Genomic DNA, 60,948 nt, shown 5'->3' with positions numbered 1-60,948 from the left:
TTCAAGGAAGTCAATCAATCATTCGAGAACATCAAGAAATCCTTTACATAACAATGGCATCCATTTTTCGTTTGCCGGTTTAAAAGACAGAAAAACGGTATTGAACTTTTTTGTACACAGTGAGTCAAGTCTTTTCCAATCCATTTTAATGCTTCATTAGCATTTATCTCCTTATAATTACCATTTTATCTCCTTAGGATGTCAACGAGGGTTTTCTCGCATGTAAAACATATTATTTGTTGATTCTATTCATCCTTGATATCATTGGAGGAAACAGATAACATTTAGAAAAACGCAATTTTCGTAGAACGCAAGATACATGGTTTGAGACAGACGGCAGTAATACAACTTCCTTTTTTACCATGTGACAAGGTCCTATCTTCAAGGCCGTACCCAGAGACGGGGTTAGGGGGTTTGAACCCCCCCCCCCAAATATTTTTTTGACTCGTAAAAACGCAACAAAAATGCATATAATCAAATTTTGTACGCGTTTTTTTAGTTTTTTTTTTGTGTACCCCCCCCCCCGGAAAAAATCTTTGAGTAAAACCCCCTCCGAAAAAAAATCCTGGGTACAGCCTTGCTTATACAGTTGACAGCCAATCTATTGAAGCGGCAAAGGAAAAACAAAGGCTAGTGTAATATGTAAGACGGAAAATACTTCTGCTGTTCGTTTGTTTCTTCTAAACAATGGAAAAATACAATTTTTAGCATCCATCCAATAAGAAATCTTGCACATACAATACACATTTACAGAAGCGGCGGTGGGAGACGGGGGGATGCAAAATTTTGAAACTGTCTGACTGTAATAAAACATAAACGAGATATTAACCATGAGAACGGCAACAGAACAGTACCATCAAAGCACATTTAGTCAAACGAAGTCTGAGGGGAGGGTCTATTTTAGACCAATCTCGCCAGGAAATACTCCCTCCCTCCTGTCCACATCTATGCTCGGACAGACAGTGCAATCTGTTCGATACAAAAGAACTGCAGTCGATACTCCTCTATATCTATTTAGAGGTTGGGAATCTGACCGTAGCCCAGCGACTCCATGGGAACGCAAGAAATTTGTGGTAAGATTTTCACATGCAGTTACAAGGGTATAAGGAGGCAAAGGGCGACACAATTCTTAGGAGCAAGGAGGGGGGAATAGTCAGACTTACAAAATAATATTATAACCACAGAGACTATTATATAAGCCACAACAGCGTGAAGTACTGACACACGGTAATTGAAATTGATTATTGGATTAAAACTACTTCCATGATTCTATTTTACTTCTTTCTTTTTACGAAGATAGATCAAATAAATACTTGATCATTTTTGATCAAATGATCAAATAAAACCAAACTACGAATGAAGGCCAGGTGAGTTTTTAGATGCCTCATTCTACCTTTCTGAAGGAAATTTAAATAGCTTTCGCTGTGTATGGAGGAAGGGGTGTTTACCAGCATCTAGCTCCAAAGCTCTTTCGACCCCTATTTATTCTTGAATCCATGAAACATATTAAAATGTTGAAAGGATAACAGAGAGAGAAAGAGAGATTCTAAATAAAACATTGTGATCCAAGCTTACTCAACAACAGTATTTTAGCATTGCTGAAATATCATAGCTGGTACAATAAAATAAGTAAACATGCAAATTTCATGGCCAGTCTAAATCCTAAAAAATAGCTTACAAACATTTATACAATCTTAAAGTAAAACATTCGATTTTTACAACTGCATAAACAATTTTTTATTTCTAACTATGATAACATGAACTCCTATCCAAGCTTGTCTTTTTTGCCTATTTCTAATATTTTTTTAAGAAGCTTTTCAATTCTACATGGGTATTCGTAGTTGTATAGCTTGGCAGATTTTAAAACATTTAAAGGCGTTTAGAGTGTTTAGGAACAATAAGAAGCTGTGCTGTTTGGACGTTTTAGGTTAAGTCTCATCTGCCTCACAGCTTGCATTCGTTAGGGATGCCTATTTGAGGGGGGGGGGAGGGGGGTACTGGATTTTTTTTTTTAATAAAGAAAAACGATAATCCCACCCACCTGAATTTGAAGATGCAATTTTTTAATCTTCATAAAAAAAAAGGCGACAAGTCTTTCCAGCCCCCCCCCCCTAGATGTTTATGAATTGGCACCCCTGCACCATCGACTAAGCTCAAAGAAAGTATGTTATACAAAACTAATTCTACATGAAACTAAAAGCAAAAATGAAAAATATATTTTAGGCTTCTCGGCTATTGTTTTTCTGGGATCCAAGATGCAACACAAGCAATTCTGGAACAAAAAGCCCAAATCTCCAACTAATTCTTTAGGCAAGAAAAGAAGAAAAACTGACTTGGAAGAAAAAGGAGAAAGTTCCAAATATTTAGAGAATCGAATAAAATAACAGAAAACAGATTGAACTAATCGATAAAGCGTAGTTTACTTGAGGGTGAGATATAAATTATCAAAAATGTCACTTTTTCAAAAATGTTACGTACCACCATTTGAAATACCGTAGCAAAAGTAAATTTCCCACCAACGATTAAATCAATCCGAGCACAATAGTGATAAGACTGCTGGACTATAAATTTGACCAGAAACAATTGTTAAAAATTAATAAGTTATAACGCCTGAAGATGCAGAAGAGGAATTGATTTCTATATTATACCATAAGAACAGACTATGTATATATACATATATAAGTCCTCATACATATATAAGTCATTTATATACTATATATATATATATATATATATATATATATATATATATATATATATATATATATATATATATATATATATATGTATATATATATATATATATATATATATATATATATATATATATATATATATATATATATATGTCCTCTTACCCAGGACAATTTCTCAGATAGTCATTAAAAATAGAAATTCTAAATATATGTGCCGTGAAACAGATTTTATATATATGTAACATTAAATCAGTAAATTTTTTCTATTCTTCTAAAGGCTTGAACTATTTGTTATTTGACTCAATCCTGCGACTCAGTATTCTTGCTGTTGTGCAGTCACAATCTGTTAGGCACAAATCTGATGTGAACCTTAGAACGATGAAAAAGATATATGTCACAACATAAGAGCCTCCTTAGACTGGGTAAAATATAAATAAGCATAAAATATCTTCTATTCTCAAAACATACAAATTTTACGGCCAAAAAATATTAGCAGGTTCACATTTGTCTTGTTCTTCAAAGGGAAGGAGGACAGCAGAGCCGTATTCAAGATTTTTTTTTTTTTGGGGGGGGGGGGGGTTACAAGAATGTTTTTTTTAAGGGGGGGGGGGCTCTACCAAAAAATGTTTTAACAAACGCATCAAATATTTGTTTATATTCATTTTTGTTACGTTTTTACCAGTCGGAAAAACATTTCCCCCTACCCCCTAACCCCCCTTGGAAGGAAGGTATAATTTTTTCCAGAGAAGGGCGAGTCAAGATTGAAAATGGATTTTTTGATCGACTATTTTTCAATTTTTCCCGGGAAAGCATTTTAATAAGGTGAAATGTCAACGCGAAGAGTAATAGGAACCTTTACGTTTAACCCGTCCACACTCAAGGGTAAAATATGGGCATTCAAGATTTGCTTTGTCCGCTTTTTAAACGTCATAAAAGGCAAGTCAAAATACCGAAAAATTACACATCCCAAATTGTATGACGACATTAAACAATTTTAATATACATCAGAATCGAACAACTCTGTAAATTAATGATTAAATAGGGTAACTAATATCAGTTTTCTCATAGAATATATTGTCTGTCATTCCTTTTACCCATTGGTGCATTCTGTTTTCCTGATCAAAATATTTCTAGATTCAACGCGACGCAAAATTATGCGTCTTACCCAAGAAATTTGCGTCTGTATAAAAATAGCGATAAGTGAAAAAACAATTTTGAAGGAAAATTTTTGAGACTAAACGACAAACACACAATACATATCTTGCAGATTGTCGCTTTGCAATTCTATTAGTTGACACTACAACGAAAAGTACAAAACAGCTAAAGCCAAAATTTTCATGTCAAATAAAATAAAAGCATTCATTAAGCTTCTTTTATGGTAGGTTCACACATAGAGAAACCATTGTCTCCCAGCCTGGAAAAACAGTTACTTGGCTAGAAAAATATTATTCTTTGCTTTGGTTTACGCAGAAACGAGTCTAACTGACAATTTTCACTATTATTTTTATAAAAAAAAAACAAAAAAACAGACATATGTGGTAGTAACCTATCTAATGGTATTAAACTTTTAAAATCCGAAAGTCGTTAATTAAATACTATGATTGTTGCAATAATGGCTTACAGAGCATTTTTGCTGGCTACTATGTCAAGAAAATGTCGAGACTTTAAACTCCATGTTACGTATCTAAGAGTTGCAGTGTTTACATCTTTGTCATTACGAAGCATTTCCAGGATAAAATTTTGTCATGCAGGGAAATTCACTTTCCCCCGAGGCGGGGAATTCATCCGAGTAAGAATTAAAACTTAAAATCAAATTAATTAAAATGGATATGGAGTAATTTCTTTTATTGTATTTTTTTAGGAGCATTGACGCATTAAACTTTTCTGTTAAATTCAGTTCTTAACTGAAGTTGGCGGTATGAAGCAGAAAATCTCCCAAAAAAGAATGAACCACTTAGATTTTGCTAATATTCACCCTAACGCTATTGATTTCACTCTTTGACGTTACTCGCTTCTCCTCATTAATGCTGGCTAAAATGAGAATTCGTGGACTAGGCTATTTTCCATTTGGAAATGAAAAAAAAAATATATGGGAAGTTATTTCCACTAGAAAGATTTATTTTATATGATCAAAATCAGGCATGTATATTCTCTGCCAATATCTTCACTTTTTCTCTTTTTTTTAACGGAATTAAATCGATTTGGGAGTTGAACTGACATTGGAGCCCTAGGTTTTTAATTAGGATGGCATGATTAAGATTTTTATGTATTTGTTTTCAATTAACGTGGAACACCTTTGAAAAAAATCACTTTTTATGATTGGGTATTTCGTAATCTGACTAAAGGTAGATTTTAAAGCCAACAGTTTTATAGGTCAACAGATCATTTTGTCGCAGACCGAAAGAACGTTTTTTGTAGGCTAAGGACCGGCCGTTTTTACACATACCACTTTACAGACAAATAACCCCTTTTTAAGGTCGATATGCCGGTTTCTTCAGGCCGACAGACCGTTTTTAACAGGCCAGTTAATCATTACTAAGCACTAAATAGGCCTTTTTTACAGGCCGACAAACAGTTTTTTTAAATACAATTTTTCACAGACCAAAAGACCTTTTTTTCCTGCCAGGAGACGGTTTTACCAGCCTGCTTTAAATTATCGTTAAAAATAGAATAAACATGCATGGTTTAATCATAACTTCAAATCTAAAATACTCCTAACCGAATCACTTCTACTTTAATGCTTTACCTTTTTTTCGGATCTTTTTTTTTCCGGCCAGGAGACGCTTTTACCAGCCTGCTTTAAATTACCGTTTAAAAGAGAACACGCATGGTTAATCACAACTTCAAATCTAAAATACTCCTAACCGAATCACTACTACTCTAATGCTTTACCTTTTTTTCGGATCTTTTTTTTCCGGCCAGGAGACACTTTTACCAGCCTGCTTTAAATTACCGTTTAAAAGAGAACACGCATGGTTAATCACAACTTCAATCTAAAATACTGCTAACCGAATCACTACTACTCTAATGATTTACATTTATAAATAACTCGTATGAAAATAAAATCCTATAGCAAAGAGACCTATGCCCTACTAATACAACGCTATTCTTGGCTAAACTGAGCAGAAATAACTGTAGCGCAAACAGAACGTGGATACATATTTAATAATGCCATTCCTATTTTAGAACTGATTCGTTTTCCTCAAATACACGGAGAGGAAACCTTTTTTATGTTTTCTGAATTTGAATCTTCTGCCAAGAACATTTCCACCATTAATAGCGTTGAAAGAAATAGTATATACTGCAACTTGACAGATTTTTAACAGCAGCCAGCAGATTGCCCACCTGACGCACTAGCCGACTGAGCACTGCCTCCTTGTGGAAGATGTTGGGGTCCGATTTTGATTCCGTTAGCCTAAAATAAGAGAAAAATAAATATTTTATAACCCATTTCACACATTAAATCCATAATTTATATAGATACTTTGCACTAATGCACATAGAGGAAGGAGGAGGAATAGTTCCTCAAGACTAATACAAGAGAGACATAGGATATTATAGAAAAAAAAAAACATTAAAACGTTTAAATCTCTATTTTAAGAATAATAACATATTTTTTATAAACTCTCCCAAGATGGTCACATCACTAAACAATACTCACCATTACATCGGCAAAAAAGTATTATCCGAGAATAAAATACCCTCTCCAAGATAATTTTCAAGAAATAATGACCTTACTTCGTCCCTAGGTCCGACCAACCGTGAAGACGGTATCGTTTGAAGAATCTATGCATGCACACAACTTTTATTTTCGATTCTTTGACGGAGTGGAAGACCCTCCCCCCCCCCCCCGACATAAGTTTTGCCCTCATTTCATCTCTGGGAAAGGATAACACCGGATACTGCATTACCTAATCTTTTTTTGTATATTCTAAAGATTTAATATTTTCTTTGTAGGCAGGGGAGGGGTGGACGGATGGTTGAAATTTCTCCTCCAAGAATGGGTATTCTTACTTCGTCCTTGGGCTAGACTGAACTTAGAGATGGTATCTCTCGATTAAAGATTGAATAAATCATGAAAACTTTTGAGACCGAAAGTTGTTCAATTCAAATAGATTCTGACCATCATATTTGTCGTGAATTTTCACTAAATATTCTATGTTACCTGTGTGATCGTATACATTAATACATAAATGTATTAATGTTTCCCTTACAGTCGAAGGCAACAATTCTAGCAGACCTTTAATCCAGGTTTGCCAATAGCGTTAGGGTTTGCCAAGTTAGGCTTCTTCCCTGCCGTGTAAATCTCTAGAGTGGATGGGGGGAGGGGCATTAGCCCTCCAAACCTTGATGTGGCCCCACCTGAATGCTATGAGAAACCGTGCCAATATACAAAAACTAGTATAAAATACAAAACGATAAAATTTGGCACTCGGTTAAAAAAAAATCGGCTTTCTCAAGCCGTGTTGTTACTTTTGTTGGATAATTAATATATAAGCGGTGATGGCGTAACTCAACTTTCATTTAAATTCAACTCAATACCGTGGAAAATCAATTTGACCCCAATTTAGTCCACCCCCACTCAATTAATATCCATCTAAAATTGACTTCTCATGGGTTAGTGATTTTGTGAGGAGTCCAAAGATATGCCAAAAAACTTTTTTCGCCTGATCGGCTCGAAACTTATATCCCTTAGATCCTAGGTCAAGTGGACCCTAATGCACAGAATAAACTTAGTTCCCCCAGCAACTAATAAATAAGGACAATTTGATTTAAGTCAAGCTATTATCACTTGCAACAAAAGAAATGTGGTTCAATTATACTATTGAGTTAATGAGTCCAAACGGAAATTGAGTTGCATCAGAGTTTGTTCAATTCCATGAGGCTGATTTGAATGTGGAAAGAGATGCTCCAGGGTTCATATGAATGAGGTTGAGTTACAATGGAGCTAAATAGGATTTAAGTTACCTTTCAAACAAAATATGATTTTTAGCAGTAAATTTCACAGCTTTCTAGTCTGAAGACAAGAATGCTATGGAGACCCTCTCCCTCCTTATGATTTTTTAAATTACAACCCGTTTTAATCTCTTTAGCAGGATGGGATGGCTCACCCCACGCTGGGCCTTATAGGCACAAATTAAACGTACGACAGCCTAGCTCTTGATCATATCCAATCATTGCATTTACAATTCAGGACTAAAATTAACTAAATACCTCACTAAATCAGTAAACCAACTTTTCTTATAGCTTTTCTCTTTCCATTGTTCCAATTTTTCCTCGATGATTAGTCCTTTATTAAAAAAAAAAATCAAATCAAATTTTTTTAACAAAAAAAAATTGAACTTGATTTTTTTCAGAATTGTTCTGCGTAGAATTTGTCCCTAGATAATATTGTCAATTCAGTATTCCGAGAAAAGACTGCTAAAAATAATAGAAATGTGCTGCAGGTGGTAATACTGCCACTCCCCCAACTAATTAATAGATATTGTAAGACAAGACAAACGAAAAAGATCGAAGTCCTGTAGTGGCGCAGTGGGACTGATCTTAGTAACACGGGATCCAGAGTTCAAAACTCAGTTGCAGTAACATGCAGCAGAGCTCAGAATTCGATTCTAATGATGAGATTATGCGAAAACGGATTTTTACTAATCCGGACAAGAAAAAGAGAAAGATGTAGACAAGGTATTTTGACTCTGGGCACCTAACACATCAAAAATTGCATAGTCAAAATACAACATTTTAGGCGGAATTATTGATTAATTTAGCTAAATTAATAAAACTAAGAACAACAATATTGGTTTATAAGAAACTTGGAACTTTATAAAATTTTGTTTTTGATTTCCATATTTCCATGCTTCTTCTTATTATAATAAACCAAATTCTATATCAAGGAGTCCACACTTGACAGTTCTTGTCTCATTGTATTATTTGAATTTATACTGCATTTACGCTAACGACAAATTTCAGGGGAGAAAATACTAGGGCTTGTATGGTTACAACAGATGGTTAGATTCCTCTGATGATTTTAAGCAGTTTCTTGGTTTTGTAACTTTGAATATGCGTTTTTGCCCCCTAGAAGGCGTTTTTGTCCCCTGCTCTCATGAAATAAACATTGATCCTCAGCAAATGTTGAATAGGGAAAAAAAAGAAAAGAAAATCCCATGTTCTATGCTTTACGGCTTTTCCGTTGATAGTCTATACTCTCGGCTTGCACTATTGGATTGTCAATGAAAATACAATTTCTGTAGTCTACAAAATTGTTGGCTAGGCATGATTAATTCTGTAAAATAATTAATTCATTTTTATTATTTTTCGTTTTGATTGTATATCACTTGTAAAACTGTATTTTCTTAAACTTAAATTTGCCATTTCAACAAAATTTGAAACCATGCAGACATTTTTCATAAAATTTAGAACTTGATTTTAGGTTCAAAATATTCTTGATCTTTTGCAATTTGTCTCCTTTACTTTTATTAGACTCTCCCCTCTCCCCCCATACCAAATTCCGGACCAAGTGAATGATAACCAATTTGCCCTTTCGGAATTATAGTATGGCCTAAATACATCGACATTTGATGAAAATAACAATCAAAGTTAACGGCACGAAAATTCAAAGGTAGATTTGTGTTTCTTTTAGCACCATCATAAATTAATGCATCTGTGGCTAAATGCAGAAGCGCCAGTTCTACAGGTCAATCTTGGGAGGGGGGGAATTATAATTCTCCCTCCACGTGGACATCGCTGGAGTATACTTCCACTATAAAAATGGTAAAACTTTCGTTCATATATTTATCAAATGACGCACTTTTTAGGTATACAGATGTTACCGTGAATCTCCAAATTGGTGAATGTCCAAAATACCTTCTTTTTTTTCTTGGATTTAGTCAGCGCTGCCAGTCAACTTTTTCAGTTTAATGCAAGGTTGATGATGGCAGGTTAGGGTAGATTAGGTTTAGTTAGGTTGGATTAGCTTACGATAGGCTTTCAACCAATTTCTGATATTTATAACCAAATTTAACCTAACATAACCTGGCCAAACCTTAACTTTTACCATTATAACTTGCATTAAACTGAAAAAGCAGACTCGCAAAGCTAATTGAATCCAAACAGAGAAAATGGAATTTCGGACATTCACTGGTGAATTCCGACATCAACCAGATTTCGGACATTCACGGTAACATATACAAATAACAAAGTTCTGACACTATACCTGAAACTATAAAAAGATAGGCCGGAAACGAAACTTGGCGTTCACCATAGTCTGTAAATAAATAAATTTTGATAACCAATAAATAATTAAAGACTTATTAAAAACTAATAATTAATAAATAATTAAAAATACGATTAAGTGGGTGACCTTACCTCATTATTTATGTCAAATACACCCTCTTGTATTTTGTTGTAGATTTTGGTAGCCGTATTTATAAAAGCTTCTTCTACATTGGCAGCCGTCTTAGCCGAAGTTTCCATAAATATTAAGCCATGCTCTTCGGCAAAAGCCTCTCCTTCCTCCCTTTTTACTTCGCGTCTTGATTCTAAGTCACTGAAAAAGATAAAAATATATTTGGCAAAAAGAACAAGAACAAAAAGCACGCTCCGCCACATTTTGTGAAACGGTTTTTTTTCTTTTCAACACTCCGAAATTCGACCAGAAAAATTCAGAAAAGTATTCCATAAAACTGTGAATACATAAAAAAATGAGGATACAAGATTACATTTTGAACTTAGCATAGCAAATTTTAGGCCGGGAGCTTTTTCTTTAACATTCAAAATTCTCATTTTAAAAAAGCAAAAAAAAACAAACAAAAAACAAATAAATAAAACAAACTATACGTAAAAGCTAGGTTGCAGAAAGCTTGTTCTTCTATGATTCAATGTACAAACTTAAAAGTTTCATTATTCATTTTTATTGAAGTACCAAGAACAAGGAAAATGAGACCTGGTTCTTTTAATTGGTCAACTGGAAAGTTCAAGAAAGTGGGAAGTTCCATATATAGCCGGAATTCAGCGGGAAAGACCTCCATATGCAGTTTTTGATGGTTTAAAAATAGAAAATTTGGTGAGAAATTAGCAAAAAGTAAGCTAAAAACATAAAGCAGCAAACAACTCAAGACGTTTTAGGCTTTATTCGAAGGTGGAGCTGTCTTTAGAAAAAAAAAAAAAATTGTCAATGTTTCAAGTATTATGAACGAAATGCATTGTCAAATTCAATTATTAGGTTTCTAATAATTGAAAATCGGATGATTAAAACATTGAAAGTTTTAAAAATTGAAAAAAAAAACACGCAATAATGGAAAATCGGATTAATCACTTCTATTCCGAAAAAAGAGCAATGAAAGATTTCTCTGGCGTGAGGGCAATCACACCAATCGACGGTGTCATCTTTTAACCAAAAGATGGTTTAAAAAAATATGTATTGGAAGTAATTGATAAGAAGCATTTTGGTAACATCCCGAAGTATTCAGCTATTCACTATCTCCCTAGTTTGCTTAATTTCATTTTTAAACAACTATATGAGGCCGGGTCATTGATAAATTTAATTATAATTGCAATACATTTTTAAAAAGCTTTCGATGTTGCCGCTCATAAATTTTTCTAGAAAAGATGCCAAAGAACTATATTCCAGAACATCTTATTAATATTGTAAAAAGTTTCCTAACAGACAGAGAACAATTATAAAACATACAAATAATTTTTGTTCTCCTTTGCAAGTTTTCTGCAGGGTCCCGCAAGGGATAGTAATCGGCCCTTTGTGCTTCCTCCTCATGGTCAGTGAAATAGCAACCAGGCTAGACGAAAGATTGAAGTATGTCGATAATCTTTGCCTAGCTGAGGCGGTATCTGGATCGGGTAAAAGTGAAGCTTTCAATTGCATTGAACAAGTGATATCTGAAGCAGCTAAACTGAATATGGTGGTAGATGAAAATAAATAGTTAGTAATGGCATTCTCATTTCTTACGAAAAGGCAACCTGAATTCGAACCACCTATAGACCAAAGCCTCCTCAGCAACAGCATTATCTTGCTAAGGATAGTGATCTCTTCTGGTCTAACTTGGCATGCAAGTACAAGATTGAGTGTAAAGAGAGGCAAACAGTGCTATCCAAATACTGAAAATTCTACAGAAACTCCGGGTTCCAAAGGATAAACTAAAATTAACCTTCTGCATGTTCATCCACCTACTAGCAATACATGCATATACCGCTTAGAATTTCACCCTCACAAGAGAAGAAAGTGAAGAAATTGAACGGGTTCAGAGAAGATAACTATCAATCATCTATGGTGGTTCCCTCTCGCCTTACTCTTTTTATCTAAAAGATCTTGAACTTAACCCCCTTTTAGTCCCTTGTGAGAAACTGTACCTGAAACTTGGCCCAACTCTCCTGCTCTATCCCATCTACAAGGTTGTCAAAGTTCCAAAACTGACACCATTTTACTCCATCTCACACCGTTATTCTCCAAGTTTTGTGCCAAGCTTTCGTTCACTTAATAATTCGTAGCTTTTGTGTTTTGATAACTGTTGTACTCGTAAACGAATATACTATATTTTTACTATAACAGCATTTGATTTAAGTTATTATATAGTATTTGATTAGTATATTTGAGTAAAGTTTTTTGTATAGCATTGACTGAAAAATATTTTGTTTTCCAAAACTGACACCGGTTGAAAAAAGTTCAAAAACTGACACCAGTTTACTCGTTCTCTTAGTAATTCGTAGCTTTTGTGTTTTGATAACTGTTGTACTCGTTAACAAATTAACCATATTTTTACTATAATAGTATTTGACTTAAGTCATTATATAGTATTTGATTAATATATTTGACTAAAGTTTTTTTATAGCATTGACTGAAAACTAACATGTTTGGGTCATTCCTATGAAAGCCTATCATTTACGTTAAATGATTAGATTTGAAATTAATGAATAAAATTAAATAAGTATCCCGTCCTTATGATGCAAATACAGCTGGAGACTACCACAAAATCAGTTCTTTCAGAGGGAGCATACACCCTAAGACATATTGAAAACTCTCTCTCATCAATGAATCTCTTAATTTTAGAGAGAAAAGGGACCCCAAAGACTCCAAACGGCACATATTTTGCGCCTGGTGCAGAAACAAAAAGAGCCAGGAGAATTCTTCAAATGTTGGCCCGACACATAAACACAACTGCGGTAAATAATTCAACACACAAAAAAAAACCGGAGCAAAAATTTTTAAAAATCGGAGTAACAATACAAATTAGAGGACATTACTATCTAAAATATAAGCATTTTACAACTATTTAATAGAAAGAAACAAGAAGAAGAAACATTCTTTAATGACGGATTTTCTTGGTCTAGGAGGTTTTTAGGCCCAGTGCAATCTCTCTCTTAATAGAATACTAATTAGAATGACTTGATACGTTTTTCCACTTGTTGTTTATGACCTTTTTTCTTTTATAATTCATTGGTTGTATTATCATATGTTTTTTTTGCCATTTAATTTTTATTTTGCTTTTGGATGACAATGATAAGGATCTTCCAGCGCCACTGATAGGACTTCGAATAAACGTTTCAGTTGCTGGGACAAACATAAAGCCTGTGATCTAGTCTAACATAAGCCTGTTCTAGCCTATGATCTAGCTGAAATCGGATTCTGGGCCCTATATTGCCAAGCACAGCATCAATCCACTGTGCTACTATAAGGTTTTTGAGTTTTTGAATGCCAACCTTCATTTTAATTTAATTTTGACTTGGATGTGAGTAACTCACATCCTCAAACATATGATCTCCCAAGCAGCCTCAAGATTCAATGCTGGAATGGATGGTCTGGCGAGACATGTCCTGTCTCCTTCATTCTCTCCGATGGCAATACTTAAGCATTACCATCGGTAATACATGGTAATTGGGGGTTAGCATGGTAATGCCAACCCTTTTCTTTTATAAACCCCATTCCTCCCGAAATCTCTGTCACATGCATTAAACTACTTAGGGTGACAATTACTGTTGACTTGAAGTGGGATGCCCATGTTCGAAACATCCTCAAACAAGCTTCCCCTTCGATTTCCCTGTCAAAACTTCAGATGAAATTTTCTTGTCCCATTAAGGATCTTCTTCAACTTTATTATTCTTTCATCCGGCAAATACTGGAGTATGCTTGTCCATATTGGCATTTCGGTCTTTCTTCACAGCATATTTATGAGATTAAAAATGTTGAAAAATGAGCAATAAGAATCACAAATAGATAAGGGAACGTTCCATATCATTATCTGCTAGGTAGGTTCGAACTCACCACATTGGCCGCGAAAAGGAATCTCCTATGCCTCCGTTTCGGTACCAAGACCCTGTCTATTCCCCGATTATGTTTCATCATTCCCGAACCCTACCTTTCCGCCGGCAACAGACCGTCCCGTATCAAGTTCCAAAATGTCTCCAAATTGATTCCCGTCCCTGCTAAACATGAAAGATATCGCAGGAGTTTTGTTCCGCGTTTTCTTGAATTGTATAATAGCCAGGAAAACTAGCCATTAATTTTATGGGTTTTTTTTTCTTTTTTTTTAAACTAAGTTTTGACTCATTTTATTTATGTATTTTGTACAATGGATTATGTTAGACGTGAAGATCCAGTTCACCTGACGTGAACATCAGTGATGACAAAACTTTTCGTTACGATATATATGCATTAGTGCTATTTATGACGCGAAATTCAAATTCGGCAACCATGCTATGAAAGAAATTTTTATATTAAATTTTATTCTATTATGTGAAAAAGATGAAGTAGGCTCCATCCCCATTTTCTGGCAAAATTTGACTCATACAGGTGATTTTCAGAGGTCATATTAGTATCTCCAGGCATATATGGAAAGCACAATAAGCAATAAGAAGAGCTCACCTTTTATTTCCTATCAGCATAATGACCATATTTGAATTTGAGTGCTGACGAGCGTCCTCAAGCCATGCTGTCAAGTGATTGAATGTGTCCCGTCTTGTAATATCATACACAAGAAGCGCCCCGGCAGCACCTCGATAGTAAGACCTGGTAATGGATCTGAAGGCTTCTTGTCCAGCCTGTACAAAAATAAAATGATGAAAGAGTGTAATCACTGTTATACACTCCAAGTAGCTCTGCAGGGCTTGAAAACAAGGCTTAACTATACATTTCCCAATCCAAAAGATACCCATAACTTTCTAGAGGGACATTATTACAGGAATTTGAACAGAAGCATTCTTTAAGAGAGTGTGTTTCAATCCCGCTTTCTAGGGCTATAATGAGCGAAAGGTCGAAATGGGCATGATCTGCGGATGAAGGATGACAGAATGCCAAAGATTGTCCTTTTTGGCCAACCGTCTAGGGCTAAACGGAAAGAATGTCGTCCGCGGTTGGGGTTGGAGGAAGACATAAAGAAAGATTTAAAGAAAATGGGAACTTCCTGGGAGGGTGTAAAGAAGAAGGATTTGAATAGATTGGGATGGAGGAGGAGCGTTCGTGGCTGTATTAGCCTCAGGCGGCTTGGTGCTGCGCTGAGTTGTTAGTTAGTATTATTTGAACAGAAAACAATTGAAAGATCCTCTAACACAAACATCGAATTTATAAATAAGAAACAAAGGTCATGATGTCCAACAATAATTTGACTTTACATATAGACTTACAAAAACAAAAGAGAGATATCTTACTTTCTTCGCGAAGAAGTGTAAGAGCAAAAAGTTCAGTTTGTGGCACAAACTCCATCACCGCCCCAAAAGTTGGCATCATCACTTTCTGATATCTACACATGCAAAAAAATGGTTTCTAATATACATTTCTAAATAGTTGTAAGATTTTACATTTTGTATCACAAAACACAAATTTGTTTGGATTATGATGCTCATTTTTAAACAAAGGATTCAACTTAATTCAACAATACCCACAAAACAACCAGAAATGTTGCCCACATTTCAGCCCAGTTATAACATGCAGGCCTACATTAATACTTACAAACTGAGTTTCAAATTAAACTTCCTAATATATGGCAACTGAGCACTTAAATAAATAATTTTATTTCTTTGAATTTTTTGTTTCTTTTCTGATGGTACTTGTAAATTTACGATATTTTATGAACCTACTCTTATTCTAAGTCGAATTGCTTTTTACCTTTTTAAAGTTATAGAATTTTCATTTCTCTATTAAGTACCTCTTTTGCCTTCTGAAATAATTACCTCTTAATAAAGCACTCAACCTAAATCAAAGAAGGAAGCCCTCACAATAAATAAATGGTTGTCAATATTCTAACTTGTTAATAATAGTAACAAAATATTTGGATAGACAAATTAAGGGAAATAATGTCTTTTTATGGATTTATTAACAAAATAATTAAATCTCTTTTTTCTTAAATTATTATGAGGGTTGGCCAAAACCAAGTGAGGCATTGGCAACTTCCTGGAGTGATGCGATGATATAACTTACGCAATTTTAATGTATTTTTTCGGTGAAAAAGGGGAGGGGGGCAAGTAGGTAACAGGGGGAGGGGCATTTTAAGCAATATCTCTAGTATAGGGGCCCCTACTATATATATATATATATATATATATATATATATATATATATATATATATATATATATATATATATATATATATATATATATATATATATATATATATATATATATATATATATATATAGCCATTTCTGATATCTTGAACAAAATTTAACCCAACCTATCCTAATCTTTTCTAACCTAACCTACACTGACATAATCTAACGTAACCTAACTTCAAAATTTACCATCATAGCTTGCAAAAGACTTAAAAAGCTGACTCATAAAGCTAATTGAATCCAAGCAGAGGAAAAGGAATGTCGACCATTCACCAGTGAATGTCGACATTAACCAGATTTCGAACATTACAAAAACTTCTTTTTTTTTCCTACGATTTATCTAGTCCAGGTTTTTGATTTTCAAAGGTATGGAAGGCATTGACAACCACCTTTGTTTCTTTTTATTGTTTAGGTGGTGGGACAAAAGCTTCTTATTTTGCCTTGGCTTGTATTTTGTCATTATGAAAGACCTATCGCCGAACCATTGTTTCTTTTCTTTTAATTGTTCAGGTGATGGGACAAAACTTTTTTTCTTCCAAGGATTTACCCAGTCCATGATTTTCAAAGGTATGATAGGTATTGATGACCTTATCCATGTCAAAATCCAAAACCCAATCATTATCACCATCATTTTCAATTTTTTTGCTTTGTTACACCTCGGATTATCTTTCGTCATTATGAAATACATATCGCAGAACTTTTTTTTTTTTAACAAAGTTATGGTAGGCATTGATGAACTTATATCCATGTCAAAATCCCAAACCCAATCATCATCGCTATCATTTTCAATTTTGACATGTTTTGTTTCTTGCTTTCCGGGTTGATTTTCTGCTCTTCATTTTCATTTTTGACTCCCTCACTTGTTCAGTGTCGTATGTCTTCTAACCGCGTGTGTCTTTGTCCTTCATTTTCATTTTTAACACGCTCTAATTGTCGTTTTAGCACATCATCTAACTGTCCATATCTTTTCTCTCAATTTTAATTTTTGACTGGTTTTTGGATTTTGATTATTTCAGACAATTTAGCAATGGCCTTTGCTTCAGCTGTTCGTATTGGTGTTGTCGCAATTGATGGTCCAGGTTGTCAAATTTCACATTTTATCCCGCTTGATAGTTCAGGTGTTGGTTCCCAAGAATCATCATTTATAGTAACTGCAACTGCAAATTTTCGTTTTTTGGTCCTTTCAACTGACATTAAATTATATAAATGACTGTTGCGTTGGAAACTCAACAATCATATTTATGCTATGCATGAGATCATCTAAGAAAATACTTATATGATGTCATAAGAAATGCTTATAGCCTATGATATAATAACATAGTACATGACGTTATTTGCATAAACCAAAATTAAGGGTCTTAACGTTTTTTCTCAGACTTCTGAAGTATCTAGATCGTTTTTTTTTTTATGCGAGAATATCCCAAGATACTAATTTTCCCGAAAAAACATGGAGCCTTTTTTGAGAACATACATATATACATACACAATTATTACTCACATATAAAGATCCTCAAAGACCTAATTTCCAAAGCTTTCAACTGCATTGAACAAAATGGATATCTCAAAATTTTGATTGCATGTGTTTGGGAAAATGGTGGGCATGAGAGGGGGGTTAGTTGATCGATGTTTACACAGCTTGCATTTATGCACACAATCGGAATTTACAGTGGAGTAAGAAAATTTCATAACCTTTTCTAAAATTGTAAGACCTTAGCAAATCTAAAATTGGAACATAGAAAGAACCTACCATTTTTTCTTTTTATTAAAATATATCGGTGTCTATTACCAACTGACAATTTCTCCATAGCAACTAAATACCATGGGAAGCTTGGGACATTTACAACAAAAAAGGTTCTGTCTAAAAGACTCAATAAGTGCATTATTATAACCTAAAATTTTCTTCTTAATCAAGATAAATTCTGCCCCGTCACTTTTTCCGGCTCATCATGTTACCACAAAATTTATGAACTCCAAAATGTGCTGGGCTTGCGGTAAAGTAAACTAACAATTATTTTCTGAGCATTTAAAGAAACACAGCAGGTGTATTAAAGCACCAAGAAAAATAAAAATAAAATAAGATTTTTTGAATTGACGTTTTAAATTCGAGATCTCTAAAACGTGCTTAAACACCAAGTTATTTTTTTCTCATAAATTTGACAGTTTAATTTTTGGACGCAAAATTAATATTTTTTCAAGGCGGGGCACATATGGCCCGAAAGTAGCCCCCCCCCCCCGTTCTAAATGCTGTGGAGGAATTGCCTAAGGATAGTTTTAGGTGTTCAATTTGAATGAATTTATATCAGATAATCAGCTGTACAATATGTGGTCTGACTCCACTTTTCGCCACTATAATGAAAGAAATGTTAATATAAATAGGTCGCGTTCTGCAAATGAAGGTCGTCCTCTGTAAAAACTTAGTATCTACGTTTTTCAAGTTTTCGAGAAAATTGCAAAATAATGATTCTTTTTTTGAACGGGAGAAATCGATGAAGATAAAAAGAATCCTGTTCATAGGCGTATAGAGGGGGGCAGGGGGGGGGGGGGGGTCTGCTGCCCCCCCTAGAACTTCAAATTTAAACTAGACATGGCTGAAAAAGCAGATGGTTGAAAAAGCAGTTGATAAAAGGTAGATGGTTGAAAAAGTTGGAAATAAACAGCCGAAATGACAGAATAAAAGTAAAACAAGAAGCAATTATCCATAATGTCTTGGAAAGATTTAGCTCTAATCTAAGAAGATTAATGCTGAAGCTTATTGATGATTACTTATTAATGAGGATTTCATAGGTATGATAGAACTTGCTAACAATGCAAGGTTTTGTGAACTGACAACATAACTTCAGCTCCCCCCCCTCACCCTTCATTACAGAATCGGCTCCCCCCTCCCCAAGACAAGAAGCTACGTACGCCCATGATCCTGTTGTAGGATTTTAAAAGTTCGTTTCCTTTCCCGTCTCCCACTCCGTTTTCTGCTGGACGTTGATGCTAGGTTTTTAATTCAATCAATTGCGTACGGTACTAGGTTTTGGCTGTAGAAAACTGGTAAAATCTGTTTTAATCCCTGTAGATACCAGGTCGTATATAAGAAAGTATTAGTAGATAGAAAAATTCTGTACGCACCATTGGACTCACTGTGTTAAGAGGAAAAGGTCAGTCCTTAACTCCAAATATATCCATAAATTTGTTTTCGCAATAAACTTTTAACATTAAAATTAACAGAAATAACAGTTACCGTTTTGAAATTGGCTTCGAATGGCAATACTTCCCCACTCAATATTTTTTTTTTCAAAACGCGTATTATTATATAAATTTTTGGCTACTACAGGCTATATTTCGTTGTTGACTTAGTTGTATCCGACACTGGGATCATGATAAAATTTTGTATAGGTACTGGATTTTGGGAGAGTAGAGCCCAAAGATGTTGCCCAACATTGTGCTCTTAGGCAATCCAATAGGGATTAAAGAAAGAAGGACATACTTGATTGGAATAGGAATAGCACAAAAAATAAATTTGTGAATTGTAGACCACCTTTATACAGTCGATGACAAGAACGACGACATAGGATGCTTTTAGTAAAAAAGACTTTAAAGTAAGAAAAAAATAATAAGGTTCGTAAACGAAAAGCGTTTTATGGAAATAAAAAAAAATCTTGACCTTTAAATTTCAAAATTAAAAATATATTTATATGGACCAATTTAGTTTAAACAGAAAGGATCATAACTAAGCTCAAATTTGGAGATGCCGACCTGGGAGAATAGTTATCTAGGATCTATTCTCGTCCTAGCCGAGTGGTTAGCCCACTAGACTTGAGACCCTTTGTCCGTGAGGACAGGGGTTTGAGTCCTGGTGTCGCAGGTTATTTGGTTTATTTGGGGATCAGTGGTCTAACCCTGTAAGCTCGGTCAGGGTCGACCCAGCTTTAAATGGGTACCTCGAGAAATCTGAGGAAGTTGAGCAGGAAGGGTGTGCCAAAGCACAGCATGGCTGACCCCCAACCCCCCCATTGCACTTCTTGGCTGAAGAGCAATGAAACGGAGATCAGCTCCACCGGTAGGGAGGTGCTGATCTTCAACTTCCTCCGGTAGGGTGGTGCCGCATTCTTCAATTCTGGACTTACTAATTGTTCAAATCGCAGTACTTTAGAAACGGTTGAGCACCATTTCATAAATTTCCTATCAAAGGAAAGTTCCAGACAGAAACTGAATTTGTTTTTCCAAAAGAATGATATCTATATTACAGTAGATAGGAATATTTGGTGATACAAAAGGAGTGTTAATTATACTTTATTATTCAAGGTTTTTAAAGCCTTAATTAGATCCAATGACTTTGGTCTGCTCTTCTTCTATCTTAAGTGAATTGTTAAGAATTAAGAACTGATCCTTCAAAATCATTTTCAGCAGTTTACAATCAGTGTTTTAAGAATTGAAAACCCTGTCAGAAAATTGGAATTACTCAGTAATTTGAGTCTTAAGACAAAATATTATATTTTAATTAAAAGCTGGGTTTATAGGCCAAACAAGAATTAGCACCATTCTTTGAATAAAAGGTTTTCATTAATATTGCTGGTACTTATTGGTATAGCTAAGGGGGCAAGGGGTATACTTGTTCACAGATACAGAATCTATCGGGCCACCATTCAGCTAAACGCGTTTTTTTCCCTCAGGGCGTGTGAATGCAGAAAAGAGGTTACAGTATCTCAACGCCTTTGCTGGTACTGGGATACTTGAAAATACCCATTACACCTTAATCTTAGAAAGCAACTTCATCAGTAGGTTTTTTCCTCTGCTTGCTCTTAAAGTGAATTCTCTAAATAGTTATCAAAGTCAATACTAACTGTGTCCCAAATCTGTAATTTCACCTGCTTCCCGTCAATGGTTATCATACGAGCACCAAATTCAACACCTGCAAGTAAAACAAAATTATCACTAAAAATGTGCATGGGGAAATAATGCGAACACTAAATAAAAGCCGATCAATAACCATAAAACTAGATAAGAGATAAAAGTAGACATAAACATTTCGTTCCGGAGAGGAATCTAACTCATTTAGGGGGCGGAGGGAGAAAGCTAAGGAAATGTATATTATTCTAGCAGAGGTAACCTTTATTAAAAGTAAAAATCGACATTTCTGTGTTGCTTCTAGAGTTCAGGATAAGACAGTGTGGACCAAATGTGGATACAGAACCAGGATTCGGGAGCGGCCCCAACAAAACTTGGCTCCCCCAATTATATTTTTCTATACCTTGAATCTCAAAAGATTAGTAACCTCTTTCTGTATGGGTATCCACTGAAATAGTTTCAATGGGGAGAAAGACCTTAAAAAGCTGTGGGTATGGTTTTTATAAGGACATCTCAAACTTTCTCAATGCTAAAATATTTCGTATATATACGTAATTCCTTATATTTTATATGTAATTCACTTATTTCTGGTGTTTTTTCCCAAGTTTTGACAGCTGCTTGAAATTAGTTTCCGCTTACTTGGCTTGATGGGGCCTGTGAGATTTTTGCCTAATGTATAAGTTTTATAAATCGAAAACAAGTTAGGAAATATGACATTGAATACAAGTTCGGAACCATAAAGTTTGATAAACACTGGATCTTATTTCCATCTCTTTTCCCTCTTTTATAATAGTCCTTTTTAACATAGTAGGTATTTTATTTCACTCAATTACATTTTAAGTTAATCTTGGTTATATCATAGAGAGATATTTCGCTATACTGACATCGCAGTGTTTAACACACAATCTGTAAATAAACCAGCATAACTGATAACCTTAATTCTGGAAGTATTTTAGTAAGAATTTATCTTTGTTCTCATACTTTAGTTAAAATTATTGCTCAATTATCTATAAATAGAATCCATAGTTCAAAATGTTTATGAGGACAAGAGAGGTTTTGTGTGTGTGTGTGTGGAGGGGGGGGGGGGGTAAACTTACTCTTATCAACTCCCTTTTGTCCTATTTTTAGTATCCTAATGTGTTTTTTTAAGATTTTCCTAAAGGGTTCTTGTACATTCCTTTGGGAGAAATCCCTCCCTTATATCCCTACTGGGTAGGTATGCCTCAAATTAAAGTTCCGGAAATAAGTTATAAGACCACACTGACTATACATGACGTATAAAAGACAAAATCAAACAATAAATAAAAAATAAGAGCAATAGCTTTTATCATTAGTGCTCTTTTTTTTTTTTTTTTTTTTTTTTTTTTTTTTTTTTTTTTTTTTTTTTTGTTCTTCAGTGCTTCCAAAAGTTAGTTTTTTTCTTTAAAATATACTTTTTTTGGCAATGAAAATGTATTAGCATGTCTTTGCTGACATCTGTTTTATATTAAAATTTATTGGCTGAAAATTCTCCATGCTACTTTTTTGCCTTTCTGGCTCTTCTTTTATTCATTTCTCGTTTTCCATACAATAAAAATTCTGATAAGAATATTCATTTTGGCATTTTTCGTGTAAATTTATCATTTTTCGTGTAAATAAATCAATGTCATATTTGCTAACTTGTTTTCGATTTATAATACTTATACATTAGGCAAAAATCTCACAGGTCCCATCAAGCCAAGTAAGCAGAAACTAATTTCAAGCAGCTGTCAAAACTTGGGAAAAAACACCAGAAATAAGTGAATTACATATAAAATATAAGGAATTACGTATATAATTGCAGAGAACTCGAGCAATGCAATAGCCTGAAGGCTCCAGACCCCTGTGAATATGTCAGATCTCCAGTCAAGAAATTTGGAGAAAACACAAAGCAACTTCAATGGACAAGAAGACGCAAGCACTTTGCTTGTGACAAAATACTCCAGTCATTTCTGTTAACACCTGAACTGTTTTAGTACCTTCTATTATTACTTCTCTATAGTTTAGCTTAAAGTGCCTTTTATTTGGGGGGGGGGGGACTTCCCCCAAAGGATTATCCAAGGATACCCTACAAAAATTTTCAAGGAAATGTGTCATGGAAGTGATATTTGAAAGACTGGGGACATAAATTGCTTTTGATATATATTTTTCAAGCATCAATTTTTTTACACAAATTTTTAATGATTGAGCCTTCTGGTCGGGCAACATTCCACTCAAACTTTTTGATGAAATAAAGATTATACATGATTACACCACTGATTATCATGCTTTGTGATAATTATGATGTGGCTAACGAGAACCTAATGATTTTCCCCATAACACCTGTCATTTTGGTATGCATGCATTTGCCACTTTTTTGTACCTTATGACTAACTTCATGCTTTTATGACTTAGTTTTTATGGAACATGTCTGAAAAAAAATGAGATACACCAGACAAAATAGTTAAAACATAAAAGCAGGGGCGTCCCAAGGGGGCGGGGAGGGGCGCGCCGCCCCTCCAAGATTTTTGGTATTCGATAAAATTTTTGCCTAAGGCGAAAATTTTGGCAGAAATTTTACAAAATTGCCCGAAATTTAGCAAAATTCTTGATTTCTGCAGAAAATTCTGCATAAATCAGGTAGCGATTCGGTAAAATTTACGAAGATCCCCCCTTCCCCCCCAATGAAATGAGTCTCGTGACGCCCCTGCATACAAGACAGGAAAACAGTTAAAGATTAAAACCTAGACAATCAAAACGATCCATATATACTTCATTTCATTTTGTTAGAATTTCATCAAAGAAGATGTTAATGTTATGCCCAACCCCCATTATAAGCACATTTGTCGACAAATAAAAATTGTGCAGGACTACAGTGCCAATTACGTTCTTGAATCGGACATTGTTCAACTTTAAAGCCAATAAATTAAAGATATGAAGATGTTGTAATAGCAAAGAATAGCCAGGAACAAGTTAGTGCTGGTACCGTCTTTCCAAACCAATTTCTTGACGTTCTAATTTTTTGCTTCTGAAATACAAGCAGGACGTTAAACTCAAGAAAAACTCCATTTCATTTATGCGACTTGGCTTTTTTCATTGACAGAGGTGACAAGTGACGTGGCCTGGGCATAAACAGCTTTTGAACAAAGGAAGTAGGCCTACTCTAAAATATTTAAAACAATGTTTCTTCTTACTGCTAGAGAAACTTTGAATCCCTGTAAGTACATAAGATGAAGGGGGAGGGGAGAATAGGTAAAATAAGAGCTGACAAAAATAAACCTTCAAAAAAGAGAAAAAAAGATCCCAAATTTAAAGTCAAAGTAAATTCGTTCATTGTGACCCTTGAAAAACTAAGTTGAACTACTATTTTTATTAACTTGGACATACTAATCACTTGGTTAACAATAGATATTGATTGGAAACTATTTGCTTAAACTACACTTTTAATCTTTAAGGTCTGAGATAATATCATTCCCTAAAATATTTGTGTCATTCATTTCAATTTTCTGAAAACTTGCTTCAAATATTAGAAAGAAATTTGAGCCAAGAAAAGACAAAGATTAGAACTGAAATGACCCTAATGGCTTACTTTAATAGACCTTTATTTCTATGATATCTAACTTTTTTATTAGAAAACTAACCCTCTGTTAGTTTGCAACCCCTTGAAGTAGCAACTATGGTTGTATTCACACAAGGCCGTATCCAGGATTTTTTTTATGGGGGGGGGGGGGGGGGTTACAACAAAAACTTTAAAAACACATAAAACACATTTATATTAATTTTTGTTATGTTTTTTTATGAGTTGGACAAACATTTGGGGGGCGGGGGGGTCAAACCACCTAACAACCTTGTATTCACAAGTGTAAATATACCAAAGCTTTAGGGGTAGATACATGGTCAGAGCATTTTTTGATATGATTAATCATCAAGGTGAAGTGATAAAGTGAGTAAAAAGATCAAAAGCAGCAGTCCCATAACATGGATTAACATGAAGTAGTTCCTGCTTAACTTTTTTTTTCTATTAATAAAATTAATAAAAAAAAATTGAGCTGCCCTAGCTAGGTGCTTAGCACTTTAGCACTTTAGACCTTTGTAAATGAAGACAGGGGCTTGAGTCCTGGTATTTCTAGTTATTTGGTTTAGGAATGGGGGTCAGTGGTGTGACTCTGTAAGCTATGCCAACATGCAAAAAGTATTTTTTTAAGTTTATTAATAAAAATAGAACTGACAATAAAAAGTGCAAGAAAGGGAGTTGTCATATTATCATACTTAAACTCAAATTCACCTGCTAACAGGATTCCGCCAAATTTTTTAAAGATATGATATTTAAACAAGAAAAATGGCAATAAACTGCTTACTTTACCTTCACTCAGAGAAGAAGAAAATACATACCAATTGTTAAGTCATGGACAGGCTGAAATCTTTTGTCTGTAAATTGTAGCAGCAAGCACGATTTTCCAACACCTTAAAAAGAAGTAAAATCATTAAAAAATACATATGAGAAAATATTGTAGTCTTCATAATCAGAAAAAAAATTTTATAAGCCCGCTTTTTTTCTATGCTTTTTTTTTCATTTTTCAGTGTCATGAGTGGAAGATATGCTGCTAGTCTTTGACACAAATAAAGAACTAGATTTTTAGTGCATACATACAAAAGAGCTTCAACTTAGAGGAATCAAATGGCTTTAGTGGAGAAGCTATATCAGGGATACAGATCCAGATGGTTGTGTAGCACTGAACAAATGGGCAACACACTATGTCCAGAGCACAGTTTATAGACAGTAAGCTTATCGCAGATAATTTCTGGTCTTCGGTCTCGGTGCGAACAAAAAAGCTCCTCCCACTTGTTTCTGCCTTAGCGGATTAGTCTGTTATCGTCAATCACTGAGAAATGGTTATCAAGTGCATTATTCGTAATTGCGAAAGCAGAAAAAAACTTGGTGAGCCAGCCAAGTGGTTTGCAAGCGTCCCATCTCACAGGTATGAATTAATTTATATACAAATTATGACTTAATCTCTTATTTACGTGGACTCACCTGCTCGGCCTATGTAGGATTTTATCAAAACGGGGGCGGGGGGGTGATGAAATTTGTGAAAATAAGGAATTTTTTCTTCTTCTAATAACTGGTGGAGTAGGTGTGATGGTTTCAGGGGCGAATCCAGAACTTGTTTAGGGGGGGGGGGGTGCGCAAAAATTTGTTAAACGACCAAATTGCTGTTTGACCCATTTTAATTAATTCAAAAGTTCATTAATTTTTTAAATTAAGCAGCTTTAGACAACTTTAAGGGGGTAACCCTCGCTCCCCCCCTCGGGATCCGCAACTGGATAGTTTATCATTTTTTTTCACGTCGTGATATTTATTTTCTCAGATTGTAGTTCCTATGATATTTGAAAAATCTAGTTACCTGTTTTGGCGGAGAGCCTAGATGAAACTAGTTTTGTTTTCAATCAATGTTTTCATATGAAATGGGCAGACCTTTCCTGAACTTTAAACAATAAACACCTCTGTTTGAAAATCTTTGCACTTTCTGAATTTAGATAGCAATAAGGGTTCCTGATTGAGAACAATTTAAGGACTTGAGTTCTAATTATTGGTTGTTGTGGTAAAAGTAGCCACAAAAACCCTATCCAAGAAAATGCCAAACGTCTGTTAAGAAATGTTTCTCGTCAAATTCTTAGGGAAGTGTCAGAAAATTTAAGGACATCATACATTTTAGTGACAGATCCAAACTTTTACGGGTCTTTACGCTAAAATAGTTCCTATTATAGAATATTCTTCCAGTTTGTTTACCAGAAAATAAATAAAATGCATTTCTTACTGCTGAGTCTGTATAATCTTAGACCTTTTATGGCACAATTTCCAAAATATTTCTATAGCCAAGTTTCGCGTCCAAGACAAATCTGACTTGTCTACCCGCGAAAAGATCTGATAACGCCTATGTTTCTATCGGCAAAAACATTCTCCGGAGCACTCGCACCCCTGTCCGGGTTTTTATAATGGGAGAGATAGAGAATGATCATACTGCTAATTATATAAACTGTGGTCCAGAGTAACCAAGTAAGATTTTAAATAAAAACACAAATTGCAATATTCTGTGCTAAGGATTATACCATATATACCATAACATATATAAACCATAACATAATATACTATAATATATATAAAACAAAAAACAAGTTTTTCAACTGAAAGTAAGGAGCGACATTAAAACTTCAAAATGTAGGGATGGAGACTCCTCTGAGAATATGACCGGTGACAATAAGGATGCATGTTGCCATATGCTTCTTTCTGCCAATTATGTGCCAGAATATTCAAAGTTTCAAAGTGAAAAAAAAAACGTTAATGGCAACATTTAGGGACTTTGATATAGTTTGTGTTGTTGAGTCTTGGCATAATTTTAAGGATGACCTGCAGCACCCCTCTTTAGATAATTATTCCTTTTGTGCAAAAATTGAAAATACTTTAAGAATAACTGGTATTATAGTGGTGTGATTACATTTTTTAGCCAGATATTTTCTTCTGCAGTAAGACTTGCCAGCCAACCAGAGAATATAGTGTGGGAATATTTAAGAGTGAAAATACTTTTTTTTTATTGCTGGTTCTGTATATCATGCTCTGCAATATAGTTCTTACTTGTTTGATGATACATGGATTATGCTACATGAAGAAACATGGTTTTTACAACAGAATATTCCAGGGGACTGTCTTGTTGTAGAAGATAATTGTAATGCATATATCCTGCAGGGGGTCTTAAGAATGCCACAGCAGCAACAATCAGTCTAGAAGAATAAATATTGGGGGGGGGGGTTTATAAGCATATGGCGAAAGAAATGTCCTAGTAATTTGTAATGGAAAATCTGGCAAGGACAAAGTTAGAGGTGAGTTCACTTGCTTCTCAAGGCTATTTTCTTAGAGCTAATTGATCAAAGCATGATCAATGACCCCAATGTCATTGATCATGCTTTGGCAGATGCAGTGTTTGCTGCTTGTGTTCTCCATACGCTGGATTCAGACATTTTCTATAAAACTTTCTCTCCAAATTAGTAGAGCATCTAATATTACTTCTCTCCCGCATATTAGCTGCACAACTCAAGCCTTAGGAGAAAGAAGATCACATCATGAGTGGACTGAAAAAGACACAACAATGCTGAAAGACTGATTTTGGATAAGTTAAAGGGTTCATACAAATTTTTTTGGGACTGCAAAAAATTACTGTCTCCTTAACACAATTCCTCCATGAAGAACTTGACTAGGTTCTGAAACTGATACTGTCAAAAATAGGTCCATTTGATGATGAATGTAAACTCAGCTAGGTGGACCAGCTGGGCCTATGTAGTTAATTGAAGAAGGTAAAAATTGTTTATGGACTGGAGCAACAACATGAAGTCCTAGTAACATTTAGAATCGCTAGAAAGCAACAAAAAGCTTTAGTAAGGAGGAAAAAACTATTTTATGAAATTGAAAAACAAGATGTTTGTTTTCAAGCTGACAAATTGGTCAATATGAAAGAATTCTGGAACTCTCTGCATGTGCCATGTGACCAGTCAAGGGCAATCCTGGATGTTAACTGTTTGCTGACTTTTTTTGAAAACCTAGAGGGTTATAGGGAGCAATCTGCCCCTCCTTTCTACCTGTAAATGTATAGCAAACCAACTTATTAAGTTGTTAGAGAATTCCCCTCCCAGAGCATTTTTACCAACTCCTACAGGAGATATCAGAGAAAGAATTAAAGCAAAGTATCAAGAGACAATCCAGAGGATCTTCTCATGGAATCCCTTTGACTATGCATACAGAATTAATTGGGTCTCTATGACCAGTTGCACTAAGTTTGTTTAATACAGCCTTGGTTTTGTGCAGATGGCAACCAACAGGGAATGCATTGGTATTAAAGCTGCTATTAAAAAGGATGATTGGACAGTAATTACTGCCTATACTAATTGACCTAGTGGCAACTATTAGTAACTTCTTTGGAAAGGTTTTAGGTGTTAGATTAGGAAGCTGGCTAGATATGGATATGGGTAATATTATTAGTGAGATGCAAGATGGATGTGTAATATTCTTTCCTTTCTGTTCTAGGTGACCTGGGTTTCTATGTCTGAAAAATAAACGTTGAGACTTTCTACATGGTATCAGATCCTCTAAAACATCATGGAAGCCAACGTCCCATACCCTGCAATGGATTGGACAAGTGATAACCTTAAAGAGGCATGGACAGAATTTAAGAATCATGCAAAGCTGATGTTCCAAGGACCCCTTAGTGGAAAGACAGAAAAAGTGCAATGCGCCTTCCTGCTGATCTGGCTTGGAGATAAAGGGCGAGAAATCTGTAGTACCTTTACAATTACAGCTGAAGAACAGGACAAAATTCAACCCTACATGGACAAGTTCAGTGAATATTTCCTCCCTCAGTGCAATAGTGTTTCAAAGATATCTCTTAACTAAATGTGAACAACGAGAGGGTGAACCAGTGGATCAGTACATAACTGATCTGAATCTCTTGGCTTGTGAATGTGCATATTCCACAACAGCCATGAGAGATGAAATGTAAGAGACCAACTTGTATGTGGCATCTCTTCAGCAAAAGTCAGAGAGAAACTCCTCCAAGCAGGTTCCAATCTAACTCTGTCACAAGCAATTACTATAGTGCAAACACATACAGAAATCCAGGTGAAGCTCAGGACTATGTCACAGCCTGATACATGTAGCAGCCAAGCTTATCAAGAAACATGCATAAAGCTTGAAGTGGATTTTGTCAGGAGGGCAAAGAAATCAAACCATGCCCCACCAGTAAGACAATACTATTTCTGTGGAGGGGATTATTCACCTTCCCACAAATGCCCTGCAAAAGGAAAAATATGTAGTAACTGTGACAAACCAAACCATTTTACAAAGGTATGCAAAAGCAGCAAAAAGGTGGTGAATGTAGTAAATCAACAACATCAAGCATACAAGCATCAGCCTGACAGCAATGATGAGCTCTTCATTGACACTATAAATATGGACAAAGGTGATGATTAACCATATGTGAAGCTCACAATCAATGAAAACATCAGTATCACTTTCAAAATTGACATGGGTGCACAGGCCAACATCATACCTGAAACACTTTTTAATACTCTCAAACCAAGGCCAAAAGTCAATAAGACACTAAAAATCCTTATTAATTTTGGGGGACAGAAGATCCCAACGCTTGGCGTTAGCAGCCTTAACTGTGCATACACCAATGGATGCACTGAGACACAGCCCTTCTTCAGAGTGAAAGACGCCCCCTTCCCAATCCTAGGCTTTGAAACCAGCAAGAAACTAAAATTAATTAAGCTGATACTTACTGTGACAAAACCAGCCCCATTCACAGAAGAATTCGAAGACGTATTCCAAGGTATAGGGCAGCTCAAAGGTAGTGTCACAAAACACTCAAAGAAGGAACCAAACCTAAGGCTGTACCAGCCAGACGTATCCCAATATCCCTCCAAAATAGGTTCAAGAAGGAACTAGATAGGATGAAAGCACTTGGAGTCATCAAAAAGGTTACTTACCCCACAGGTTGGGTAAATGCTGCAGTTGTGGTCAAAAGGCCTGACAAAAGCCTCTGGGTCTGCATTGACCCACAAGACCTAAACAAAGCCATCAAAAGACCCCACCACCCAATGCCCACATTTGACAAAGCAATACTAAAACACTCCAGTGCTAAATTTTTCACTAAGCTGGACACCCGCCATGGATATTGGTCTCTCGTCCTTGACAACAAATCATATCAACTAACAGTATTTAACACTCCATACAGCCAATACATGTTCAAACGCATGCCGTTTGGGTTGATTTCAGCACAGGATAAATTTCAACGCTGAATGGAAGAGGCATTTGAAGGCATCAAAGGTTTTTCTGTCATAGTCAATGACATCATTATATCTGGGGAAACCACAGAGGAGCACAACACAAATGTTTGCAGTGCACTAATCAGAGCACGCAAAAGGACTGTGAAATTCAACCTGGAAGAATGTGTGGTTGGGTGTGACAGCATACTGTAGTTTGGAAACATAATATCAAAAGGTGGCATCCACCCAGACCTACAAAAGGTACGTGCACTGAAAGAAATGAGAGTCCTACCTAGCAAGGTACATCCCCAATCTAGCATCACTAAATCAGCCCCTACGTAATCTGGCAAAACAGCGACAGCTTAAGCAGGAGCCACAACACAATATAGCATTCAACAACATCAAAGAATCCATTTGCATCTCATTGGCATTGCAAAATTGGCATCATTGGCATCCAAAAGCAGGGAATATTGAGCTACAAGTTGATGATTCGAAGTTTGGCATAGGAGCCAACCTTATTCAAAATGGGAAGTCAATCTCCTTTGCGTCACGCTTATTGAACACCACTGAGCAGAACTACTTGGAGATAGAAAAGGAACTATACACTATCCTCTTTGGCTGCATACACTACAACCAGTATCTCTACAGCAAGAAGTTCATAATTGTATTGGATCACAAGCATCTCCAAGTGATCCTGAATCACCCAATATCAAAGTTGTCACCAAGACTCCAGCAGATGCTGCTGAGAATCCAACCATATAACTTTACCATAACATTCCACCCAGGCAAAGAAATCCCAGTTGCTGATGCCCTGTTGTGCATGTATCTCCCTGAAGAGGATAGAGAGATGCAAAAAGAGATAGAATCATATATGCATTCTGTTATTTCAATCCAACCAATCAGCAATGACAGACTTAAAAGGCTCAAACAAGAGACAGCAGCTGACACTCAATTGGTTGAGGCTGGCTAAGACAATCAGAAGTGGTTGGCCAGCATCCAGAAGAAATCTCCCAGCAACCCTCACCCTATTCTGGAATGTCCAGCATGACCTAATGGTCATAGACCAAATCATACTAAAAGGAGATTGCCTGGTCATACCCAAAAACTCCTGCAAAGACATCCTCAACTGCATACACACATCACATCTGGGTATTAAAAAAAAACTTAACAGCATGCTCACTCAGTAATTTTTTGGCCAGGGATGACAAAAAATATCAAAGAACCTATCAAACACTGCTGTGCATGCACCAGACTACAGAACTCCTACCAGAAAGAGCCCTTGATGTCACATAACATCCCTGACTTACCATGGGAGAAAATCGGTTGCAACCTCTTCTACAAAAACAGGGAATACTTCCTCATTACTGATGACTATTACAGTCGATTTTGCAAAGTTGATAGAGTGGGAAGCAGTGCATATGCTCACAAAATCATACCATATCTGAAAAAGCCCTTTGCACATTACAGAATTCCCCATATGCTCATCACTGACAACAGCCCACAATTCACATCATGTGTCTTCCAAAAATTCATATTTGGAAGACAATTTTCAAAACTCAATTTGAAAATTGAAAAGACGTGGGTATCAGATCAGATCAGAATTTGAGGTTTTCTGGCATAACCAGCAACACTTTAAGCCTCCTGAAGTACTGGTTCTACCTGCCTACCAGTGGGTAAAGGCAGGCACACATAGCAGCCCCCACCCCTGGGGTGTAAGAGGGGACTCATCAGGTGAGACCTATACCAATTTTAACTTGTAATTTGACTACAGTAACCAATCCTTGGGTTTATACCACTGCTACTGTTGATGCTTGATGTTTTTTGCTGAGTGCTTTCTATTCTTCAAATTTCACAATCCCCTGCTTTGGTATTTGAAATTTGTTACTTCATTGTGGACTACATCCTGCCTTATACCCAAACTGTCTTATAACACTGCTTATTTCTGGTCCTGTTTTGTTGTTTACTTCAGATAAGAAATGAAAAGTCAACTCAAGCCACCTCGTGAATTAAGGTCTGACAGCTCAATTCAATTCTCTGGATCAGAATCTGTTTCAGAGCAACTACTCATGCTCACTAACCATATAAATAGCATAAAAATCAAACATAAAATGCTAGCAGATTCACTACAACCTGACAATCTTAAATCTTCAGTGAAAGGGTTACTTGATGACCTTATATTGGCTAAGATCTCTTCCCAGGTAGATGAGGCAGTGGTTAAAATGAAAGAGGAACAGACATCCATGCAACATAATGTCACTATCTCTTCAGATAAGCTGGATGCAATCAAGCAGGAGGTGTATGCTGGCCTCAACCTAGATCTTCGTAATCTAGTGGATAAAACTCTTGAAAGCTATAACAGACGCATATTTTCTGTTAAATCTACATTGGCTACTTTAGAGTCATCCATGATAGACCTTAAAACTCTTTCCAGCCTATCCAGTCCAACCTGGCAAGATTAAATGACCGTTTTGAACAGCAGGCTTTGAGCAACCAAATTATTGTCTTTGGGGTGAAAGAGGAGACCTCCATTGAAAACACTGAAAGTCAATTCTTGTCACTATGTGCTGGGATACCTAATTTCCTGGCATACCAATTATTCAGTCTGATGTTGTATCAGCCAAAAGAATTGGCAAACCATCTGCAAAACCCAGACCCATAGTTGTTGAATTTTGCAACTTACGAGTTCGTCAACTGCTTCTCAGACAAAAGAAGGATTTGAAAGGATCAGGGATTCTATTTTCTGAGACACTTACAAAACCACGCTTACAACTTCTTTCATATGCCAAGTCAAAACTTGGCTTACGTAATGTTTGGTCCAGTAAAGGTGATATCCTGTATAAAACCCAATCTGGAAGAGTGGTTAAGTTTAATAATCAGAGTGAAATAGATTTATGTGCTGCAAATGCAGATAAATTAAAGTGATGGATTTAGATTTATTTTCTTATAATATATTGCATTGTTTCTGTAGGGATTTACTTGCTGTTCTTAAAATATTCCTCTATTATTCTTTACTGTCCTCACATAATTTTGACTGGTACCATATTACACTTTGTGCCAATAGTTTGGATGATATGTCCCTTCCCGCTAATATTTCTTTATGTTTGTTTGTGATTCTGTCACCTTCATGTTGTCTGATTTACATTATATTCTTTTCGTGTCATTATACTTGTAACCCCCATAATATCAACTGGTCACACATTATAGTTTGTGCTAATACTTATAATAATATGTGCCTTCCCACTGATTTTTCTTTATGTTTGTTTATGATCCTTTCACCATCATGTAGCTTGGCTTCTATAATGTTTTTGTCATGTCAGCACACTTGCAGCTCATATAATTTTCACTGGTCCTATTTTGCATTTTGGGCAAATTTTTTTAATCATATTTTTTATCCCACTGTTATTTAATTTTTTTTTTTTTTTTTTTTTTTTTATTTTTTTTTTTTATACAATCACCTTTATTCAGGCTTATTTATTTAATATTTTTTTAATTTAATCATAATTTAAAATCATATAATTTTGACTGGTTCCACATTATACTTGGGGCCAATATTTTGATGAATATGTGCCATGCCACTATTATTTCCTTATCTGGGTTGGTGATCCTATCACCTTCCTGTAACCTGAATTCTATCATATTTTTTTCATGTCAGCACACATGCAATTTGCAAAATTTTGACTGGTCCCATATTACATTTTTGGTCAATATTTTGAATAATATATGCCATCTCATTGATATTTCTTTATCTTATTTTTTGATGCTATCACCCTTGTGTACCCTGAATTCTATCAAATTTTTGTCATGTCAGTATATATGCAGCTCTCATAATTTTTTACTACCCATAGTATACTCTGGGCTAATATTTGGATTAATATGTGTCATTCCATTGATATTCATTTATATTTGTCTGTGATCCTATCACCTTCAGATAGGCTGACTACTATTATATTTTTTTTTTTTTTCTTTCTCATGTCAGTTACAGCTTACATAATTTTCTGGTTCCACATTATAAATTGGGCCAATACTTAGATTCTACTTTCATTTTACTGATATCTCATTATGATTTTTGTGATCTTCTCACCTTCATGTAGCCTAACTTCTATTATTTTTTTGTCAGTCCAGCACACTTGCAGGTCATGTAATAGCAACTGGTGTCACATTATACTTTGGTCCAATACTTTGGATAATTTGTGCCATCCCACTTATATTTCTATGTGTATATTTATAATTTGTGATAATTATGGGTGATTTCTCTTTTCTTTTGAATTCTTCTATTCTTAATTCGGTTATATTTGATCAACCAATTAGGGCTGGTAAACAAGAGACTCACACGCTTGACCCTCTCCTTGAAACTATGGTTAATTCTAGCTGTAATTATCACACTACCATTGATTATTGTGATAAAATTATACCCTCACTGTCTTTAAATAGTAGCTTTAATGTATTTTGTTTGAATGTGCGTGGGATGAGAGATAAGTGGGATAGTCTGAAATCGTATTTGTGGTCTGATAATTCTTGCCCTTTTGATGTAATTGGTTTAACAGAAACATGGTTATCTGATGGTGAAAATTTTACAGCCTATGATATGCATGGTTATGTTGCTGTCCATATCCCCAGAATGGTAACAAAGTGCTCAGGGGGTATTTTTTTATTTATTAAGTCTGATATTGAGTTTAGAAGAAGGTCTGACCTTGAATCCTTGTTTACATCAGTAGTGTCAAATAGTAGGACAGTTTGTTCTCTTGTTATTGATCTGAAAAGCCAGTTTGCATGTGACACTGTTTGTCTGTTTTATAAGCCCCCTTCTTTTTCCAACACATTTGTTCTGTGATTTGCTTGATCAACTTTCTTGTGTGGGGTCTTTCTCTAAAAAACGTATTTGTGTTTTGGGAGATTTTAATTGTAATATGTTAAATATTGGATCAAGTAATGAGAGTGACCATCTCTTTGATGTGCTTTCTTCTGCTGGTCTACTTCCTTCATTTTTTTTTCCTTCTCGTGTTGACCCTACTAGAAATTCTGCCACTTTAATAGACAATATTTTCATTTCTCATTCTTCGAATTTCATGTTTACTTCTGGTCTTGTTTTCACTGATCTTTCTGATCACTTCCCTATTTATGTTTCACTTTTTGTGCCTCAAACTGAGATTGTTGTGGATGAGCAGGGTGAGTCTTCTTTTAGAACTTCCACAGATAAAGAAATTTCTAATTTAATACATAGTCTTCAGAGTAATGATTGGTCTAGTGTTCTTGAAGCTAATGATGTTGATTGTGCAACGAATTTATTTTTGTGTCGTATGGGAGCTCTGTTGGATAAGCATTTTCCCCTTAGAAAGAGGCCAAGGAATTCCATACCTAAATGTCCATGGATGTCTAGAGGTCTGATCAATGCTACACATATGAAGGTGTCTCTGTTCAAGGCTGCATGTAAAACTAAGACACAGGGTGATCTTTTGAAGTATAAACATTATAAAAATGTGTTTACTTCTTCAGTATGTGCAGCCAAAAAGCTATATTTTTTGCGTCGAATTGATGAGTGTAAGGGGAATTTGCAAAAGGTTTGGACTGTAGTTAATGAAGCTCTTTCCCGCAAGAAACTCAAAAAGTCCCCCCCCCCTTGTCACTACAGGAAAGCAGGTGGATCTTTCGTGGACAAAAATTCTTTAGCAAGCGCCTTCAATTCGTATTTTACCTCACTTCCTTCAGCTCCTATTCCACCCTAGAGCAGAGTAAGTAGTTTTCCCTTAGCAGAAAAGTCATTTTTCCTTTCCCCATGCAGTGATACCGAAATTTCTAACATTATTTCTCAGCTTTCAAGTAGCTGTTCAGTTGATGGTTTTGGTTTGAGCTATAATGCTCTTACAAAAATCGGTCGGTTTTTTTCTAACCCCATCTCACACATAACTAACCTCTCTCTTTCTTCTGGTGTTTTCCCTCATTTTTTTAAAGTTGCTAATGTCGTGCCTTTGTATAAAAAAGTGATTCATCGCTAATTTCAAATTATAGACCTATTTCTCTCCTTCCTGTAATTTCTAAGGTTGTTGAAAAAGTAGTGTATTGTAGACTCTCTTCATTTGTATTTAGTACTAATACGACTGCAGGTAATTCTCTCATAACTAACCGTCAGTATGGCTTTCGTCCCAGTTTCTCTACCTTGCATGCACTTTCAGATGCAACAGAGTTTGTGCGTGTTAATCTTGACAAGGGCTTGTGTGTTTTGAGTCTATTTCTTGACTTTTCAAAGGCATTTGATATGGTCGTTCACTCTGTTCTTTTGTCTAAATTATCTTCATTTGGATTGAATGGAGTCCTTCTTGAATGATTTAGGTCTTACCTCCAAGGGAGATCTCAGTATGTTTTGGTTAATGGTGCTTCTTCCTCTACCTTACCGATTTTGAAAGGTGTCCCTCAAGGCTCTGTGCTTGGACCACTTTTGTTTTTAATTTATATTAATGATCTTGTAAATGGTCTTCATCCCCTTGTGCACCCTATACTTTTTGCTGATGACAGTAACTTCTTCATTGCTGCAGTGGACCTGCCATCTGCCACTTCCCTAGCTCAAGGTCTTCTTGATAAAGTAAAAGATTGGTGCTGGTCAAATGGTATGACTCTCAACAGCCAAAAAAGTGCCATTGTACACTTTAGAACCCCTTATCGTATGAGAGACGCAAGGGACCCAACCATCCTGACTTATGGGAAGGATATTATACCGCAAGCTACTATAGTGAAATTTCTTGGTGTGTATCTTGACTGTTTTCTTTCTTTTAATCCCCATGTAACTCATAGCCGTTCCCTTGTCCTCCGCCAATCTTCAATGTTATACAGGGTTAACTCATTTCTTTCCCCAGATGTTATGCCTTCTCTTTATTATGCTTTTATTTTTCCTTACCTTTCTTATTGCTGTTCTGTCTGGGATAGTACTAAAAAATCTCTTTTCTGCTCACTTCAAAGGGCCCAAAATAGGGCAGTGAAGGCCACTTTTGTTCTACCTCGTTTTTACCCTTCCTCTGATCTTTATAATAATACCGGAATAGTTCCGATGAATAGTATTGAGGGTAAGTTACCTCTATTTAGCACATTATGCCTTTCTATGCATACTTCCACCATCTCGGCAGCAGATTTTATTTCTGTCAAGCTCATGTAGGTACTCTTCTTTTTTACGTAGCTCTTATCGCAGGTTCATTTTACCTAAGCAATCATTGACAGCAGGTCAGAGGTCTCCTGTTTATCAATCTATTTTACTATGGAACTCCATCCCTCCTGATGTCCCTCTATCTCTTTCTGCAAAGGCACTTTCTTGCTGGGTATTTCCAGTATAGTATTTTCCCCCTTTTTTCTTCTTTTTTTTGCATTCCATCCACATTTATATGTCTTTTTTTTTCATTCAATATATTTCAAATAATTCTCCTATTTTCTCCTATTAATTCTCCTATTTTCATAAATTTCTCTTATCCAATTTTTTTTTTTTTTTTTTTGTGCTTTATAATAGTGTCTTATTTGCTTTGTTGGCCCTTTACAAGCTTAGCTTCTTGGGCGTGTTTAAATTTTAAGTTTGTAATTGTATTGTTTTTTTTTTAGTATTAATAAATTGATTGATTGATTGGGAAATATCTCAGACCACATCCTTACCACACTTCCCCAAATCAAATGGATTGGCAGAAAGGTTTGTACTGATGTCCAAAGACATCCTGAGGAAAACCGATATTGCTGGAAATGATTTTGAGCTGGCGCTGCTAGAGTACAGGGACACCCCAGTTGATGGTCTGGCCTCCCCATCCCAAATGCTACTGAGTAGAAACCTCAGATCAATAGTCCCATGCACCAAAGAACATTCACCATAAGCAATTTTGACAGAATCAAATGAAGCAACAGTCATGCCAGAGCAAGTACTATGATCACCAGTCAAAGCAACTGAAACCCCTACAAATTGGACAACCAGTACAGGCCCAAATCCATAGCAAACTCTGGCAGGCAGGCATTGTCAAAAGAGCAGATGTGAATCCCAGATCCTACATAGTCAAGACAAACAACAGAGCAACCTACAGAAGGAACAGGCACCACATAAAGATATTCTGTCAGCAACCCCAGTTGCCACCATAACTGAAGATATCCCCCATCCAGAAACTCCAACCACACCACTGAGTCTATCAGAAACAACACCTACCCCGTCCCTAGAACACCAGATGAAAATCATCTGAAACCCCTCACTTGCATTCATAGCCCAACATTTAACAGGCCCATACCTGTACCAAGCACCATTCACATGACCCATGCAGAACTCAAATCCCAACCCTTTTGCTAAAGTGAACAGTAAAAAAAACATAGTAAAAAAAAAAAAAATAGAGTATATACTTTCTGAAAACAAATTTACTTTTCTGAAATAACCTTCTGTTCTGTACTGATGCTCAAACAGACCTTACTTAAAAAATATGCCTTGCAAGTATTTTTTTATTTGTTGTAACTGCTAATGGGAACTGGATAAAACATATTAAATTGATGATTTCACATGGAAAGGCAGCAGCTTATGCTCTACTCTAACAAAAAAAAAATAATGGGGATTAAGAATATGAAGATGCACAATTGCTTTTCAGGTAAAATTGTACACAAGCTACTTTTTGCTACATTCAAAAGGGGTTAGGTTGATAAAATACAACTTTCAGTAATGAATTAACTGCCAAAAATGCATGCCAGGAAAGTATAGCTAAGCTACTATGTTAACCCTCTTCTGATTCCTAATTCTTAGAAATCTGCATACCCAGAGGCATAATTTGCTATGGGACAGAGGGGAGGGGCAACTGCCCCCCCCAGACCAAAGCTTGGCCCCCCAGCTAAAATTTGGTTTCTTCAAAAGCTTGTCAAAACTATGATAAACCTGCATAATTTAAACATCCAAAGAGATGGGTAGGTTTTCTTTAGTATATATTTACCTTTATGGTAATACATGGCTCATTTTTCAGTTTTTACTGTCATTTCCCAGAGAATTGTCTCCAACTTTGCCCCCCCCCCCCCAGGAATTTGACAAACATTATACCTTAATTTTCAGTTTCTTTTCATCTGGTTTTAGTTCTGAAAATGTAGTTCCTGCTATTTGAGTAAAATTTTAAGCCATATCAATGGGTTTTTCTAAATTTAGGAAATACATTTGCAGTTTTTTTTTAAACCTTATAAATTGGGATTGAGCAAAGTTGTTAAACTGAAAATACTTTTCTTGTACATCATTTAAGCAGAAGATCTATTTTGCAAGTTTTATAACACAACAACTTTAAAGTTCATCAAAGGTCAGTGCCCTCTAGATGGAGAGGAGTGGAGGTGAATGCTTTGGTAAATATTATTGACCTACAAATAAGTTGAACATACCACTAGATGTCATTTGTATGCTCATCCTGAGCATAATAACGGTTGTTCTTACAAATCTAATTTTAAGCCCTTTCAGGACCCTTGAAAATAATAACTTCATTCTATATGTTTTTGAATATAAAAATGGTTTATTATAACATTTATTTCAACCATTCTATTTCATTATAAATCCCTTTTGTAACAGCTGTATAATTCACAAACACTGATTTGTCAAGATCAAGTTGAATAAAAAAAAATTCAAAACAAATCCGCCATGTTTTCTTCTTATTCTGTTAGGCTGCTTAAAAACTGCCATTTCACCTTTATGTGAAAAAATATCAAAGCTTTTAACCCTTTTTAAACATCAAAATATAGAAAGAAATTATCATTTTCAAGGGTTCAAAAAAGGCTTAAAACTGAATTTGCAATAAAAGTGATAACTATATTCAGAAAGAGCATAAAAAATTGCATCTAGTAGTATGTTCACTTTATTTTTAGGTTAATAATATGAACTGCTCAATATTTACCAGTACTTCAAGATACTTTTCCAGGACATAATTTAGTCTGTTCATCCATCCCTGAAAGTTTCATTTTCCTAACCTAACCCCTTTCCAAGATAGTGAAAAGTGGCTATCTAGACTGTTTCCCTAATTGCATGACAGAAGTCCTAACATTTACCAATAATGGTTGAGAGAGACAACTAGAGTCTCTGTAGTTTATGTCTTTGAAAAAAAAAGCTCTAGCCCCAGCCTGCAAAATAATTTTAGTATGTAAGTTCCTAAAGGTGACCATCATCCACATCATTTAAGGACTATACAAGTGATTAAATTTGTGTTAGAGGTATTATATCACCCTGACAACCACCTAGAAAAGGTAGGCTAGTCTACAATGAGATGTTGAATTCTTAAAAAAAACATGGCCAAAACAGGTTGAAGGATTCTAGGACCACTTTTAAAGCTAGGACAATTCTAGGGCTAGGTTATATCTGGGACCATTAGAGGAGGTGAGTGAATTGTTGGTAAATTTCTAGTGGGCTATATAATTTAGCTAAGATGAAAATGTCATTTGATGCCTTTTTTTATGCTCTTTCATAATTCAAGAATTGCTTCTGGGGCTAGTTGCATCTTGAACCCTTAAAGGGGCCCTGAAGGTGTTTTATATGAATAATGAAAGAGCAGAAAAAAGCATCAAATGATGTTTTCACTTTCATCATAGCTATATTATATGGCCAACTGCAAATTTGCCATGAATTTACCCACCCCTACCCCCCTTATGCACAAATATATACTCTCAATTGTCAAGAGCAAAGTTTCAAATTGTAAAACTCAGTGATATTTTTGTCCACAGCATTTGAAAAACTTGAAACAGTAGGAAAATGATTTATAGCCTATTTGAGTTGCCTAATAAATGAGGTTTGAATTATTATAAATAAGTATTTTTGAAATATGTTACTCTTGAACAACTTATTTTTTAAACACCTTCCCAGGGCATACTTTAGCCTGTAGACACATCCCTGAAACTTTCATTTTCCTAATCTAAACTCTTTCCAAGATAGCCAAAAGTAGCTGAAGTAGAGTTATACCCATAACTCTAGACTGTTACCAAGCCTTCTCCCTTAATGGATACAGATACAGCACTAGACTAGGCCTATGTGCAAAAGCTGTGCCAACTAGCCTAAGCCTAGACCATCCTTCAAATTAGCCTAAACAATTCATATACAAAATGCCAAATATGAAAAACTCATGATACCTGTATCTCCTATAATGATATACTTAAATAAGTAAGCATAAGACATTATTCTCTCTTCAAGTTTGTATATCGGAAAATATCAATAATTCCCTATGGTTTAATGTTTCTTCTACAAACATGAGGGTCTTAAAAAGCAGTGATGCCAAATATTCATAATGAAGTAAAAGTTTGACTGAGAAAAGACTGTTCAACTTCCCTGCCCTATTTGATTTTAGTTTTCTTTTTTAATATACCTCTCGAATTACACAATTTTAATCGTTTTCTTACGGTAAGCTTCAAAGCAATTCTAAAAGATCCCAGAGTCTACTAAAACTGGTCATTGAAAATGTTATAATGCTCATGGTATGATGACATAAAATTAAAACAGGATATATAGGCAACAGCAGTTTGCATTTCACGAATAAGTTCACATGCCCCTGAGTATTTTAAAAGCCATTACTATAAAATATTTTAATCTGACATGGTTTTCTTTAAAAACTAAACTTACAAGCATTTGAACTTAAGACTAAAAAACAGACTCCAATCGTAATAAGTTACTATAAAGCAGAACGTGTTTCAACAACTAATTACATTCTCACTCGTTTCTTCCCAATTGTCAAGACGAAGAGTAATCGTTCCAAGAACAAGAAGAAGAAGATAAACCAATATCCAGGACAATTGAAGCTAAGGCTGAGCAGCCAAACCTGGGAAGAAGAAAATGCTAGATTTGGTGTTCCTGATGGCTATTAAAATTAAAGATGAAAAAGCAAGTTGAAAGAGTCTAAATTTCATAATTCGGTTTGCTTACATGCATTTTGTGTTTCATATTGATCCCTTGACTTCAGAAAACAATCAGAAATGCTTATAGTCATCTTGGACTCTCTATTTTTGTTTTTTATCGTGAGATTCATTTTTAATAAAACAAAAAACGCAAAATAAATGTGGATGAAATAAAAAGTGTAATATAGAAAAATTAAGTTTAAAAAATAATCATATTTAGCTTATGTATAGAACGATAGATCGAAATATAACCATTAAAATTTAGAAGCTAATTCTTTTACGTTTGTTAAAGAAAACATTTTATGGCTCTTTTTTTAAGGTTCATTGCGGTTTGATGCCACATTCGTCCACAGAGCCCTCACACTGGCATTACACCAGTCCCTCAAGTCAGGTTTTCTCGTCCTGCTGGCTAGGAATTGACTTATTTGATCTGAGAAAATCGCATTGGGCTGTCTTGGCTCTGTTGCAGCATATTTAGCCGACTCAAGTTGACTGCAAACCCACAGGTCAACTTTTAATAAGACTGGCTACCCTGTGATAATAGATTAGTCAAAAGTGAATTCAATGAACGAGTCACCAAGCCATTTTTTGTCTGAGAGAGACTCAACAATGCCCAACCCAGCCCCACCATCATCCGTCTTTTAAATATGCGGATATCGATTCAATCTGTCAGATCAAACCTACTACACTATCACCAAACATATTGATATCAAGGAAGTCTGATGGGGATGTCAATCCAATCAAAGGATTCCAAAAGTTAGAGGGATTCTGCTCAATAGCTTACATCATTTCCTATTAAAAGTAGGAATAAAACCTAAAGATTCATTTGTGACCGCAGAAGACTAAGTGCAATAGATGGTGCCGAAAAACAATTTAAATAATTTTGCTTTACTATGGCAAGGGAATTCTTTTTAAATATTATGGATGTCCAAAGAAGGAGTAAAAATGATAGCACATTTTGGGGGATCCCATTTTAAAATTGGGATAACCTAGCGTCGGTGTTTACCCATATTGAGCCTTTTTCTGCAAGGAAGGGCACCTGTTAAATCTCTGGAAGGATTTTTTTTTAAGAATGAGTTCTCATAACAGAGTTGCATTTTCTTTATATGTTATTGCCTTTTATTGCCTTTAAACCGAGCTTAGGTGTCCCATGTGAGGCCAAAAGCTTTTCCTACGCCATCCCACTTTTTGTTATTCGTAGTTTTTTTTTTATTTTTTTTTACATATCTTCTTGTAATTTCAAAATCGCGCCAATAGGATCGTAAAAAAATTCCAATGCGGCTACTGCATTATCATGATCAATCATGATGCAACTGCATAGCCTCAATTTCCTTTGCCTTTCTCAACGTGTTATACGTTTTTCACTTTTACCTGATTTTTTTACCTTCAATAATTGTCTCTTATTTACAAATTATGGAGGTAATTTTTTGAGCTATTTTTATTAGTGTCTGTTGTTCAATAGTCACTCTTATAAGGGATCTGCAGTGGATTCAGTTGGAAAAGCTATTCATATAACCCATCCAAAACGATGAGTTGATGAAAAAAATAAAGCTATTGGTAGTTGCCGCACCCATTAAACAGCATAAATTTTGTGCTACAAAGGACACTCAAAATATTTTCTGATCAGAAATATGTTGTTGCTTTTTTTTAGCTAACTTAATCAACAGTAGCCTTTTTCTATTTTTAAGCACAAGATATAAACAGGAATTATATTTATAGGGACTACTGTAGTTTCATAGCAGTGGTTTTTTGTAACATTCAGAAATCATTTCGCCACAAATAATTGGGACCTAAAAAGCTAGTTGACAACAGTGCTTTCACTTCTTGTTTCAATTACGGATGCATGAAACAAATACGCAATTAAATTATGACGCACTAGAGCTTATGCAACAACTTTTCTTTTGCGAGGGCACATCAAGGTTCGCTTAAAAAAAAATAAGCTGTTCCATATCTAATTTTATTTTTTATGCAAACTTCGTGCATAAAATATAAATTGTAACGAAACTGGACACTACAAATAAAATAATCAGTAAAATCTGATCGAAACACCCTTTGCTATAGCCCACTTTACAAATTCCAATGTTTTCAGCATTTCAGAGAAAAAAAAGTAACAATGATAGGCGCAATATCAAATATTTAAAACGTAACGTTAGCTTAAAAGAACTGGAGAGATAATTACGTCGAAATACTTTTTTTTACCCTATGCCACAGTATAAAGATATAGCAGTAAGTTTACCGCAGATAATTTCTGGCTCTTCATTCTCGGTGCGAACAAACAGGTCCTTCCACTTATTCTTGCATTAGCGCATATAAACAGCTCCTCTTATTTGATCTGCCATCAGTAGTCCAATCACCCTGGAACATGTATTTTGGCAGAAACTTTCTCAAAGTGCGTTTGAAACCAACTTGAGACTTAGAAACCTACTTTTAATTCCTAAAACATCTAATAATAACATTGCACTACTAATTACCAATTTTCATATATGCATTGGAATAAATTAATTTAAGATTAGTTTCTTCAAAATTTAGTGTTCCAACATTGAAGCCAAGTTTCGTGTTCAAGAGAAATCTGACTTGTCTACCCATGAAAAGATCTAATGTCGCTTATGTGTCTACGTTCTCTGGAGCACTCGCATCTCGGTTCAGGTTTTTATAATGGGTGAGATAGGGAAAGATCATACAGCCTATAATTTATATACTGTGCCCTATGCCAACAATTCGAGTTTATTGCAACAAAGCAGATGGCTGGTAAACCATTTGTTAACCTGCATTGACATAGTATGTTTCGATTTAGCTTAATATCCCCTTCAACATCCTCTGAAAGTTTCATCGTGATACACTTAGCTTCTGAAGTGCTAGTAGTAACTGACGTAGTAGTAGTAGATGTCGTTAGAGTAGTAAGCCCTAAAATTTCCCTGAAATTTTCAAATTCCTACCCTTAGCCTCAGCAGTAACAGTCGTAGTAATAATAATAATAGTAGCAGAAGTAGTAGGAGTAGTATTAGTTGCGTTATGCACAGAGTGCTCCCTGAAAGTTTCACCTTAATATATTTAATAACAGTAGAAGTAGAAGTCGTTTCAGTCGTAATTGTAGCAATAGTGACCACATGCACATATTGTCTTGGTTAGTTGAACATGCACCTGGTCAGATTATCCCCCCTCTTCATTCCCTTAAATTTTGAACTAAATAAAAAAACACTCTGTACAAGCAGGTTATCAAAAGAGCATATCAGCAGTATCCCAGGAATGGTCTAGGGTTTTAAGTTGAAACTTTCAGGACATGTTAAGGGGGATGTTTAACTAGGGAAAATGCAAAGTGTGCATAGTACCTAAACTACTAACACTACTATTACTGTGAAAAAATTATGGAAGCAAAACAACAAATTATAAGAGAAAAATACCCGTGCGCCCATGGTTGGCTACCCACCGATAGGTTTTGACGCTAGGTTAAGAGGCATAAGATCAATTTGTGACCGAAAGAACCCCTCCTGGCTTTCCACAATCATTTTTCTACATGATGAGGTTTCTACATGATTTTTCTACAGAATAAACAAAAACTAAACCGCGTCTGTTTTAGTATTTAATACAAGGATTTACCCCCAGGAACGTTGTCGGTAATGATCAATTAACAATAAAGACTTCAGTTCCGAAAGTAAAAGAAGATGAGCTGTTACTTGCGAGAGATTATCAGATGGCACCATCATATATATATATATATATATATATATATATATATATATATATATATATATATATATATATATATATATATATATATATATATATATATATATATATATATATATATATATATATATATATATATATATATATATATATATAAATATCAAGAAAACTGATGTCCAGGGTTGACACCGAAGGCAAAATAAATCACCATTTTCCTTTAGAAAAAATTACCAAATGACAAATTAACGGTGAGGAACTTTAGTATACCAAACATGTCCATATCTATCGAGTAAATTTATATAACTAGTAGCCAGTTGCACTTTATCAGACACTAACACTGTTGCCCTCATTGTCTAAGCCTCACGTAGTAAGTTTCACCGGAATGGAAGGCACATTTTCACTTGAAAATGCAAAATATAGCATTTGAAGATGGTAGAACTTGCCTGCTGTCATTTTTCGCATTAGCAAGTAGGCCTTTAAGGACAATTATCAACCTTTTTTTTTCTAAGGATTATCAAATTATCCAGTACATCCTTTTTAAACTTGTTGTTTGGGTGAATATATGCTTGGTATTTGTATTTACATGTTTAGGTGAATTACTGCTGGTGTCTACGAGTCTCCAGAACAAATTGAAGCATTTTTCATTTCAAAAACTCTTTCAATGATACATTCACACAGAGTTTGTCCACTGCACTAATTACAAATCTTCATTTTAAGTGTACATTTCTAGATACTACAGACTCTTAGACATCAAAGACAAAGAGAAAATTAGTAAAAAAAAAGAAATTCCTTGTCTATAGTATATCTTACAATTATTTTGTATCTAAAACTCTGAAAATGGGAGGTTTCCACAAATGTTTTACCTGTATTACAAATGGTAGTCCATATTTTAGTTACGTGTTCCCAGTTACTACAGAGTATTGGCATCAAGTGCCAGCCTTTTGTGTTAAAGCCATATTAATCTTTAAGATTTAGAGTTTACCCCATCTCCTCTCTTTAATTTAGGTAAAATGATCGGCTTGATAATAACTCCAACAGAAGACAAATACGGGCATATACCCTCAACTGCCTCAAATCAATTGCTGCTGCATCTCATTTTAATTATCCTCTTTAACATTTTTGTTCTTTCTACCTGCTTTCCCTGCAAAAGAGCTTTGTAGGAAGCATAGGATGCCATGTTTATCTACGTGCAATGGGCTTGAAAACGTATATATTTCATCCACATAAATATATTTTCTTACCTTAAAGCCATTTTTACCGCCTAAATTCCTTTTTTTTAGAAAAGTGAACACAAAAGAAGTTTTTTTCATTTTTTTTATCCACTAGCATAAAGAAGATGAGCTGTTACTTGCGAGAGATTATCAGATGGCACCATCATATACATATATATATATATATTTAAAATCCAAAATAAGTAAAATTTGGTAAACATTCAGGAAAAAACTTTGGAGAGATGTTATTCCAACAATCTATTATTTCTTTTTGGATAAGAAAATCTTTCTCGACTTAAAAATGGAGGGATATCCAAATAACAAAATGTTATAAAATTATGATTTTCTACATAGAATTCCTTTTAGTCTTTCCTGCCCTTTTCTATAAAAAAATTTACTGAATGAGAAGCTAAAAGAATAATTCATTGATCATCACCCATGGCTCATTTCTGTTTCATGGAATAAAACAGGGAAGATTTAATAGGGACATGAAATAGGACATAACTTGTGCGTATAGCTTTCCTACCTCCTCTTGAACTGACAACTTAAGAATAAAATAGGACTCTCAACTTCTCCTCGAATTGAAAGTAAATAATCGTACTAGCTATTGAACTAAAAGAAAAAAGTAATCTGAACTGACAACAAAACATACAACAAATGTAACAAACAAAACATAACAAAACAATACAACAAACAAAACATGACAAAACAATACAACAAACAAAACATGACAAAAAAGCTTTTTGAACTGACAACAAAACATAATGACTTCACTTAATTACTCAAACAAAAACTTAGTTTACATGAGTACTAATCGTTAACGATTCTTCTGCTTCATAAATTCCCAGTTCTCGCTTTTGAGACAAGTGTATTAGGCATGTCCCATGGATCATGGGCCATGATCCATCCGTCACACAACTATGAACATGTATAAGAGAAGAAATGGTCCTGATTGTTTCTTGGGGGACTTCTTGTGACGTTGATCAAAGAACCTTGTCTCTTTAATGCGGCACTGGAGTGTGGAAGGGACATCAATATTGTGCAACAGTATTGCCAACAGTGGTACAATTGTACCATTTTATTACATTTCACCTCTACTGGTACAATCCAGTAAAATCATGCAAAATTTGGTACATTTTACAAAATATGGTGGAATGTGGTACAATTCAGTATTTTTGTACTGATATTATCCGTTACGTGTTGATTCAGTCTAGAAGACGTGTCACTAAAGAAGGACTTAATAGGGCCATAAAATAGAAGTTTCCCCAGGTTAGTTAGATTATCTCTTATCTTTAATATATTTAAAAAAAAATATTTTGCAATAGTTGATGAAAGATAGCTTTTTTTTTTAACTTGTGAAGCTGCTGTGCTGGTTTAAATGAATTAGACGTCTCCTCCTGATCATAGCACTGTTTCCCAGAAACTGAAAAACGTTGTGCTAAGTGAATAAACCTTCAGAAAAGACTCTTCAGATCAAATAAGGGTCCAGGAAAAAGCTGCCGATCTCTCACAAGTAGGCCTATGCTTAGGCTAAACAAGACCCCAAATGTAAGGATTAAAAGATTCATTGAAAAATGAAATAAATAGTCTATGAAAAGAAACGGTGCATCACCCTTGTAGCCTACAAGGGCGCTTCGAAAAGAAACACTATGAACTTCGAAAATCACTTGTCTACATTTTAAAATGCTTACCTATATAATTCCTAATCGTTGCTTTGCTTCCCCTCTCCACCTAATGGACCGTTATGTACACTTATTGTGTTTTTGTTAAATTTGAAGATATTTCCAATTTGATGCTTTTTAAATTTAAAACATTGTGGTTGTGCAAAACGCTCATTTTAAAAGCCAGTTCCAGTTTTAAAAATAAAAGATGTCGTTATCTAGATGTTTAAGGTAATTAAAAAGATAATTAAAGTCATGGCCTCTATTGTGCTATTTTTAGGGTTACATCCGACTCGACCTTGCAAGGAAAAAGAAGGGTCTTTTAAAGGCATTTCGGAGAAAAAGATTGTATCAACATTAAAATCTTGAGCATGTGTTAGACCATAACCCCCAGGTTCACTTCTTTGATCAGTTTAAATTTCAAAACAACTTTTTTTCCTGTATTATTTGTAGGCAGTTGCGTTTATCAGGGACGTATTACAGGAGCCCCTCTCCCACACTAAGATCCTTATAAAATGGAAAAGGGAGATTTATATGCGAACTCTTAACAGGAAAAACGCCGCTGCCAGAGTAGCGACAGTGGTGATGCCCAAGTCTAGGGAAAAGGTTTTCCGTTTACAGTAGCAAACACGTAAGAAAAACTAAAGATCTAGAAGATCAATAGAATTTTGGTTCACCATAGGTAACTCATATATACCAGCAGCAGATTTTGGGCAATATTCTGACTAGTAGTGATGCTATAACAGATACTGAACGACATACTAAAGGAGATCGTATAAAGCGACCAGAAAACGATCTAATTCAAACCAAAATGATATACAATACGGAGCTTGCAGCCTGAAGGACTAGACCATGTCAATAGATACTGATTATACTTAAGAATTATGCAAATGAGATACCTTTTGATATCTGTCTTTATAGAGGTCAATGACCCAAATTATGATGTTCGTCCAGTATAGCATAGCATTCAAATGGTCTGAAGGGTCTTAACTTAGGATATGAATATCATGATAAAACTAAATGATAATAATAAGAATATTTTTTTTTATTTGGATTGAACGAAACCGGTAAAGGGTTGAAATTTTAATCGCTTATCAACTAAAGGTAAGTCCGAGGGAATGGCAATATATAATGTGACTGGTTTATATAATGTGACTGGCAAGCCACATTATATAAATATTAGAATATGATTACAATATATTCATCATTCACAAGTCGATTGATTCGATTGACCTAGCTTCAGTTCTTGGCTGTAATCGCTGTAATACAAAAGTATCAGGTGAGAAGTACGGCTAATGTAAAATATTGTTTGTTATTGGAGTATGCATACAGTTAAAACTAATAGAGTCGTAGACACCGAGAAAAAATTGTAATATAATAACCCAGAACAATCCTTAGAAATCCTGTACAATCCTTAGGTGGTGGTTATGTGAGTAATACAATTCTTGGTGAGGTGGTTATGGATGTGAAACAACAAAGACCCCGATCATCAAGTCAACCATCAAAGATCCCAACCACCAAGGACCCCAACCTCCAAGTTTTTCCAAATTTTTGGCCCCTTCCCCCATTTTTATACTGTTATTTGAAGTTTAATTTTTTGAACTATTTTCTTTTAAATTTTATTTTTAACTTTAATATTTTTTAACATAGTTATTTTGTTCAACTTTCTTTACATGTGTTAAAATGACATGAAATATATTTAAAATAAAAAAAAATTAATATTTTCGAAATACAAAATGAGAATGATATAGATAATTTAGTCGTGATTTTCACTATTAGAAAAATAATGTTTGTAGTAGCTCTATTTTACTTGGAATATTTTGGACTTGAAAATTATTCAAATTTTATTTGTTTTTTATTTTATTTTTATTTATTCGGCTGTACGAATGGTACTCTATGGAAGCTCATCGACACTACGCGGCTGCCCCAATAGTACTGTATTGTTGATTATCGACGCTACCTAGTTTACTGTATATATTAAATCCGTAATTTTCGTACATTGGAAGGATTAACACTTGCATCATATTTTTTTAAAAAGTGAAGATGAAATATTTGAAGAAAGTGTAGGCACATGATAAATTCATCATTGCGTTGAATGCTGCCAAAGAAAAATATTTGAACTATGAGACAAGCAGTAATGGAGATCTTCTTGGAAATGTATGCGTGCGTTGTCATGATAGTAAGAAATTATTCGGCTGTACCAATGGCACTCTATGGCAGCTCATCAACACTACGTGGCTATCGCACTGGTACTCTATTGTTCGTTATCGACACTTCCTAGTTTACTGTATGTATTAAATTAGTAATTTTAATTCATTGGAAGGTTAAACACTTGAAGAATAAAGTCATCATTGTGTTGAATGCTGCCAATGGAAAATATCATAACTATGACACAAGCAGTAATAGAGATCTTATTGGAAATATAAGCGTGCGTTGTCATGTTAATGAGAAATTAAGGTCCTTTGGACTACCGAAACATTTCCACTCTTATTATGGTGGATATGCGAGAGTATCATTTCCAGAGATTATAGTGCTCAAAGAAAATGCAAACAAAAAATTAATAGTTGATGATGAGGGACAACTTCTTGCTCATTGCGCGGGTAACACGTTACCTGTTGATAAATCATATCGCCCTTTTTCTGGTATTAGTATTCAAATGAAAGCAAAGGGAAAAAGAAAGACCTACTGCTGCAGTAACGTGATAAACCATATTTTGTCTACGTGCCAGAACTGTTACCTATGTAAAAATAATGTGGTAATACACAGTGAAATAGTATGCAAAATAAAAAGGGCATTGGCAGACAATATAACAATGGAATATAAAGACGAGATGATGGAAATAAAGCGCATGTGAACATTCTTACTACCATTGATCATAAACCAACAGATATAGTCAATCTAGTAATACCAAAGACAGAACACATATTGAACCTCTAGCTGACACTACAGTAAAAATTATGAATCATTCAAAATAGATTAATGATTATTCTACTGGTTATGAACTAAGAGAAGAGAATACCTACACTATCAAGAGAAAACGTGATGAATTATTCCATGGAACAGATTCAAAATGTCCAAAGTGGTACAGTGAAATTGATAATGTATAGTAATATACTTAACATATTTTTATGTTAATATTCTACATATCGTTATTTCAATAACAATGTTTAATGCATGTTTATTGTGTTTATGTTTTATTGTGCTTCCTTTATTTTTTGGGTACTCTAACGAAGCGAACGTTCTAGGATGTTTATTAAAAATTTGGAGATGTAAGCAAAGGAATTTTCAGACATAGAAACTACTAGCGGGGTTCATATAAAGTATATTAGAATCTAAGATATGTTAATAGGGCTTTTACCAAAGTCTGAGAGAGACTGAATGATCAAATGTTATTTAATAAATCAGATGTATCTTAATTCAAAATACCCAACAGGTAATTCGAAATACTTTATTACTTGAAACAAGATGAGGAGAAATGCATTGGTATTGCTCAAAATGTATTGATTCTTGAAATATGAGGGAAATCAGCAAATCCACTATTCAAAATACCTAACATTTTATTTGAAATACTTTGTTGCTTGAAATAAAACAAGCAATGGTGTTTCTCAAATTGTATGCTTTCTTGAAATAAGATGGAAATAAGTAAATGTATTATTCAAAATATCAAATATTTTATTCAAAATGTTTTACTGATTGAACTATGATAAAGAAATACACGCTGGTCTTTCTCAAATGGCATTGCTTCTTGAAATAAGGCGGAAATAAGCAAATATCTTACTAAAAAATATCAAATTTTTTCTTCAAAATGTTTTACTGCTTGAAATAAGATGAGGAGAAATGCAATGATCTTGTTCAAATTTTGTGGTTTCTTGAAATTAGATGGAAATAAACAAATGTCTTATTCAAAAATACAAAATATTTAATTCAAGTGTTTTACTGCTTGAAATAAGATGAGGAGAATTGTGAAGGTGTCTCTCAAAATGTATTTGTTCTTGAAATAAGATATAACTAAGCAGATGCATTATTAAAAATACCAAATGTTTTATTCGAAATACTTTCTTTGCATGAAATAGAAGATGAAATATGCACAGGCGCTGCTTAAATTATATTGTTTCTTGAAATAATGTGAAAGTAAGTGAATTTATTATCCAAAATATCAAATATTCTCATCCAGTGTTTAGCTGTTTGAAATTAGATGCAAAAATGTATGCTGGTGTTGCTTAAAATATGTTGGTTCTTGAAACAAGATGAAAATGAACAAATACCTTATTCAAAATACAAAATATTTACTTCAAAATACTTTTTTCTACTTGAAATAAAAAAAAGAAATATAAATTGGTCTTGCTTAAATTGTGTGGTTTCTTAAAATAAGATGGAAATAAGCATATGCATTATTCAAAAAATACCAAATATTTTCTTCAAATGTTTTCCTGCTTGAAATATGATGAAAATATGCGATACTGTCGCTCAAAAGGGTATTGGAACTTAAAATAAGATGGAGCTAAGCAAATGCATTATTCAAATTACTAAATATTTTATTCAAAATACTTTATTGCTACAAATAAGATGAGGGAATATGCAATAGTGTTACTCAAATTGCATTGTTTCTTGAAATAAAATGGAAAAAGCAAATGTATTATTCAAAAGTATCAAATATGTTCTTCAAAATGTTTTACTTCTTCAAATAAGATGAGAAAATATACGTTGGTGTTGCTTAAAATAAATTGGTTCTTGAAATAAAATTGAAATAAGCAAATACCTTATTCAAAATACCAAATATTTTAATAGAGATACTTTGTTGCTTGAAATAAGACGAGGAAATCTACAATGCTGTTGATCCAATTGTATTGTTTCATGAAATAAGATGGGGATAAAAAAAATGCCTTATGCAAAATACCAAATATTTTATTCGAATGTTTTACCGCTTGAAATAAGATGAGGAAATATGTGATGGTATTTCTCAAAATGTGAAATATGTGATAGTTATAGTGCTCGAAATAAGATGAGGAGAAATTCAGTGGTCTTGCTCAAATTGCATGGTTTTTTGAAATTAGACAGAAATAAGCAAATGCAGTATTCTAAAATAATAAATATTTTATTCAAAATACTTTGTTGCATGGACTAAGATGAGGAAATATGCAATGTTGTTGCTTAAAATATATTATTTTGTGAAATAAGATGGAAATAAGCATATGTATTATTCAAAATACCAAATGTTATATTCGAAATGTTTTATTGATATGAAGTATGATAACGAAATTTACATTGGTTTTGCTGAAATTGTGTGGTTTCTTAAAATAAGATGGAAATAAAGCAAGTGTTTTATTCAAAAATATCAAGTATTTTCTTCAACATGTTTTACTGCTTGAAATAAGATGAGGAGAATTGAAATGATCTTACTCAAATTATGTGGTTTCTTGAAATAAGATGGAAATAAGCAAATGTCTTATTCAAAAATAACAAATATTTTAATCAAATGTTTTACTTCTTGAAATAAGATAAAGAAATTTGTGAAGGTGTCTCTCAAAATGTATTTGTTCTTGAAATAAGATAGAAATAAGCAAATGCATTATTAAAAATACCAAATATTTTATTCAAAATACTTTCTTTGCATGAAATAAAATGAGGAACTATGCATTGGTGTTTCTCAAATTGTATTCTTTCTTGAAATAAGATGGAAATAAATAAATGTATTATTCAAAATATCAAATATTCTTATCAAGTGTTAACTATAGAAATAAGATGAAGAAATACACGCTGGTGTTGCTTAAAATATATTGGTTCTTGAAACAAGATGGAAATGCGCAAGTGCCATATCCAAGATAACAAATATTTTCTTTAAAATACTTTTCTCTTGCTTGAAATAAGATGAGGTAAAATACATTGATCATGCTTAAATTGTGTGGTGTTTTGAAATAAGATGGAAAAAATGAAATGCCTTATTTAAAAATATCAAATATTTTCTTTAAAATGTTTTACTGCATTTTAATAAGATGAGGAGAAATGCGATACTGTCGATCAAAATGTATTGTTCCTTGAAATAAGATGGAAATAGGCAAATAAATTACTCAAAATACCAAATATTTTCATGAAAATGTTATCCTGTTTGAAATAATATGATGAAAAAGGCATTGATCTGGCTCAAATTGTATGGTTTCTTGAAATAAGATGGAAATAATCAAATGCATTATTCAAAATATCAAATATTTTGTTCGACATACGTTGTTGCTTGGACAAAGATGAGGAAATATACAATTGTATTGCTTAAAAAATTTTATTTCTTGAAATAAGATGGAAATAAGAAAATGTAGAATTCAAAATATCAAATATTTTATTCGAAATGTTTTACAGATGGAACTATAATAAAGAAATATACGTTGCTCTTTCTCAAATTTTGTGGTTTCTTAAAATAAGACGGAAGTAAACAAATGTCTTTCTTAAATATGTAATGTTTTTTCGTCAAATCATTTTACTGTTTTAAATAGGATGAAGAGACTTTCAATGATCTTATTTAAACTGTTTTTTTTCTTTAAGTTAGATGAAAATAAGCAAATGTATTATACGAAAATACCAAATATTTTATTTAGGTGTTTTACTTCTTGAAATATAATGAGGAAATATGTGATGGTGTCTCTCAAAATTTATTGGTTATTGAAATCATAGGCAGCGCAATCGCGCTGCCTAAGTAAAGAACGATGTTGCCACAATATATTATTTTGTTTCCACCACCAGGGCATTTCGTATCGAAGGAGTTGACGTGGAAACTTCTAAAAGCGCTGTTCAGCGTAGTTGATTTCCAGATCGAAATTATGTTATTGAGGAGGACAATCCCCCAGAGCCCTCAGGGCAAGGGTTGTAAGTTTTGCCCTGGGGGCATATAAGATTTGTACAGAAAGTGTTGTCGTAAAAACTTCAAAAAAGGCTCATTCGATTGGAAATTCAAAGGTCTTCTGCCCTTTTTAATGGTCGAAAGTGATTGGAAAGCACCTAGCCCCCCTCTCACGCCCACCATTTCCCCATACACATCCAATCCAAAGTTTGAGATAGCCATTTTGTTCAACGTAGTTGTAAGTTCTTGAAATTTGGTCTTTGGGAATGATAAACCCCCAAAGACCCCCAGGGCAAGGGTTTTAAGTTATGCCTTGGGGGCAAATAAAGTTTTTATAGAGAGTGTTTTCGTAGAAACGTCAAAAAGGGCTGATTAGATTGCAAATTGAAAGGGCTAGTGTCCTTTTTAATAGTCTAAAGTAATTGGAGGGCCACTAACCCCCCTCTCACACCCACCATGACCCAAACACATCCAATCAAAATTTTGAGATAGCCATTTTTTTAAACGGAGATGAAAGTTCTGGAAATTATGTATTTGACGGTGACAAATCCCAACACCCCTCAGGGAAAGGGCTGTAAGTAATGCCCGCGGAAGTTGAAAGGGCTAGTGCCCTTTTAATAGTCGAATGTCACTGGAGGGCACCCAACCCCCATCTCATGCCCACCATTTCCCGAAACACATCCAATCAAAAGTTTGAGATAGACATTTTGTTCAACGTCGTTAAAATAGGTCTTTGAGAATAATAAACCACGCACACCCCTCAGGGCAAGGGTTGTAAGTTATGTCCTGGGGGAAGAAGTAGTGATATATCAATCTAAGGAAGAGGGCAGGTAGGAAAGTACTGTGTCACTCTAAGGAAGAGGGCAGGTAGGAAACTACTGTGTCAATGATAGGAAGAGGGCAGATAGGACATTACTGCATTAATTAAAGAGACAATACAGGTATATAAATGTTTTATGTTTATGGATTTTTATTGTTCATTGTATTGGTATTATATTTGATGTTTTATTGTATGGGAGTCTCATTGTTATTACAGAGAGGGTTTTTGATATATGGTTGATATATGGTTGAATATATTAGGATTTGAGAAATACATCGAATGTATTGTTTCTGGGACATTGTCCAACTGATGTTAAAAGCCACAATATCGTAAAAAGTTCATTCCATTGAGCTGGAACAAGTACAAGCACATTCGATTTATCATTTGGATTTTTGATAGTTGTTAAAAGTGACCTGTTTCGGGGCATTTCTATAGCATTACCGGGAGAATATACATACCACGTTAGCTTGAGATGCATACTGGAAAGACAACTTCTTCTGATGCTTGGGCCCCAAGTCCTACCCCTATCCCTCAACCCTATCCCTAACCCCTCCCTCCCTCTACCCCCTCCAGCCCCCTTCCCCCACCTTTTTTTAACATGGTATTTTTTAACAATTTTTTTACAGGTCTTAGAATGACATGAAACATACTTAAAACATTAAAAAAATCACGTTTAATATTTTCCGAATTAAAAATAAGAATGATATAGAAATGTTAGTTGTGACTTTTACATTAGAAAAATATTGTTTGTAGTAGCACTTTTTTTTACTTAATTTCTTTGCACTTAAGACAAGACAGGTAGGACATTACTGTATCAATGAAAGAGACAAGACAGGTAGGACATTACTGTATCAATTAAAGAGACAAGACAGGTAGGACATTACTGTGTCAATTAAAGAGAGTGGGGCCCTATCCTTTTTGCGCATATATCAATTAAAGGAAGTGGGGCCCTATCTTTTTATTGTATGGATGTTTTATATTTATGGATTTTTATTGATCATTGTATTGGTGTTATATTTGCTGTTTTATTGTATGGAAGTCTGATTGTTATTGCAGGGATGGTTTTAATATATGGTTTAATATGTGTGTTACTTTATGATTGATTATACGTATTGTTATATGGTTGGTGTTTTATTTAATGTTTATTTTGTATGGATGTTTTATGTTTATGGATGTTAGGATTTTTATTGTTCACCATACGAGCGGGCTATCATTCCATGTTTTATTTGATGTTTTTTTGTATGGATGTCTTATGCTTATGGATGTAAGGATTTTTATTGTTCACCATACAAGCGGGCACTTTTTTTTTGGACTAAATTTTTTTTTGGACTGTGAAATTATTCAACTTTTTTTTTCGTATCTTAAAATGACATGAAATATGCTTATGGCTCTAACAATTGCACTCTATGCTAGCTCAGAGACACGATGCGGCTTTCCCACTGGTACACTATGGACGGTTATCGACACTACCTAGTTTACTGCATGTATTAAATCAGTGTTTTTTACGCAGTTGAACGATAAGCACATAACTGATATCTCTAAAAAGTGAAGATGAAGCATCTTAAGAAAGTGTGTTCACATCAAAATATTATTGTAGCATTGAATGCTGACAAGGAGAAGTATTTAAACTAATAAGTACAAATAAGTACAAGTGGTAGCACTATCGGAAACATATGCGGGCATTGTCATGAAAGTAAGGAATTAAATTTCTTTGGCTTACCAAAAAAATTCCATTGTACGAATGGTGGATATTCGAGATTGAGATATCCGGAGATGATTACACTCAAAGAGAACGCTAACATAAAAATAATATTGGATGAAGAGGAGTATCTTCTTGCTAGTGTTTCCGGTAACCTGCTACCTGTTGATAGAACCTATCGTCATCTTTTAGGTATTAGTATTCAAATAAAAGCAAAGACAAAAAGAAAGGCCTACTCTTCTACTAATATCATAAACCATATCTTGTCTACGTGCCGGAACTGTTACCTTTGTAAAAATGATGTTGTAATAGACTATGAAATTGCCCGAAAAATAAAAAGGGCTTTGGTAGAAAATATCACTATGGAATATAAAGATGAATCGATGAAAAACAAAGTGCCAGCAAACTTTACTACCATTGATCAAACAATCAATGAATCAAATAATACCAAAGACGAAATGCATATTGAACCTGTCGGTGACACACCAGTAAATATTGTGTATGACTCAAAATGGAATAATGATTATTCTACTGATTACGAGTTAAGAGAAGATAATAGCTACAATATCAAGAGAGAACATGGAGAACTATTTTATGGAACAGATTCAAAATGTCCAAAGTTGATCATTGATATTAATAAGGTATACTAATTTATCTGCCATATATTTATATTAATATCATATATGTCATTATTTCATTAAAAAATTTTTATCTATTACTTTGTCATATTTCCATTATTTCTAGGGTACGCTAAAGAGAGAGGGAGAGACAAAAACACAAGAATATACATAGATTCAGACAAACAAACCGACAAAGACAGGCATGGGGAGAAGGAAACACACGCCCAGACTCATAGGCAAACAGAGTAAGAGAGACCAAAACTCATACAACTACATAGATTAAGACATACAGACCGACAAAGATAGGCACTGGGACAAGCAAACACGCGCCCAGAAAGAAAGTTAAAGAGAATGAGAGAGAGACTAAAACAAATACAACTATATACATTCAGACATGCAAACCGAGAAAGACAAGCACTGGGACAAGCAAACACCCACCCAGACACCGCCCAGGCGAAGGGAGTGAGAGTATGAATTCAGACGTAAAAACAGACAATGACAGACACTGAGAGAGAGAGAGGTAAACACCCGTCCAGATACACAGGCAAAGACAGTGAGAGTCAAAAATGCATAAAAATACATAGATTCAGACATACAAACCGACAATGACAGGTGCTGGGAGACGCAAACATCTGCCCAGACACATAAGTAGAGACAGTGAGAGAGATAAAACCACATACAAATATATAGATTAAGACATACAAGTGAACAAAGACAGGCACTGAGATAAGCAAACACCCACCCAAACACTGGCAAAGAGAGTGAGAGAGACTAAAACAAAAACATTTCTATAGATCCAGACATACAAACCGAGAAAGACAGGCAGTGAGATAAGCAAACACCCGCCCAGACACACAAGCAATGGAAGTGTGAGAGACAAATACACATAAAAATTAATAGATTAAGACATACAAACCGACGAAGACAGACACTGAGAAAAGCAAACACCCACCTAGATTCACAAGCAATGAGAGTCAGAGTATGGATTCAGACGTAAGCACCGACAATGACAGACACTGAGAGAGAAGCAAACACCTACCCAGATACACAGGGAAAGAGAATGAGAGAGTGAAAAATGCATAAAAATACATAGATTCAGACATAAAAACAGACAATGATAGGTACTGGGAGAAGCAAACATCCGCCCACATAGGTAGAGAGAGTGAGAGAAATAAAAACACATACAAATATATAGATTAAGAAATACAAACCAAAAAAGACAGGCAATAAGACAAGCAAACACCCGCCTAGACACACACAAGCAAAGGAATTGAGAGACAAAAACACATACAAATATATAGATTCAGACATACAAACCGTCAAAGACAGGCACTTAGATAAGCAAACACCCGCCCAGACACACAAGCAATGGAAGTGAGAGAGAAAAAACACATACAAATACACAGATTAAGACATGCAAACTGACAAAGACAGGCACTAGGAGAAGCAAACATCCACCCAGACACATAGGTACAGAGAGTGAGAGACAAAAACACATACAAAAATATAGATTCTGACGTAAAAACCAACAAAGACAGTCACTGGGACAAGGAAGCACCTGCCCAGACACACAAGCAAAGAGAGAGAGAGAGAGAGAGACAAAAACACATACAAACATATAGATTCAGACTTAAAAACCTACGAAGACAGGGGCTGGGATAGGCAAACACCTGCCCTGAC

General features: G+C 34.7%; 1 protein-coding gene across 1 annotated transcript; it reads right to left on the bottom strand.

Moving 5' to 3' along the window:
* Nucleotides 1-4,205: 4,205 nt before the first annotated feature.
* Nucleotides 4,206-42,095, bottom strand: Rab2 (RAS oncogene family member Rab2). The gene is made up of 6 exons (XM_089098403.1): nt 41,983-42,095; nt 25,474-25,545; nt 21,081-21,148; nt 14,566-14,741; nt 10,059-10,239; nt 4,206-6,111 (listed from the first exon to the last, which is right to left on the bottom strand). Exons 1-6 carry the CDS (start codon nt 42,026-42,028, stop codon nt 6,016-6,018), a joined length of 639 nt encoding a protein of 212 aa, XP_088954529.1. The 5' UTR covers nt 42,029-42,095; the 3' UTR covers nt 4,206-6,015.
* Nucleotides 42,096-60,948: the final 18,853 nt, after the last annotated feature.

The sequence above is a fragment of the Artemia sp. Qi Xiang Cuo genome, chromosome 12 (assembly GCF_049724085.1).
Source record: "Artemia sp. Qi Xiang Cuo chromosome 12, ASM4972408v1, whole genome shotgun sequence".
Lineage (NCBI taxonomy): Eukaryota > Metazoa > Arthropoda > Branchiopoda > Anostraca > Artemiidae > Artemia > Artemia sp. Qi Xiang Cuo.
This window is presented reverse-complemented; position numbering and strand designations above follow the sequence as displayed.

What these genes read in the sequence shown, in the direction of transcription:
- Rab2 (XM_089098403.1), bottom strand. Translation starts at nt 42,028, where the DNA reads ATGTCTTATGCTTACTTATTTAAGTATATCATTATAGGAGATACAG. An exon ending in ATGCTGATAGGAAATAAAAG is followed by an intron (nt 10,240 to 14,565) that starts GTGAGCTCTTCT and finishes TATCTTTTTCAG; the next exon opens with TGACTTAGAATCAAGACGCG. An exon ending in TATTTGACATAAATAATGAG is followed by an intron (nt 6,112 to 10,058) that starts GTAAGGTCACCC and finishes CTCTTATTTTAG; the next exon opens with GCTAACGGAATCAAAATCGG.